This window comes from Gossypium hirsutum, chromosome A08 (genome assembly GCF_007990345.1).
Source record: "Gossypium hirsutum isolate 1008001.06 chromosome A08, Gossypium_hirsutum_v2.1, whole genome shotgun sequence".
In the NCBI taxonomy this organism is placed as follows: domain Eukaryota; kingdom Viridiplantae; phylum Streptophyta; class Magnoliopsida; order Malvales; family Malvaceae; genus Gossypium; species Gossypium hirsutum.
In genome coordinates, this window is record NC_053431.1 from 79,281,882 (window position 1) to 79,353,970 (window position 72,089).

The following is a 72,089-nucleotide window of genomic DNA, read 5'->3' on the forward strand; positions in this document are numbered from 1 at the left end:
GGCCATTATGTATGTTCATCCACCGAAAATAGAAAAGAAATCCTATGTTTGAAGGGCTTTAAGTTTCAGCACACACAAGGCTTAATTAAGGTATGAGTTTTGATCAGTTTTTGATAATTTCTACGTTTTTGTGATCGTTATTAAGTATTGTTACTAGCCCATGCCTCAATTTCTGATTTTGAGGGTGATTTGAAAATGTTCCAGGGATGAATTCATGAGCTTTGTGATGTTATATGATGAATTAAGAAACCTTGATGTTGGGTTTGAATGTTTTGTTTTTGGATTTTCAATGAATTTGAGCAATTTGGGCTAAATTGTAAAACTGTTATTTTGAGGGACTAAAATGTGAAATTAATGAAATGTTTGGACTAGTATGAGTACTAGGAGAATTCAGCTAAGCTTGTGTATATGCAAATTATGTGTATTTTGTGAATTTGTGAAATAGGGACTAAAGTGTCGAAATGTGAAAATGTGAGGCTAGTTTGTAAAATGCCCTAAATATGTGTTTATGGATTGAAATGAATTTTTTGGTGAATAAAAAGGTTAATTTTGAAAATATATAGATCAAGAAAGGAGGAATTCAGAATTAGATCGAGGAAAGTCGAAGGTTGTCGAGTAGACAATTCAAATCTACAATTTTGAGTGCGAGGTAAGTTCGTACGTAATAAATGATGTTAGAGGTACCAATAAATTAAATACAAATTCTTCTCTCTTTTTTCTGGATAGTGTATGGAATATAAATAAGAATGATTTGGAAGATCCAAAACCAAAAATAGTGGTATTTGCTAGCAACAACATAATGGAGGCAGTCAATCAAGGTAGATTAATCTGAAATCTGATTCAAATCCAATATAGCACCTATGGGTACATAAGAAATGTATTGAATCGATTCATTAAGTATGACTACTTTACCAATAGTTGAGACCCAGTCGGGTTTTAATGCATTGGTAATGCATAAATTGTATAGATATTTGATTACGATTTGAGCATAATGTTATTCGACTATGCTTGGCACTAAGTGTGCAGTTTAATATAGCTTCGACTACAAACGGCACTAACTGTGCAAGTTGGAATAGCTTCTGATATATAAGGCACTAAGTGTTCGGCTAACTGAAATGGCACTAAGTGTGTGAAATCATTTTAGTTTCGGCTAACCCTTATAGCACTAAGTGTGCGGATGTTAAAGTATAAATAATTTACTGAAAGTCTTGAATTACTCAAGCAAGAGGTAAGAATGAAAGTGAATAAGTATGGGAAGATCCAGGTATGTATAGTAACTTTGTGGTAGATGACATTATATAGGTGAAGATCATTGAATTATTATGAAGTTATGGATCAGATTGGTATAGATTTGATAGATGATTTGAGAATTTATATATATTTATGTATTGATGTTTTGTGTTTATATACTGTTGATAATTTTAGTACGAGCTTACTAAGCTTTTGAAAGCTTACTTTGTGTGTGTGTTTGAATTGTTTTATAGATATTGAAGCTACCACAAGCTCGGCGACCATCAAGAATCATCACCATACTATCGAACTCGTTTTGGTACTTTTGAAAATGTAAATATTTTTAGGTATGGCATGTATAGGCTAGAATGTCTATGTATTTAAGCTTTGAAATGTATGTATGTTATGCCATGAGAGTTGGCTAGCAAATGGTATGTTTGTGCTTAGTTTTGGTAATGGTTTGTGATGCCAAATTGTGTATGCTTGTAATGGTTATATAGCCTTGTATGTGGTGGTTATTTTGAAATATGCCAAGTTGAGAAAATGGTAAGTTTAAGCATGGGTTAGAAGGTGCCATAAGTGAGTTATGAAATGAGTATTTTGGCATGTTGTTGTAATAAGATTTTTAATGTGTTTTGGTATGGATTTGAATAGGTTATTGAATGATGATGATTTATTTATAGTGAAGCATATGTTGAGCATGGAATTGGCTGAAAATTTTAGTATATAAGTTGTTTAATATTGCTTGTAGGAATGAACCAAATAGAGGTAGCAAGTTGGATTAAACCAAGCCTGCATTGTGCCACACGGTCAGGGAACGCGGGCGTGCCTTGTAGCCGTGTATGCAAAGCAGTAACCTCTTAATATCACACAGTTAAGACACATGGGCTTGTCATATGGCCTTGGGCTTAAGTCAGTAGCTAGCTAAGTATCACATGGCCATAGCACACGGGCGTGACTGTTGGCCGTGGGTGAAAGTTCGTATGTATGCCTTGTTTTGGCACGGTTGGATCACATGGGCGTGTCTGGTGCCCATGTGAGGCACACGGCTTGGTTACACGGGCGTGTGACCTCAACAGAATTGAAAAATTTTCTGAGTTCTGAAATTTATGAATATGTTCGGTTTAGTCTCGACTTTCCTTAAAAGTATATTTTAGGTCTCATAGACCATCATAACGGATGAATTGTTGATGATTGCTTATGTATTAATGTTATGTGATATCTGTGATTCTGAATCAATTTGAAATGTTCTGTCTGTCTGGTAACGCCCCTTACCTGTTCTGGCAATAGTTACGGGATAGGGTGTTACAAACATGGTCTTACGAATAATCACAATACAATGCCAATATCCCAGACATGGTCTTACATGTAATCACATCTCGGTAATCCTAATGTCATGACATTTGTTTCCTATACAATTCCTAAGGTTCGTACGGGACTTTCGGATATTATAACTTCGTCGATTCTTAATCGTATTTGCTCATTTAACATTCATAGAAGTTCAATAACAAATAAACGTTTATAAATCAATTTAAAGGTATTTATTTGCATATGAACTTACCTTGTATTCGGGATAAACAAATTGAATCGACTATTCGATAACTTTTGATTTTCCCTGATCTAAATTCGATTTCTTTCGCTCTTGATCTATATTCATTCAAAATTAACTCATTTATTCATCAAATCATTCCATTTATTCAACAAACACATATTCGGGCATTTTTACACTTTAGCCCCTAAAGTTCTACATTTTTACAATTTAGTCCTTATTTCACAAATACACAAAATTCACACAATACAACAAGACCCATGCTTGGCCGAATTACCATAGTGCCCCTAGCAGCCCATATTTTACATTTATTTCACATTTAAACCCCCTCAATTTGTACAGTTTACAGTTTAATCATATTTAGGCATTTTCATCAAAAATCACTTTACAAAACTTATATAACTATCAACAAATATTCATTTTTCATCATTAAACATTCAAAAGCTCAAGAATTTATCAATGACACTTCACAAAATCATTAAAAACGTCAAAAATTTAGGCATGGGCTAGTTAGAATACAAAGCAACGATTTCAAAAACGTAAAAATCATTAAAAACTAAGCTCAAAACATTTACCAATCAAACTTGAAAGTGCCAAACCCTAAAATGCTCTCCAAAGCTTTATTTTCTTTTGATATTCGGTTATGGATGAAGGAAATAAAGATGATATTGGCTTTTGTTTTATTTTAATTAAACTTAAATCACAAATTACTTAATGAACCTTTGTTTAAACATTAATAAAATATATAACGGATGGCTATTCATGTAAATTCTCACTATCCATGTTCTATTCACAACATAAGGACTTCACATTTAATTATTCATAGCAAATAAGCACTTAAACAATTAGAATCCAACTTTTGCATTTTATGCCATTTAGTCATTTTATCGAATTAAGCATTCAAACGCTAAAATTATTCCACGAAACTTTCACACATATATAATCACATGCTATGAACACCATAAATAATATTAAAATAATTTTTTAATCTCAAATTTGTGGTTTCAAAACCATTCTTCTGATTTAGCTAAAACTGGGTTGTTACAACTCTCCCCCCTTATGGATTTTCGTCCCCGAAAATCTTACCAATGAATAGGTTTGGGTATTGCTTTCTCATAGCATCCTCGATTTCCCACATAGCTTCTTCAACTCCATGTCAGTGCAATAATATTTTCACTAACCCAATTCTTTTATTTCTCAACTCTTTGGTCTCACGAGCTAAGATTCGAATTGGTTTTTCACTATACGACATATCTGACTGAATTTCAACTTCGGTCGGAGAAATGGCATGTGAAAGGTTGGATAGGTATCGTCGAAGCATCGACACATGAAATACATTATGAATATTTTCTAACTCAGATGGTAATGCTAGCCGATAAGCCACAGGCCCAATTCGTTCAGTAATCTCACATGGTCCAATCCTCGGGCTCAATTTTCCTTTTCGGCCAAATCGTAATACTTTTTCCACGGCAACACTTTCAAAAACACTTTATCCCTGATCAAAAACTCAATACCTTTCCACTTTAAGTCTGTATACGATTTTTGTCGATTCGATGTTTCTTTCAAACTATCACAAATCACTTTCACTTTTTCTTCAATTTGTCTAATTAGATCAACCTCGTGAATTTTATTCTCACTTAGCTCAATCCAATACAACGGTATTTTACATTTACGACTATATAGAGCTTCGTACGGTGCCCTCTTTATACTCGATTGGAAGCTATTATTGTAAGCAAATTCAATCGGCAGTAAATATTTCTCCCAGCTACCCTCAAACTCAAGAATGCAACAATGCAACATATCCTTGAGTATCTGTATAACTTGCTTGGATTGACCATCTGTCTGCGAGTGAAAAACAGTACTCAAATGTAACTTTGTACCCAATGCCTCTTGCAGTTTCTTCCAAAATCGTGAAGTGAATCTTAGATCTCTATCTGAAACAATAGATATTGGCACTCCATGATATCAAACAATCTTTGAGATATACAACTCAGCGAATTTATGAAGCTAGAAATCTGTACGTATCGGAATGAAATGAGCTGATTTCGTCAATCTGTCTACAATGATCCAAACCACATCTTTCTTTCTCGGAGATAAGGGTAAACCCAAAACAAAATCCATCGTTACTCTATCCCACTTCCACTCAATAATCATAACAGGCTTTGACTTGCTGACAAATCAAACATTTTGAAAAAAATCTGAGAAATCTCATTTCATGCCATGCCACCAATAAAACTATTTCAAATCATTATACATTTTCGTTCTTCCCGGATATACTGATCAATAGCTACTATGTGCTTTATTCAAAATCATCTGTAACACCCCATACCTATGCCCTACGCTGGGACAGAATTCGAGGCGTTACTAAACTCAAACACATGCATTCCACGTTTTGATGTCATTAAAACTCAGTCATATTAAAAAAAAATTCCAAACTTTGTCTAAAACTTCTTATCAAAGGCCTATAAGGTCCAAAACACCTCTTGGAAACCACTCGGGACCAATTCGGGTCCTTTAACCAACACTAGGAAAATGACCTTTAAAATAGGACACACGCCCGTGTCCAACACCCGTGTAAATTAAATTCTAATTTTGAACCTATAGGGGTTTCCACACAAGCTGACACACGCCTATGTCTATGGCCCGTGTCTCTCACACGGCCATGACACACCCGTGTCTAAAAACCTTGACATTCTGTTTCTGATGTCAGCAAATCCTTAAGGGTCACACGGCCAAGACACACGCCCATATGCTAGGTCGTTCCCTTCACATGGCTGAGACACACGGCCGTGTCTCTGCCCGTGTGTTTACTACCATGCATATTGACTTGAAATTTTTACGTGCAGGGGACACACGGCCGGAAAACACGCCCATGGGGCTGGCCATGTGTCACACACGACATAGACACATGCCCGTGTGTCTACCTATGTGGACAATAAAAGGCTATCTACGAAGCCTTTTACCACCCTGAAACATGGTTTACTGACAACCAATATATCTAACTTAATATGATTTTTCAACCAAGCAACCATAGCTAAGGCTTTCACACATTTCATTTATACTTAAGCAACCAATAAATTACTCATTCATGAAAGAACTTCTTGTATTCATAAAACAAATTTCAACATTTGCCAATTTTCATGGCCTTACACAAAATGAATCAATGCTAGAGTAAGCCAACACATTTGGCCAATTAACAAAGACACAAAACTCAAAAGTTAGGGTCCTATACATGCCATAATCAAAATAAAAGATCTAACTATTCGAAGTGCTTCAGATGATAGTGTGACTGGCTTCTCCGACATAGGCAATGATCCTCGAGCTACTCTAGTGGCACTATAAGAAAATGGAAAGGAAATAGGGTAAGCATAAAGCTTAATAAGTTGTATGTAAATAAATATAACAACAACTTTCCCATTTATCATCATGCCCATAACACTAAAATAGGCATAAGCACCACTTACTCGTCACTATCCAACACAATTCACATAGCATACACTAAGCTCACATCTCATGAATTTCATTGGTAGGCTGAGTCTCGTAGGAGCAACACTGCATACTTAATTCATCAAATACCCTAATGGTATTTTCCAACCAAAATTATGCTCTCTCCGGGTCGTTATCAATCTTAGCCCGAAATTCCTCGACCCCTTACTTTCATATCTTACCTACTGGGGTTTCTCTTTCCTAACCAAATCCACTCATTGTGGAGCTACATGGGCATACTGAGGAATTGGAGGAGGTGGGGGAGGTGGAGCAGTGTTCGAATTCGCACGAACAAACTCCGTGTACCAAACGTCCATCATGTGGAGGTAAGCCTCTCTAACCCCTCCGCCCTGACTCAGTGTCACGGGCACACTATCTACTGGCACAGTCCCTTCAGCGGGAGCTGGTGCATTACTTTCCAAGTCATCTTCCGTAGCTACGTCACGATCCACTTACTATATAAAAAACATAATTTATAATCGTCAGGAGTCATCACACTATCAATATACAACTATGGAATGTCTAGCTAGACTCGTACTCATGCTAGGTTAATCCTAGAACCGACTAAACCATGCTCTGATACCACTAAATGTAACACCCCATACTCGTGCCCTACGTCGAGACAGAATACGAGGCATTACTAAACTTAAACACATGCATTCCACATTTTGATGTCATTCAAACTCAGTCATATTAAAAACTTTTTCCAAACTTTGTCTAGAACTTCTTATCAAAGGCCTATAAGGTTCAAAACACCTCTTGGAAACCACTCAGGACCAATTCGGATCCTATAACCAACACTAGGAAAATGACCTTTAAAACTGGATACACACTCGTATGGATGGGCAACTCACCCTTATCCCACGCCCGTGTGAATTAAATTCTAATTTCGAACTTACAAGGGTTTTCACAAGACCTGACACACACCCATGTCTATGGCCCGTGTCTCTCACACGGCCATGGCACGCCCGTGTCTAAAAACCTTGACATTCTATTTCTGACGTTAGCAAATCCTTGAGGGTCACACGATCAAGACACATGCCCGTGTCCTAGGTTGTGCCCTTCACATGGCTGAGACACACGGTTGTGTCTCTGCCCGTGTGTCACACACGGCATAGACACATGCCCTATGTCTACCTGTATGGACAAATAAGGCTATATACCAAGCCTTTTGCCACCCAGAAACATGATTTAATGACAACCAACATATCAAAGTCTAACTTAATATGATTTCTCAACCAAGCAATAGCTAAGGCTTTCACACATTTCATTTATACTTAAGCAACCAATAAATTACTCATTCATGAAAGAACTTCTTGTATTCATAAAACAACTTTCAACATCTGTCAATTTCCATGGCCTTACACAAAATGAATCAAATGCTAGAGTAAGCCAACACATTCGGCTAATAACAAAGGCACAAAACTCAAAAGTTAGGGTCCTATACATGCCATAATCAAAATAAAAGATCTAACTATACCAAGTGCTTCGGATGATAGTGTGACTGGCTTCTCCGACACAGGCAATGATCTTCGAATTCTAGCGGTACTATAAGAAAATGGAAAGGAAATAGGGTAAGCATAAAGCTTAGTAAGTTGTATGAAAATAAATATAATGATAACTTTACCATTTATCATCATGCTCATAACACTAAAATAGGCATAAGCACCACTTACTCGTCACTATCCAACACAATTCACATAGCATACACTAAGCTCACATCTCATGAATTTCATTCAGGTACCTGTATCACTCATAACATGGTTATACTTTTCTCACTTTACTTAAACTATAACCTTTACCATTGAACCATTTGAAATATTATCGGATAGTCACTAAGCCTCAGACATAGGGTATAATGTCGATGCCATGTCCAAGACATGGTCTTACACTAACTCTCACGTTAAGTTGACGCCATGTCCCAGTCATGGTCTTACACTGGCTCTAACGTATCCGTGCCGATGCCATGTCGCAGACATGGTCTTATACTGACACATCATGTAGCCGGTGCATGTCCCAGACATGTCTTACACTAGCTCTCGTCTCAGTACCGATGCCATGTCGTAGACATGGTCTTACACTGGCTCTCGTATTATGGTCAATGCATGTCCCAGACATGTCTTACACTAGCACACAAATGACCCGAATGTCATGGCATGAATATCTGATTTATTTCCTAAGGTTCAAACAGGAGTTCTACTATCTCGATATTTCATCATACATAATTATTTCCACAAACAATAAATTTATGCTATATCAATTTAAACACATATATTGACAATGTAGTTGTATTATTTACATACAACTTACCTCGATATTCAAAATATGGCGGCTATCTCGGCTTAGTCCGCTAGCTTTGATTTTCCCCAGTCTAGGCCCAGATTTTGTAATTTTTGATCTATAATGATAAAAATTCACAAATTTAATCATTTTATTAATCTAGGTACTCAAAAATTTAAAAATTAGGTAAATTGACCATTTTTCCCTTAGGCTTTTGCAAAATGACCATTTTACCCCTAGGTCTGAAAATCGATTTTTGTCAAATTTCTTCATATCTTAAGCCTAGCCGATTATTCTTTTATACTAGAAGTAGACCACAATTCTCATTATTTCACACATTTATCATATTTTTACAACTTATGCAAAATGGTCCTTAGTTGGGGTTTCCATGAAAACTACTTCACAAAAGTTGTTTATTTCACAACTATAACTCATATTCTTCCATAAAATTTCAGAAATCAACATGTTTACTATCATAGAAAAACCCTAGGCTTTCAACCATTTTTCAAAATAGTCCTCTCATTTAAAAGCTCATGCTACAAGGGTTCTAAAAGTGCAAAAGTCATCAAAAAAAATCATCAAAATCACTTGTAGAAAGACTAGATGGCTGAAATTTCAAGCTTCAAAAACCCCTCCAATGGTTGATATTTTTGGTTAAAAAGAAAGGATGGAGAGAAAAAGATGATGGCTAGGCTTTTAACGTGAATATAATCGCAGCCAATTCTAGATCGTGCGTCAGATAGTTCTTTTCATGCGGCCTGTCTAGAGGCATAAGCTACAACTTTGCCTTCCTGCATCAAAACACAACCCAGGTCATTTAATGATGCATCACTGAAAATTATGAATTCTTTACCCGACTCAGGCTGAACTAACACTGGAGCTTCAATCAATAAAGCTTTTAACTGCTCGAAACTTTTCTGGCATTTATCTAACCACTCAAGCTTAACATCCTTTTAAAGCAATCTTGTCATCGGAGTTGCAATCATAGAAAAGCATTTTACAAACCGTCTATAATATACCACTAGTCCTAGAAAATTGTGGACCTCAAAAACATTTCTCGGAGGCTTCTAATCTATAATCGCAGATATCTTACTTGGATCAACCCAGATACGATTAGCTAAAACAATATGTCCCAGAATTCCAACCCCTCGTAGCCAAAATTCACATTTACTAAACTTTGCAAACAACTGTTTATCTCTCAAAGTTTGTAACACAATTCTCAAATGCTCGGCATGTTCAGATTCATCATGAGAGTAACTCAAGATATCATCAATAAACACAACTATGAATCGGTCTAAATACGGCCTGAAAATCTGGTTCACCAGATCCATAAAAATAGAAGGTGCATTTATTAATCTGAAGGGCATAACAAGAAATTTGTAGTGTTCGTACCTCATTCTAAATGCAGTCTTTGGCACATCAGAATCTTTAACTCGTAACTGCCAATATCCCGATCTCAAATCAATTTTTGAAAACATTGTTGCCCCTTTTAACTGATCAAACAAATCATCAATCTGAGATAGAGGATTTTTTCTTTATAGTCACTTTATTCAGTTGTCTGTAGTCAATACACATTCTCACTGTGCCATCTTTCTTTTTCACAAACAACACCGGTGCACCCCTCGGCAAAAAACTCAGTCTAGCAACATCTATTTGTCAATTCTTGCAACTGGGTTTTCATTTCTTTTAACTTTATCGGTGCCATTCTATACGGAGCTATCGATATCAACATAGTTCTCGGCACTAACTCAATGCCAAATTCAACCTCTCAGATCAGTGGTAAACATGATAGCTCTTCAGGAAACACATCTGGATACCCACACACAACTGGCACTAGTTCGATCTTCTTTTCAATCACTTTCGTATCAATCACATAAGCAAAATAAGCTTCAAACCGTTCCTTACATATTTCTGAGCTAACATCGATGAAATCACTGCTGGTAAACCATTCAAATCATCTGACTCAATCCAAATAATCTCATTATTCTGATATCTCAGATAAATCTTCTTTCATTTACAGTTTGCTATAGCATCATGTAGCGTTAGCCAATCCATACCCAAAATTATATCAAATTCATCAAATGGCAACAACATCAGATCAGCCAGAAAATAGAAATCCCGAATCATCAATGGATAGTTCTTGCACACTTTATCAACCAAAACACACTTGCCTAAGGGGTTCGATACTCTATCACAAATTTAATAGACTCTACAGGAAAAGTATTACTGGATACTAAATTCACACATATATACGAATGCATTGATCCTGGATCTATCAATGCAATCACATTAGTATCATAGAGAGTAGAAGTACCGGTGATAACATCTAGAGATGATGCTTCTTCGCGAGTGCGAATCGCATAAGCTTGTGCAGATGCTCTGGCCTCTGACCTCATAGTAGAATCTTTAGTCATTTTTTGGCTACCACTCACATTTCTCGTGTTTCTGGGTGGTCGACCTCTAACTGCATTGTTACTCGGCCTTGTGCCTTAAGCATTATCTTTTTCAGCTAACTCTGGACAATCTCTGATAAAATGAACTAATGATCCACATTTAAAACAAGCCCGACCATTCAATCTACAATCACCGAAATACTATTTTCCACACTGTTTACATTCAGGTCAATTTGGTTTCACACTCCCGACACTAGCTATCGAAATAGCCGGAGCTTTAAAACTCAAATGTTGTCTTTCACGATCTTTGTTTGAATATCCAATTGATGCATTAGAACAATTAAATGAGTCTCAAAATTTTTTCGATGTAGCCAGGTAAGATTTACTAGTTGATCTCTTTCTCGAATCTCTTGTTTCAAAATCAGGTTTTCTCTTTTCTTTACTAAGATCCTCGGCTTTACAAGCCCTCTCAACTAGAATGATGAATTCTTTCAACTCTAGAATTCCGACTAGTAATTTTATATCTTCATTCAATCCATCTAAAAATCATTTGCACATGATTTCTTCAGTAGAAACATATTCCTGGGCATACTTGCTTAATCTTACGAATTCTCTTTCATACTCAGTAACAGTCATCCGACCTTGTTTTAACTCCAGAAACTCTTTATGCTTCTGATCAAGGAATCTTTGACTGGTGTATTTCTTTTAGAATTCGGATTGCAAAAACTCTCAAGTAACCCGTTCTCTCGGAACCATAGATATTAACGTTTTCCACCAATGGTATGCATTATCTCTAAGTAAAGTTACTACACATTTGATACATTCATTCAGAGTACAAGACAATTCATCAAATACTTTGATTGTGTTTCAGTCAAATCTCAGCTTTCTCAGCATTATCATCAACGATAGCCCAGAACTCATCAGCCCCATGTTTTCGAATCTTATCTACTAGCGTCTTGTTAAATCTTATCGGATCTATAACTTGAGGAACAACGGGGATTTGTTGAGGAACAAGTGGGGGTGGAGGTTGTTGAGCAGCCGGATTCGTTCGAACGAATTCCGTAAAGCACTCACTCATAATATCGAAAAAAGGCTTGTTTAGCCTCTCTCTCGTGACTACTCGAAATCAGCCTAGAATCAGCCGGTGCTGCCCCTCCAGTGGGAACGGGCGTATTACTTTCCACATTGTCAGCTAAAGCTAGTTTGGGATCTATTTACCATATGAAAACACACTTGAAACTGTCAGGAATCATCACACTATCACAGAGTATATATGGCATGTATAGCTAGACTCTCTCACATGCTACATTAGTCCTAGAATAGACTAAACCATAGCTCTGATACCAATAAAATGTAACACCCCTAACGTGTATCTGTCGCTGAAATAGGGCTACGAGGCATTACTGATCAATTACAGCATAAAACATACATTTCTCATATATGAATTTATTATCACATAAATATTAATCAAACTGTAATGCCCCCATGCCCGAAACCGTCGTCGGAGTCGAGCTTGAGGAGTTACGGAACATAATTTATCAAATTAAGAACTTCAAATCATTTGTTTCTACATTCACAGCTTTCTAGCTACCCGCGTCACAGTTACAAGAAAAATCATATCTCGAGTTACGAAACTCAAAATCAAGATCCATAAATTTTCCCTATATCTAAACTCATATATATATTTACTAATTTTTTTCTAGAATTTTTGGTTGGGCCAATTAGTACAGTTTATTAGTTAAAGTCTCCCCTGTTTCAGGGTTCGACTGCTCTGACCTCTGTGTATTACGAATCAGATATCTCTCTATACAGAATTTCAATGACTATGAGGTTTGTTTCTATTAAAACTAGACTCAATAAAGAATCTTTAAATATAAATAAAAACTTCTAATTATTTTTTTAAACTTTATTATGAATTTTTAAACTCAAAAACAGGGGATCCAGAAATCACTCTGGCCCTGTTTCACAAAAGTTTAAATATCTCATAAAATATAATTTATATGTCTGTTTTGTTCAATCCACATGAAAATAGACTCATTAAGATTCAATTTCATAACTTACTCATCATTTAGTTCCATTTATACTCTTTTTAGTGATTTTTCAAATTCATGTCATTGCTGCAGCAATATTCTATTTTAAGGCAAGTTTCATCTTTCCATGAATTTTTATGAACTAGATAACCTATTAAACTTCCATGATATCAAACATGATCTAAATTAGCCATCACCATGACTTATCAATATCAAACATTTTCTCAACCAATCATGGCTATATCATAAAATTATTTACACAAAATAAGTATATTGCTATACATGCCATACTTAAGTTTTACAAGCCATTTACCCAGATGAAAGTCCTTTGGATAGTGTGATCGAACCTTCGATCCGTCCCGATTCTCGAGCTGGCTTGTTCAAAACTACAATAAATAAAGAGGAGGGAGTAAGCATAAATGCTTAGTAAGTTCATATGTAAATAACAAGTAACATAACAATACAAATATACCAAACAACTTTAGCATTGTATCACCAAAACATATATCATATTTCTAAACATCATTCATCATCTTACCACCTTATCGTTGTTGTATCTATTATCAACCCGAGGGTTAAGAACATACCTGTCCAAAGTGTCCATTTCACAACACTTACCAAAACGTCACTTGCATCTTAAGTGTTCTTTCATTTCACTAGAAATTTCACCCGTTGAACACATCGGAATACAACTCGGATACACGGATAATTTGCACATAAGTGCCTCATATGTAATCAAGAAATCATGTAACCCGCCCCTAAGTGAACTCGGACTCAACTCAACGAGCTCGGGCGTTCACATCCATAAGTGAACTCGGACTCAACTCAACGAGTTCGGATGCCTAGTTACATCTCACGAACTCGGACTCAACTCAACGAGTTCGGACATTCACATCCATAAGTGAACTCGGACTCAACTCAACGAGTTCGGATGCTCAACCATCCTAGTGACATATCACTTGTATCCTAATCTATTCCTAAGGTTCAAACAGGCTTTTTCCCTCGATCTCACATTTTTCGTCTTCCATGGAATATCGGAACCGATACTCGGTAGCAATTCATATTTATCAAGTAGTAAACATAATTTGCATATTACTCAACATTAACCACAAAGCATAATATTTCGCGATTAAAAATCAGCATATCATATAATTAACACCAATAACTTAAAAATAACAATTATGCTACATTATTTACACATGAACTTACCTTGGTACCAAAATATAAAGATTTTGCAATTTAGTCCACAATCTTTTCTTTTCCTCGATCGCGACTTGAATCTCGTTTCTCTTGATCTATAATACCAAATTAATCTTATTTAATACATACATTCATCAAAACAGCATTTAATACGAACTTTTAAAAAATTACACTTTTGCCCCTAAACTTTTGCATAATTACACTTTTCCCCTAGGCTCGGGAATTAAACTTTATTCCTTATTCTTATGTTTTATAACATGCTGATCACTTTTCCCTTCTATGGCAACATCAAATTCTCACTCTAACATATACTTGTGACTATTAGGTATTTTTGCTGATTAAGCCCTTTTACTCGTTTTCACTCAAAACCGAGTAGCACAAGTTGTCTAAAATAATTTAAAACCCCATATTTTATCATAAAACATCAAAATACATAAATTTCACCTATGGGTATTTTTTCAAATATAAACCCTAGGTTGAATTATTGCTAGCATAAGCTTAATCGAGCTTCCGGGATTCCAAAAACGTAAAGAACATTAAAAACGGGGCTTGGAATCACTTACTATGGAGCTTGAAAGTTGAAGAAACCCTAGCTATGGAGAGAGGGAGAATTCGGCAGCAACTAAGGAGGATGATGACCAATTTTGTGTTATTTTTCCCATTTTATTTCATTTAATATCCAAATGACCAAAATGCCCCTCCTTACTAAACTTTCAAAATTCCTTCCATGTCCTAATTTTGTCCATGAACTTAAAATTGGTAAAATTGCTATTTAAGATCTCCTAATTAATATTTCAATGCAATTTCATACTAAAAACTTCTAGAATGCAAATTTTGCAACTTATTCGATTTAGTCCCTACTTTCAATTTAAGCACTTTAGGCATAGAATTTTATCACGAAATTTTCACACAATCATGCAATCATATCATAATCATCAAAATAATTATAAAATAATTATTTCTATCTTGGATTTGTGGTCACAAAACCACTATTCTAATTAAGCCCTAATTCAGGATATTACACAAACATAATCATATTGTCCCTTATAAGGCTCTACAAGACCTTAAAACATGCTTAAAAGAGATTCAGAACTAAACAGATAATATTTAAAAACTTTTTGAAACTCATAAAATTTTTATGTATACAGGAATCACACGCCCGTGTGAACAAGCCGTGTGCCTCACATGGCCACCAGACACGCCTGTGTCACAGGCCATGTAGAAACATGGCATACATACTGAATTGCATCACACGGCTGGAGACACGCTCGTGTGCCATGGTCGTGTGAAATCTGGAGGGTATACTGACTTGGGTCACATGGTCGACCAAACGCCGATGTGCCACACACGACCAATAGACACACCAGTGTGTTTGAGCCGTGTAACTCACTGACTTGTTTAACTAAGTTATAGCAAGCACACAGTTGAATCATGTAACACCCTAAACCCGGCCTAGAAGTTAGGCCCGAACCTGGCGTGTCATATTAAAGTGTTTTTCGAAAACCATGTTCTTATTGAAAACCCTTCTAACTACTCAAAACCTCTGGCCATTTTAAAACTTGTGAAATGTTAATTCCCTTAAAACCTTACTTGCTGCGAAAGCTTACTTTTAAATAGTTGCAGAAACGTGATATTTTGAAAACCAGTTGTTGTTTTGGAAAACCGTTCCTTACTTCTAACAGATATTAAGCATACTAAATAAATTTCCCAAATAAAAAGTTAAGAAAATAAAGAGGCCTTAAAACAACCCTAATCAAAAACCAAAGTGCTTAACTATATAAACGAAATAGAAAAACATGTGCAGTTGTGTGGTCGTCTCCGAGTCCCTCTGTGACACCGGTCCATCTAACGCTGGGGATTACCTGCACAGTTAATAAGCAGGGTGAGTTTACGAAAACTCAGTGTGTAATCCCCTTACTAGAGTAATAGTCAGTAAACAGACAAAACTCAGAATCAGTTTAGGTCAGAGCCCATTACAGTAACAGTACAGTCCAGTTCAGAGCATACATGGGCCAAAGCCCGTTACAATATCATTTGGGTCACAACCCATAATAGAATCAATTGGGCCTAGCCAACCTTAGCCTCAGTTGGGCCGAAGCCCACATCACAATAATATCACAATAATATCATACATGCAATGCTGTGCAACCCACCCTAATAATCCAACCGCTACACACCAACTCCGTCCCCCGGTACAAATCATGTGGGGATATAAATATCGACCCACCCATCCGATACACATCAATGGTAGCCCGGTTGCGGTACTACCTTCATTGCAGTAAGTTACTAATCAAATATTGGGCTTAATAGCCATCGGTGGATCCACGATCGTCAAGCAACCATGCGATCCTCATATACTTCCTCCGTTCCATAATTCCCAATCCATGCAATATCTTGTGTATGTCATGCTCAATCATCACACGTGTATGCAGAATGGCCATACTCAATAACAGTCTTTTAAACATATATTAAGAGCATATCAGTCATACAACCACAGTCAAGTCAATTAAAACGCAGTCATACATTCATAATCAAATCAGTCAAATTTGAAGTCTAAGTCAGTCATTTACCCTCAAGGGCAAAATAGTCATTTTACCCTACAAGGGTATGTCGATCATTTTACACTACAAGGGTATTTCGATAATTTTACAAATCGGGGGTGTTTCAGTAATTTTACAAATCGGGGATGTTTCAGTAATTTTACAAATCGATGGTATTTTAATAATTTTACAAATTGAGGGTATTTCGGTAATTTTACAAACTGAGGGTATTTTGATAATTTTACAAACTGATGGTATTTTGGCAATTTTACAAATTGAGGGTATTTCAATAATTTTACAAATCGGGGGTACTTCGATAAATTTACAAACTGGGGGTATTTCGGTAATTTCTCTTTATTATGGGTTTATTATTTATCTTTGCCCGTTAACAAGTCCTCGTAGGCTAGAGTGAACAGATACTATGCACCAGGTAGGATTCTAGAGAAGAGGAGGTGAGTCATTAAAACCGCTTAAGTACTAAGCTCTCCCTAGATCCAATCCTAGACATGCATATACCCATTGTCACACCTTAACCTTATGACTTGTCCACGGTCACGATTAATTAATTATTTAAGTTTTATGTCTGCTTGTGTAGTTACCAAAAACTAGGTCCACAACCCCTTTACTAAACACTAACATATCCACACTTATTCATTTGGCCCCTTTAGGCCCAATCTCGTTCACATGGCCCATCAGGTCCAATCACATTCATATAGCCCATCAGGCCCAACTACTTCTCACCTAACAGTTAGATTTACACAAGCAAGCCCATGGGCCCATCGGGCCCATTCGGGCCATCGAAGCCCAGAACAACCCCAGCACACGAGAACGCTCGTGGCGGCTTTCAGCTTTTGTCGATTTCTAACAAAGAAGGGCGTGAATACACACTTGTACCAATTCCCATGTTAGCTTCCCGATGTGAGATTACTTCCAACCATTAGGAAAATTCCTTATTTTCTTATGACCACCTCAACCACAGAGTTCCAGTCCAACTCCACCTCCTACACAGCTCAAACAGCAAAACAAATACTCCATTGCCCATCCCAAGACTTGAACCCTAGACCCCATAGTTGCACAGCATGCCACCTTGCCACTCCACCACAGGCTCTTTAAAAGGCCTTCATCCAAGCCCCCAGGGTTTTATTCACTTATTACCAAAATTTTTGCTAAAGCCCAGGTTTGAACCCAAGATTTCTCCAACACTTCTTAGGGCCATTAACCACTAAAGTAGACATTTAATTGTGTCATTTCCTTGTACAATTAAATGCTTATGTACAACTTTCTTACAGACCCAAACTAAAGGCCCAATACTTTTAGGCCCAAATTCAAGGCATTACAATTCTACCCCTTAAAGAAATTTCGTCCTCAAAATTTCCAACTATTTGAACAAGCGCTTAACTCAATCTACACCACTACGCTCCCGCTGCACACTCTAGTTCCAAACTACCAATAAGCCGAACTCAATCATTTAACAAAAAAAAGCTATATAGCCATAAATAAGTATATAATGAACCATTACAAAACACATAAACAAAAGGCTTTGGCATATATACTTATATAAATAGGCTTACGACCATTTTAGCCAAAATAAGCCAATTACATGGCTAATACCAAATCACCTTAAACAAATATAAGCCAACACATTTGGCCAAATTCATAATGACACATATACCAAAATGACCAAGTCTCTATACATGCCATATACTCAAAATGTTTAAGATCGTTGATACCTAAAATGACAGTTTGATAGTGTGATGCAATCTCCGATGATCTCCAATCCGAGCTAACTTTGTAACACTATAAAACATGGAAAAATAAAATGGAATAAGCTATATAGCTTAGTAAGCTCGTATGAAAGAAATAAGCAAATCTTACCATACATTTAACATTCAAGTAATATGAATAAGATAATGTAATTTACCATAATCTCATGACCATAATTCATTCCATCACAAACTTACCTTGAAATCATCATTTCACGAATTTAATAATCATAAGCTTTATGTATCTACATGTACCATCTCGTAATAATTTCATACTTATTCGCATTGTTGACATACCTAATGAACCACTCGGAATAATAATATCGGATACTCGGGAAACCTTGCACACAAGGTGTCACATATGTAGCCATTGCTACCTCTATCTCATAACACATATATGCTCGCTCTCGGGCCATCAACGGGCCTGCTCACACAAGCTATTAGTCAAGACGTAGCTACACGGTGCTGCTCACACAAGCTATCAAGTAACCGCAACATATGCTGGTATACTCAGCCACCGGTAGGACGTACAGGACCAGCACCCGGATCATATAACATAATACCCTAAGTGACATGTCACTTGTATCCTAATCTATTCCTAAGGCTCGATTGGGATTTCTCACTTGCCAGAATGTCATCGAACGTGCCCGTAGAGTCATTTACACAATTCATGCAAAAATTATAGCATTTAAAATACAATTATAATATAGCTTATTTACATACGAACTTACCTCGAACGCAAAAATGGTAAAAGGGATCTATTCGTCAATTATTTTGTTTTTCCCTCGATCTAGATTTGAACTTCATTTTTCTCGATCTATAATGTCAAATTTAACTTATTTATTCATCACATTATTCAATGTAGCCCAAAAAAACACATTATGGAAAAAAATTACATTTTTACCCCTAACATTTCAACATTTTACAATTTAGTCTCTAGGCTCATAAAATGAATTTCATTGAACTTCATCACAACCTCAGCCTAGCCGAATATCACTAGTACTCATAACTGTTTACATTTTTCATTTATTCATACTTTTCTACACATTTTATAACCTTTTATAAATAAGTCCCTATTTGACATTTTTATCGAAAATCACTTTACAAATGTTGCTTATCTAACAACAAACATGCATTTTCTATCATCAAACATCAAAATACAAGCACATCCAACATGGGTAAAATTTTAGACTTTAACTTTCTTTCAAATTAGTCCTTGAAATAGCTAGATCAAGTTACCACGATCTCAAAAATATAAAAATCATTAAAAACGGGACAAGAACGTACTTACAATCGAGCTTGAAAGTTGGCCAAAACCTAGCTGTGTCTTCTCCTCAAAATTTCGGCTAGAGGGACTAAATTGATGAAGATGAACATCTTTCATTTAGTTAATTTGTCTTTATTTACCAATTTACCCTTCACTTAAACTTTATAAATTCACTTACTCTATGCCCATTTTTGTCCACCCTAAAGTATAATGGTCTAATTTCCATTTAAGGACCTCTAATTAAAAATTCATAACAATTTACTACCTTTAACTAAGGGAACTCAAGTTTTGTACCTATTATAATTTAATCCTTCTAGTCAAATTGAGCACTCAATCGATAAAATTTCTTAACAAAATCTTCACACAATTATTCTATCATGTTGTAGACCTTAAAATAGTAATAAAGTGAATATTTCTACTTCAGATTTGTGGTCTCAAAACCACTATTCCAATTTAACCCTAAAACAGGTTGTTACAATATTCGTGAACACCTTCACCCTAAACCGGTCTAGATTGTGAGGTTGGAAGTTAAGTATCCTTACAACTCATTTTTCTAGTGGACTTATTGAAAGATCCTGCTAGGATATTGACTAGTTGGTTGACGAGGAACTCGAAGCAGTAGTTAAGGAAGATTACCAAAGCAGGCTAATCACCTATAACCAGATTTGATCAATTTCACTTTTCAATTTCTCGATACTTATTTACTTATCATATTTTCATTATTATAAAAACCCTAAAAATCTTGATTATCTATATTTTCGTAATATAACCTATTTTAAGTACTAATAGATCTTTTGGTGTTGACAACCTCTAGACGTATTAATGTCTAGAGTGTGAATACTGCAGTAAAATATATATAAACGAGGCGATATCTACAAGCATACAGGTCCATTTGTAATATAGTTACGATGGAGTAAGTGAGTACTTCAAGGATCGTACCCAAAAGGAGGCTAGTTCTTGATCAATTTTAACCTAAACACCAAAAGACCTAATTAGTACTTTGAAATAGGTTATATTACGCTAATATAAATAAAAGGGGTTTTTTAAGATTTTTATACTAATAAAATATAATATAGAAAGAAATAACTATCAAGAGATCGAAAAGTAGAATTAATCAAATCTAGTTGTGGGTGATTAGCTCACTTTGGTAATCTTTATCAACTGTCACTTCAGGTTCCTCGTCAATCAACTAGTCGCTATCCCAGTAGGATCTTCCAATATTCCACTAAAATAACAAGTTGGAAATGAGTACTTATCTTCCAACCTCACAATCTAGATCAACTTGGGGTAAAGATGTTCACAATAGGCCATACCAATTTTGGGCTAATTCCTACCTTGATGACTTTGAAGGTTGTCATGCCTAGGGTTTAGGTTCTTCCTCTCCCAAATAGTTGATCTGTTGAGTAACCCTATAAAATAGTTAATATATCATACCTCCACTTACTAATCCCCCATAAAAGGATTAGTTCCTCATTGTTTTCATAAACAATATAAAATTGATATAAATAGTAAACATGATAAATGAATCGAAACTATAGAGTTTAAGAAAAAGCCTCATTTCTATTAAGAATGAATGTGAATCCATAAAGTTTGATTGTCTCCACAAATTAGATATCTCGAGATAAAACAAAGAATAAACTGAAGTAAGTCTAAAACCTAAAAAAAAAACTAGATTGAAATTAAAAGAGAAATTCTAAGCTAAGTAATTGGTGTCCATAATGTGTGACAACTGAGCCTATTTATAAATTTCAGGCGGTCGTTGTCCTTAACCCTAGATTAGTTGACGTTCCCAAATTTTAAGTTTGATTGTGTGAACCAAAAAACCCTCTGGATCATGTTAATTCTAGTCCAGAGTCGATGTCGTGACACATCAAGACCTGTGTCGTGGCATAGAAGTTAGTATATTCCTCTTGAGATGTCTTCAAGGGTATGTCGCGACACCCTTAGGTTGTGTCGCAACATTGAAGGTGGTCTCGTGAGTTCTCCATTCTGCTCCCAATGTTGTGACTTTGATCATTCTGTGTTGCGATATAGTGACCAGTATCGATTTAGTATGCCTTCTAATGGTCTCTTGCACACTTACAAAGTTCACTAGCTCACCTTTAAGCCTCATTCGGCCATTAAGGTCAATAAAAGACTCAATTTGCACATTTTATTGACTTTAAGAAAACTTACAAAAACATAATTAGAACCTAATGATAATGCTTGTTTTCAAGCTCCTAAAGTGTGAAAATTAGTTTAACTTGCTACATCTAATTATGACAGATTAGATGTTTAGGTTAAAATTGATCTAGTACTAGCCTTTTTTGGGTACGATCCTCGGAGTACTTACCTACTCCATTGTAACTATATTACAACTTGTTCCTATACTTGCAGATACCGCATCACTTTTATATATCTTTTGGTGTAGTATTCACACTCTAGATGTTAGTATGTCCGGAGGCAGTCATAATTAAACTTATAAATTGTTGCTTATTACTGTGTTTAAATTTCTCCTTTATTTTTAGCATACTTAGTTCATTTTTAGTTAATTTAATTAGTTAATTCAATCTACTAATAATTATTTCCATCACCAATTTGCTAAGATTTTATTTTCACAATATTTGCCTATATAGCCCCTATTGAGATGATATTTTTTACTTACTACTTTATTACTTGTTGATGACTATGTACATTGGTACATCATTCAAATTATTTGTGAAATTTATTATTTTGCAATTTGGTTTATTTTCTATTAGTTTTAATTTAACTATTTTTTATGGCTTTTCAGGTGTTTATGAATGCACTTTTAGGCAGAGGAGAAGACAACTGGAAACTATGAGACGAGTTAAAGAAATGAATTCCAACCAAAGAGAAGAAGCAACTAGTAAAACTCAAAATCTAATCCTTGTTGTCGATGACAAAAACTGTGCCATTCCTTAATATGATATGCCACTTTTTCATGAGTTTAGTTCGAGAATCATAAAACCCAAAATTGAGACACCACAGTTTGAGTTGAAGCTAGTGATGTTTAAAATGTGTCAAACGGTGGGCCAATTTAGTGGGATGCCTATTAGAGATCCACACATTCATTTTCGATTATTTATGGAGGTTAGAGTAATATAAGACACACTGAGGTTGAAGTTATTTTCATACTCATTGAGGGATAGAGCACGAGCATGGTTAAATTCTTTACGACATAGTTTAGTAAGTACATAGCAAGAATTGGGTGAGCAATTCTTAATGAAGTACTTCCCACTATGTAAGAATTCCAAGCTTAGGAATAAGATCACCATATTCCAACAGTTCAACGATGAAGAGCAATTCTTAATGAAGTACTTCCCACTATGTAAGAATTCCAAGCTTAGGAATAAGATCACCACATTCCAATAGTTCAATGATGAATCCTTATATGAGGCTTAGGAATGATTCAAGTAATTTTTACAAAAGTGCTCTCACTATAGGATTCCACATTACATCTAGTTGGAGACATTTTACAACGGTCTCAATGCACACACCAAAATGGTGGTAGATGTTTCTACAAATGAAGCTATTCTTTCTAGGTCTTACAATGAGGCTTACAAAATTATTGAAAGAATTGCTAGAAATAACTACCAGTTGCCAACCAACCAAACAACCACAGGAAGAAGAGTGACAGGACTACATGAAGATGCTCTTTCATCGCTTGCAGTTCAGGTATCTTCTATGTCCTCAATGCTTAAAAATTTTACTACTAACCATTCCAATAATAGTATGTCAGGTCAGTAGCCTAGTCAATTCAAAAACATCTCATGTGTATACTGTGGAGATGGACACATGTTTGAAAATTTCCCATCGAACCCAAAGTCTATCTATTACATAGGTAATCAAAATCAGAATAGAAGTGGATCAGAATCGTAGTCAAACTTCTATAATCTCTCATGGCAAATCCATCCAAACTTCTCATGGAGTAATCAAAGAGTGGTCTTTACCTTCTTATAACTTAGCTTGTGCATATACCTTCTTTTAAAGGAAGACTCATTTGCTGACATCCTCGTATGTGGCTCTTAAATATAAGATTTGGTTGGTAGTTAAGCACCACTCTTCCCTTACGAAATGTACTAGTAAGATAATCTTACAAGACTTTCCCACTTCAGAACGTCTAAATAGATATTCCCAACAATAGATAGTCCCCAACAAAATATCTCTTCCTTAGATTGTCTTTGGCAGACTTCCATATTAAATAGTCCTTGTCAGACTTCCCAATACTAAATAGTTCTAACTATTGTCCTCTTCTTTTTTTAATCCCTGACGGATATTCCACCCAAGATAGTCTTTAACGGGTATTCCACTTAAGATAGTCCTTGATGGACATTCCACTGAAGATAGTCTTTAGCAAACTTGTAACACCTAGTTTTAGCGGGTCTTGAGATGACAAGTAAACAAGAGTAATCTGAGTGGCAAGATCCTATTCGCCCAATTGAAGCTTTTGGCGGATAGACCAGGCTCATAATTAATCATAGATTATCATGAAAGAATTGTTCTATAAATGTGTTAAGTCATGAAAAAGAAGAGATTGGTAAGAAGGTTGAGGATTCATGGGTAATTTGGGTTATCGCCAAAGGTATTGTATCCTAGTTTATTGAGTTACGTTCTAGTCATGTTCTAATGGGATTAGTTAGAAAGAAATGAATGGGTGAACCAAATATATGTAATTATTGGATTTCCTTTTACAGCTACAAACCATTTGTAATTATAGTCCCCAAAGTTTGTGACACGTGTCAAATACCACTATGAGAATAAGGGTTTTATATTATGGGCTTAGGAAGATCGAGTTTTTCTTCTTTCTTTTATTTCAAAATGCTATAATGGTTTTATCTAGGAGCTGAAAAAGGATATCCCTCTTGTTAAGCTGGAACCAAATATTTGAGCTTATGAAGATGATTGTTTTGCATCCTGGGTAGGTATTATGGTATTGTATATTGACTTCTAAAAGAGTAAGTTTGTTTTGTAGGCAATAATAATAAAATGAGGAGGAAAGGTTTTTGCATGGAGGATTTTCTTGGTTACAAATGATTGTAAAAGTTGAATGAATGAGTTTTAATGATGTTCCTATGTTGGTTGCTACAAATTTTTGTTATATGCTGAATTTGGAGTTCCAACTGCTATTTATGGGTATCAAATGAGTCCCTAGATGGACTCTTGCATGTGTAGAAACTTCTATACTAAGTGACCAAAGTATGAGATTGAAACTAATAAAGTATGATGTGACGAATCTGATAAGAAATGTAAGACTTATGAATCTGAATGACTATGGTTGCTTATGTTTGAAAGTAAGAACAAGTCTAATAAAAAGTGCATGTGTCTAGTAAGCATAAGAATATGTGTCATGATTAAGTCGATGCATGATGAGTCTGTACCTATCTTCAGAGTCATTTAAGGGGTCTGTCGGAACTAAAAACATGAAGTCCATGGCCATAGCGCTAAAGACCATATAGTGTAAGACCATAACTGGTGGGTTATGGCATCACATAAAACGAAGACCATATCATGTTAGATTGTAACTGGTGGGTTATGGCATCATATAGAAAACTTTAAAGAAAGTTATTACCTAATGTGGTTCTTTGTGTGTCTTGAATGATAAGGGGCAAACCTCACTAAGTTTGAGTTAAAGCAAATCTCTATCGTTTTAAACATTAGTAAAGGATAGGCTTTATGGAAAAACTCTAAAAATCTAAGCATTCGTGGTGAACTTGTTAAAGGACAGCCTTTGTGGTTAGACTCTGAAAGGAAAGCCTTTGTGTCAAGTATTTAATGAAAAGGACACATTTGTGATAACCTCTGTTAAAGGAAGCATTTGTGGCAATCTTTGTTAAAGGAAGGCTTTTTGGCTATCTTGGAAAAAGGAACACCTTCGAGGATCAATCTAAAGAATAGCCTTGTGGTAAATATTTGAAGGAAAATTATGTACAATGAACTCTATAAGAATGATATGTATAAAGGAATGGTAAGTATGGTAAACTCTGAAAGTATGATATATAGATATGGCGAACCCTAAAGGAACAGTATGACAAAATCTGAAGAAATGGCTTTGTATAGTATGACAAGGTGAATCATGCATAATATGAGATATGAACATTAAAGTTGAAATGTGCAAGGTGTGTGTGGCAAATCAAGAGTGTTTTGTCTATATAGTCTTCTGTAGCAGGTAAGGCTAAAGATTCATGAATGGACAAGACAAATAACGTGAACAATATAACAATGAGGTAAAAGGCAAGTTATGATCATTGTGCAAGGTTTGACAACTATGGCATGATGAATAGAATCTTGGAGATGTATTCGCCAAAGTCAAGCTAAAAAATAAAAACAAGGAGATAGATATTCTTGACTTAGCTAAATTAGGGCTTACTCACTAAGTTCTATCGAACTTACCTCTGTGTCTTTTTGTCACAAGTAGGCAGATTAAGGGGCTACGCCAAGAAAGACGAAACCAGGGCTATGCCAAGGGAGTGGATAGAAAGGACTATGATGCATATAGAGCAAAGGGAACGGCATATTCAAGTCTGATAAAAATACTGTAAATAAATTACGAAAATTGTTCATAAGTCTTTTAGCGTGTACAGAATATGTTACTATTATAAACACTCCTAGTAATTTCTTAGAGGCAAAATAAGTAAAGTAATGTAAATGAGTAGGATATATGTAATTGTAAGTCCTCGTGGAATGAAAAGTCTTGTTTAATGGTTGTAAGTACACTTTGTACGCCCAGACGTAAATTAGTTGGGCAATATTATTAACATGTATTGTTGAAAGTTGTATGTTTTGGTTAAGAATAATTTTGTGTTAGAGTTGTAATGCCCAATATCCAGATCTGAAAAATCACATCGGATTGAGGGCGTTACAGGACTTTCCTTTTCTAGTGACCTCTTTGCCAATAAATACTTAAAATTAAAATCTGAAAAATCATATCAATTTCTCATAAGTAATGTTGGCTTATTTTTCATCTCAAGTGGACTCTTAATGCGGATACTTATTCGTAAATACTTTGAAAGAAATACCCCTTTCCTTCGCATATATCTGTGTACAAGACACTTCCACCTGCTCCTCTTACTTTCTCATTTTGGTGGGACCTATTATTAGTACGCTTGCTTGCATTCCCATTCGCCATAACCTTTATAAGGAACTTTTCATCACGCGAGTCATAATGTGGTTTCCCGATATATGCCCTGACAACTTTCCTATTTACTATCTTGGTAAATTTCTTTTTGCGATAAAGGAAAACATGTCCCTAACAGGGTTATGCCATAGCTAGTCATGGGTTTCCAACTTCATAGAGTCAGGAAACCATTTTCATAGTGTTGCTCCGTATAGCCTGTAAATCATTTCCATAGTACAACTCCATAGAGCCAGTAGACCATTTTCATGGTGTCGCCCTATAGATCCAGTAGATTATTTATTCAACAAAACCTCCTTATATTCATTCCCCTTTCAATCCATCCATTCCTCCATTACACAAGTTTTCTCTTCAGCTAACCTACTAAATATTTCCCTTCACACTCTACATTTTATAGTCATGCATAACACCCACATCATTACAGCCAATACTACTTATTCCTACTATATTATGAAGTACACCACATACCAGCTCATCAATACACAGTTCTATCATGCAGATCAAAGATCATACTTGCAAACATTCATGTATTTACACAGCTTTACGCATGCATAACTTTTTTATTCACAATAATCATATACAACCATGGAACTCAAACTAAACTCAACGCAAACATACATGCAAAACATGCAAGTAGAACAACAGCCCACAAACATCCAAAGGTGGAGTACTGAAACTCACCTATTATCCTTCATCCTTGCTAGATAGCTTTTCCAAATGTCAGAGTCTCCTTTATCCTGGCAGCTAAGCACGTCAACTCATATACCAATTAAACTAAAAGTATTCAAACTTTAAAAAACCTAGAAGCCAATATCATGTAGAAGTTTTTTAAAGATTTCAGAAATCTTTCTCTTTTTCTCAAATTTACGAATATAGAGAGATTAAAAAAACTTACTAGTTCACTAGATTCTCTACTTTCCAGACTCAACCCTCACAATCATTGCCTCATGTAGAGTTTTCTTTAAATTTCTCTTCTTTAGAGCAACTAAAAAAGATGATACAAGAAAGAAGAAAATAAAACAGAAATAAGGAGAATTCTACCTCCAGAATAATCCTTCTCACACGTATAAGTAACCCTTCACACACGGCTATTGAAGCCCCAAATAACCATACATCACCAGCCATTCCCACTAAAGAACTAGTCGATTCCAACTTAATTGAACCAGAATTGAGGCTCAACTAATTACCATTCAGCCATTAAAATTTCTAAAATTCTCAATAGAGTTCACTGATCTTACTATCTCTTTCAACTAACTTCTAATATTCCTTAATTTTTGAACCTTAGTGAAAATCAGGTGTGACAACCTGAACTTGGATTTTAGTATAAATTGCTACTTGAACTTGGCTTCATAGTTTAAATTGGTTTAAATAAGTCATTTATCGTAAGTACTAATTTGGACAAAAAAATTAAGTTCAAACACTAATTTGAACCAAGTCAACTAAAATTTACAAACAATTAACATTAATTGCTTAAAAATATTTAAAATTTATTTTTGTATATCAAAATATTAATAATAAGTTACAATAATTTTTATATATTTTTTGAAATATCACAATATTAACGAATTTAATCATCATTTAAATGCATATTTTTTTTGTTTTGCTACATCATATTTAAAATGAACATTTTATTTCTCAAAAGTACTTTTTGACAAGAATACTAAACATTTAAATCTTAAATCAAACTTTTCAAAATCAATTTTACATCCCTTTCAAAAGCACTTTTCAAAGTAATGTTAAACTAGCCATAAGTGAAGTTAGAGGAGGTAGAAATGATAAGGTTCTAACCCATTTGCATGTACCTCTTTACCACAAGTTCACTTTTAAAGGTTTTAAACTCTTTTTTTCATTTATTTTCAAGCCAATTAACATCCTATGAGTTTTATCATTCTCGAATATTTCACAAGATCCCGTACAAGATTGCATTTCATAGAATTTATTTCACCATTCATAGCCCTTTTCCAAAGCTCAAAATCAACATTCTGCATAGCTTCGTCATAAGTGGTTGCCTCATGTTTGATGGCCTTCGTTAAATCAACCTAACCATCAAATACAAGGAAATCCGGTCTCCGAGAGAGAACTATGTCGGCATTCCCTGTGCTTTCAATTGTTTGCAAGAGTTTCATTTGAAATGGAATCCTTGGTCAAAACCTATGAAATTATTTTATCACTTGAGAAAACATTGTATATTGGTTTATTAGAAGGCTTGAAGTCATTCTTGTAACTTCTCTTAAGATACAAACCTTGTATATCGATTTATTAGAAGACTTGAAGTCATTCTTGTAATTTCTCTTAAGATACATTTTATGAGTTAATTCTATGACCATTTAGTGTTTCGATACCCACAAACAAGCACAATTCTAATTGTAATTCCAACTCTTTGCCTCACTGTCCAATATAAGTGTTGGGTAGCTTCATATTATCATATGGCTAAGTTGGGTTTCTTGTCATTCCACAATTCATATGGAGTCGTAATTGACTTAGTACACCATTTAGAATAGCCATTTGTTGTACGTGTACCTAAATAGGTGGTAGAAAATATGAATAACTCAACATAGACTATATTGTTTCTTACAAGGTTTTAATCTTTCTGTCCACTAGTCCAAGTTATTGTAGAGTTCTCGATTTAATTAATTGGGATAAAATTTCATTTTACTATGAAGTGGTCTATAAACTTGCTTGACAAGTATTGACCTCTCCATTTGAATTTTAGTGTTTTTATGGATAAATTTGCTTTTCCACTTCTGCATGAAATTTTTTAAATTGCTCGCACTTTAGGTACACATGCATACTGCAAATAATCATCTATTATGTGATACTCATACGCTCCCTAAGCACTGATACTTACGATGCTGCATACATCAGTGCGTGGTATAAAGATACCAGAGGACATAGGGAATAACCCATTAACCAGAATGATCAGCACACAGCCACGTTGGAGTTCTGAAAAATAATGTGTTTGGCTCCATTAATGAAGGCAACCTTGTATCTTCATCATTGAGCATCCTAACCCAATATGAACACCACCTCTAGCTCAATTTCGCACAGCCAGCTAGATTAAAATTAGGAGAATCATATTAGATTATATTGTAATTAGACTGATTGGTTTAGATTAGATAGATCTGGAGCTAGTTATTGACATTCAAAGAAAAGCATTCAAATATAGGAGAACTTGGATCCACCCTACAGAGCTTTAAAACAAGAATATTCCTAAGAGATACGAATATTTCTGACTTCGTAGATAGTATTGAACTTTGTGAGGTGATGTGAACTAAATTTCTGAATTTTGGATTTCTGATGAATTTTATTATGAAATCCTGATTGATTGTTTAAGCTTAACTTTGGATTTATCATTCTATGTTGTTTGGCTATTGGACTTGATACGAAAGAGTTGATTGAATGAGAAATAACTTCAAAATAAATAAAATAGCTAAACATCTTAATTGTTAATATCAAGAGATTGAGAATGCCAAGAAACAAGAGAAAACTGACTCTAGCATAGATGGAATAACTTAAAGAGTTAACAATACCAAGGAACAAGGACGAGGGGACTTTAGTAAGGAATTCCATGAAAGCATTGCTTAGTTACCTTAGGATAGTGGAACAGGATGTGTGCTACTCTCCCATTTATCTAGTGAGGAGGTTAGTAATATCAGCGCAAAAGTTGATGACTAAAGATATGATTCGAGTTCATTGAGTTTGACTAATCAGAGAATTCATAACTACAAATTCATCCACTCAACTTAGTTTCTTCAAAAGAAGCTTTACTTAGATTGCTAACTTAATTTCACTTTGCTCAATTCATAATCAATGGAGTAAATACAGATGTCTTGGTAATTAGTTGTATCTAGTAAAACTCTTTTCAAAGTCAAATTTTGCATTCAGTTCTCTGGAAACACTTCCGTTCCTCGAAAACACACTTTCCACCCTCAGCACAACCTTGGCCGTTTACCATCCTTAAGCTCACAATCAGTCCAGTTACAAGCGAATTGATAGGGAAGGATCCATATAATCAACAATTTTACTCCAAATGTAGAATTCCTCTAAAAAACAAAGAGGTACTGTGCATTTGAATTCCTCGAAAAACATGACATTCCCATATGATTCTTCTTCTTCTTTTTTAGTTTAGAAGACAACAGCATCAACTGTTCAGCTGGCCCTGATAGACGGTTCAATATCATGTTAAGACTCTTAAGGGAGATCTACAAAGCAGATGAACATAGTGTCGAGAGTGAGAAAGAAGGTGGATATGCCCCTCAGAGTGAGTTCAGTTCCACAATGAAGCATTCAGAAATTGGAACGACTTAGCAGCATTTCATACTCATCACCGGAGCCCTTCAAATACAGATTCTCTTTTACCAACAACAAAACAAGAACCATAAATACTCGCAAACTCAGAAACAAGGGTAATGCCTAGTCGCCGGCTACTACTTGTGATTAGGGTTTCAGTTCTGTTTTTAAAAAAAGGACGAGGATGGGGGTTGGGGCCTTTAGGCTTTCCTCCGTAGGGCTGGCCCACAAGGCCCAATTACCTTGAAATTTGTATAATGAGGGCAGCCTCACATACGCTACCGGTATTACTCTCCAATAGAAATTAGATTTCTTACATCCATAGAAGACTCGAGAAAGAGAACCCATTCCCCACTCTTAATATAACTATCACAAAGCAAAATTGCAGGAATTGGATATTTTGTTTCATTGCATAAATAGAGATGATCTATTTATTTACTATAGCTATTATATTATCAGAGGTTCCAGCATTTTCTGAAAATTGCATTCTAATATTTACTTAAATTCATGAGCAAGAAGAGGCCATTCATAAATCTAATAATAGCAGAGATGAGAAGAGAGTAGATACAGCAATCGCTGTTCAAACTATTCAATTATCTAGAAAGTTATATGGTCCATGGATCATTTTTGGCAGTAAATCCTGGGAAAAGTGAAGTATCCTGGTTAGATGAAGCGACAAATAATCCAAAAGTCCGGATGAGAGACCAATATTTAAGTAGTTAAGTGCCAAAAACCCCGCTCCTTGGCTCAAAGCAAAAGCACAGTCAAGTCCTGACGTCTTTGCAGCTCAAAATTTTAATGAGAAGGAAATAAAGTTTCTTCGTTACTGCTGTAGAAGAAAGAAGTGATTATATAAACGTGTTAAACTGGGGATAAGGTGTCATAGCATAAGCAAAACCAGGACAAAGTTGATGGAAACGTCTCCACAAAAGCAGGCCAAAGTTAAGGTACCTAAGAGTAAGACTTTGAAGGGAAAGAGGGCAAGGCTGTATATCATTCGCCGTTGCATATTCATGCTGCTTTGTTGGAAGGATCAGGGAGACAAAAATCTTGGGTAATCTCAAACATTCATGCTATATAATGTTATTAGACATTTAGATTACAACAAAACTATGCAATATTTGTATAAGAACCAGATAGCATGGGCTAAAATACACAAGTTCATTTGCTAGAAATGCTAAAGAAGGCAACAGAAAATACAGTCTCTCTCTCTTTTTCATTTTTCTCCTTTTTCTTACTGAGCAAAAAATAATTGGCTTTTTTCTTTTGCCAAGCATAGTTATTAGTTACCTGCATCCATCTAATCTTCTTAGGTTTATTTTGATTAGAAAGTAAATAAGAGTCTGAATAAGAAAGCAAGACTAAGCCATTGTGATAGCAACATGCATATTTCTTCAGTAAACATCCAAATTCAGAATACACATGTGCATTCAAATAGAAGAAAATGACCTAGGAATAAGTACCTAACTGCAAATATAATCATATAACAGCTTAAGGTTGACATATCGTTAAAGCTATAACTTTCCCTGTGGCTAATAACAGGCCAATGTATTTTACAAGGACAGGTAAATATAAAGCCCTCTTGTGAACCATAACAGAATTTGAAACAAGCTTAGAGACGGACAATTCTAAGGGCCCACTAGGCCCGTAATTTACAGGAACATATTGCTCCATTTGAAGATACGAAGGGACTTATAGCTAAATGCCTAATTAGACACCTGATCATCATTTCTCAAGTTCCTTTCCATTAGTCAGAAGCCAATTGAAAGGAAAAGAGAAACCTCTGTAGTTAAAAACGTAGTTCTATGTCTGAGAAGCCCTAAATCCATATGCTTGCTTACGAAGGCCATAAATTAACTTTTATTTTCTCATCAAAGACCAAAAGCTGCCTACCACTCCCAAATTAAGCAACGAGATTGTTTACGAACCAACATGGTGAATCCAGGAGCTGCACCTTTTGGCAAGCAAAGAAAAGGCATGGGTAGTCAATCCAAGTCTGCAATCGGATCTTAATGAAACACCCTAAAAAGAAAATGTGAACTCTCTCCTTCATGAAAAATGCACATAGTTTTGAAAGATTCCGAAGAACTGATTAAACCAATCTCCATCAATCATCTTAATATGAACTCATTGCATAGCTTCAAAAGATTACAATTCAATATTCAAAACACACACACACACAGTAACTCCTTTAACTGATAAGGAAAAGACAGTTCCATAACAAAACCTAGGAATCAAATTCAAGCTCCATATTGTTTGATCGAGGGTTTTGACTTGTGACTTTTGAGAAAACACAGCACCAACAGACTTAGATGATTAAATATCCAAAAAAAAAAGGCCTTTATTACACAAGAGTTCCCTTTTCAATCAGGAGGATCAACACATATAGAGAGCATTTAAAGTTTCCTTAATACTTTTTTCTTGGTTCTGTATACAAAGACCCTAAATCAAGAGAAAGCAAGAGAGTCTATGACGTGGCAAGTACCGAGAGAGATATTCAGGAGTAGGTGAGAGGGCGGTCCTTGGCCTCGTCGGGATTGTCGTCATCGTCAGGGTCGTTGGTGGAGAGGTTAACGCAGGAGAAGCGCTCGAGAGAGGAGAAAAAGGCGGAGACCACAGTGGCGCTGACCCAGGTTGCCACCTCTCCCAACTTCTCACGAGAGATCAAGCTGGGGGAATTGTTGCCCTCGCTGTTATCCATTCTTATTCTACTTCTTGTTCTGAAATCTATTGGATTAACGAGATTTGAAGCCTGCTCAAATAGGATTCTCACTTTATCTCTTGTCGGTTAAGGAGGCAAAGCCGCCAAGGGGCATTCTAGAAGGCTTTTAAAATAATATAGAAATTATAAAAAGTAAGATCCCATCAAAAGCCGCGCATCTAGTGTAGTGGTATCATAGTACCCTCCCACGGTACTGACCGGGGTTCGATTCCCCGGATGCGCAATTATCATAATTTTCGGTTTAAACAACATCACAACTCTGCATTTGACACACCTTTTTATGTTGCATTTTTCTGGAAAAAAGTAGCGAAAACATGGTTGAGGAAGTTATCGCAAGTTTGCGAGAACACTTAAACTCAATGTTCCAGCACCTTCTTCAACTAGCTTGACCACCTTCAACTAGCTTGACCAGGGCTTAGATTTAATATTTTAATATACTCGAATGCGTGAATATTTATTTTTTTAAAGAACCCCCTTGTGCTTAGTCATGCCATGCTTTTCACTTGCATTTCAAGTCGTCTATGGAGTCCAATTGGAAACCCCAAAAAAAATCTGGTCTTTGAAGCTCGTATTTTTAACTATTAGCAGCAAATATTAAATATATGTTTACATAAAAACTGTTTAGTATTTGAATTGATAGCCAAGCCCAAAAAAAATGCGGTGCTGTAGGTGTAGACCTCATAGCGCAAAGATGAACATTCAAGCAATCTCATGAGAATCAATAACAAAAGCAAACGAATAAGCTTTATCCCTCAAATTGAGAAAGACAATCATAGTTTAACATTTTTTTTTACTTCAATTTCCATACCCAGAAATCCCTCTTATTACATTTGAACAAAAAAAAACTTTTTTCCCCAAAAAGAAATAAGGAATTTGCTCTAAACCTCGAATTACCTTCATGTAGAAAATTTGATATCCGATAACAGTTTTAGGAAGAGGACTGGAGGAGCTTCTTATAGTCCTGGAAAGTTCCATGGAAAGGGTTCACCCTCCCTTCAGACACCACCCACAGTTCATCTACACTTCCAGATATCAGATGTTCATCATGACTAACCTGCAGGAGCCATCACACACAATTCCATCTCAGAATTTCGAAATAGGACCAAAATAATCTTAATATTTATTTATTGTGCAAACTAAAATGACAAAGACAACACGACTTATACCATCAGAATCCCTCCTTGGAACAAGACAAGGCCTTGAATTAGTGCCTCCACAGCATCCAAATCCTAATTTCAGTGTCACAGTCAGTGGTTATAAACCTTTCCATGCAAATCCTGGAATTATTGAAGACTTAACCATGTCCTAATATCAAGAAATATGGAGAGAGAAAAATATTATGACTTACAAGATGATTGGATGGCTCATCAAGCAATATTATGTGTGGTTTCTTGAAAGTTATTTTTGCAAAAGCAACTCTACTTTTTTGACCACCTAGCATTGGCAATCAAAGCAATTAGAAACATGTCTGGGCATATGTAAAGGATAAATCAAAATCCCAGCCAACAGCCATGAGATGTATTGTAAAAAGTACTGGACTTTTGGACCCAATGGTCAGTAGTCACTCGTTTGTAGCCTCAAATACCAAAAAAAAAAAAAGACAATTCGAAAACCAACTCTTTTACAACATCAAGAAACAACATTCTGCTATTTTTCATAGTAGGCCTTCAATTAGCCAGTATCAAAACCTTTTGAGATCCAAAGTTCAGTCTCATTACCAATCTATAGAAACAAACTTCAAATTATCCATTATATCCTAACATGATAAGAAAGTAAACATACCAGACAAAGTATACATTGGCTGCAGTGCAAGATTTCCAGTCACACCAAAAGAACCCAAGTGTCCACGAAGTTTTTGTTCAGGCACTCCCTGCAAGACAGAAACATCAAACAAGGGATTCAACCACATCCAGTCACTTAAAGCACTGTAGATGGTTCTCACACCGCAGTTAAGGACTCATAAGAACACAAAACTTACTGGATAGCAGCGCATCATATATAGCAGGGGATTTGAGGACAGGTCTAGCCCATCAACGTGGTGTTGACTGAACACAGCAATGCGAACCTGTTTGATATAACAATGTCAGTTTCCTTGAGCATAACATGTCAAGACCAATATTAGCTTTCACCAATGCGACAGTTGATGTAGTAATGTCAGTCTCCTTCAACCAAACATGTATACAACCACTAGTGGTTTTTGTTAAGCTGACCAGTTTGTTATCAATCGTATGTCACATAATGTCAGCCCCATTTAAAATGCAAAAATATATCACTGTCCTTGAGCATAACACGTCAAGACCAATATTAGCTTTCACCAATGCGACAGTTGATGTAGTAATGTCAGTCTCCTTCAACCAAACATGTATACAACCACTAGTGGTTTTTGTTAAGCTGACCAGTTTGTTATCAATCGTATGTCACATAATGTCAGGCCCATTTAAAATGCAAAAATATATCACTGTACTTTGTGTATAACTGGTAGTTAATCCAATTTTGAATATCCAAATCCCCTTAAAATTAATGTCATTTTTCACCAACGCAAGGAGCAATGATTAAGCCCCTTGTTTGGCACCCCAATGACCAATTTTCAAACCCTGCTGACGTAAAACCCCCCCCCCTTTCCCCCAATTTGTAATGTACCAAAAAAAGTCACATTTCTATAGTATAATATTTAATTAGTGCTATTTCTCTTTTTTTCAATTTTTTTAAACTTGAGACCCTTGGAGATTGGTATTATTGGAGAATTTTGAATTTTCTATGTGAGAAAACAAAAAATGTTAAACAGCATTACAGTTCCTAAAAAGCACTATTGTCAAGCACAAGACTCAATCAAAGGGTGAAAGGAGTAGTTTATGATACAGTACAGAACCCAAATGTGGAATAAATAATTAATGGATTCTCTTAGCAATGAACAATCATTTTAGGGCAATCTGAAACTTAAAGACAGACAAATATTATGGGATGGAGGAGTCTAAAACTGACTATGATGCAGATTAGTAAGGTGAGAGCCTAGTAATGTATTTGGTACAGGATAGATCTCAGAATGTTGAAACCTATAAGAAATTATGGTGAGTGGTTAGTTCTGAAAATGAAGAATTAAGAGAATGGGCCATAAGAAAGCCTATAGATAAAGCACACTACCAATTTCCATTACTTGAAGCAGTATGGTCTCAGATATTATAAAGGAAGAAAATATTTAAGTGACGATGAATGAGTAGAAGGAATTTGGTATTTATAGTCTAAGTATAGAAGTAGGTCTATGACAGATAGACCCCGGAAACAGTACAATAACTAGTTAAATCCAACTCCAGAAGACTAAAATGTCATATAAAGAGAAGGAAAAAGTTGAAGCATATTGCAAGACAAAAGAAGCAACATTATTAGAATTTGATTCATTAGTAGTAAGCGAACTGAGAAAGAATATGTAACATACAGAAAATCAATTATAGGAAATTGGAAAATTTAAGCTACCTTAGCCGAACGAAAAACTGTCCCAGAGATTGGTTGTAGCTCCCCAGCAATTAGTTTAAGTATTGTTGACTTTCCAATCCCATTTGGACCAACCACTGCAAAATAATGCACAAGCATAATGGTGGAAATAGGGGTTAAAAATGAACCATATAACTGGCACATATCCAAAATATGACAGTAAAGGCATTAATTGCTTGAATATCCATGATTGCTTAAAAATGGGCATTTAGAGACACCATAAATTGGAATCACATCTTCATCTAGTTTTTCCTATAAGTAAATTACACCTGTTACAAGCGTTTCTTTTATTTATTCAAACACTTAAAGAGACCTTTTTTCTTTCTTTTTCTTTTGTTTTCCTTTGAGGTAAGTGTGCCGTATAAGGATTAGGAAAAATAGAAAGGAACATGGATTAGGTTCCACAGTCGAAAAGTTTAAATGAAAAAAATAAAAAACTCAAGGAGCAATTATCCTTACTTGCTATGCGGCTGTCTAGATCTATACCAAAATTGAGATTCTTAAACAATACTGGGCCCCCAGGATAGCCAAATGATGCATCACTGCAAAAATTGCAACAAACATCAATACTGAACAATAAGCAGCCGATCCTAAACACTACAAGAAGTCAACTTGATCAAAGTCAAAATAATTATACACAGATGTCAGAACCTGAGCCACAAAGTAAGACAAGTCAATTGTAATGTACCAAATAGCCATTTGGCACTTGACGCTTCAGGACTGACATCATTATTCCAAATTCTTCTAAAGAACAGAAAACAAACCTGAAACTTATGATAGGAGGCCCTGGTCTATCATCTGGGGTTGGGAACTCAAATTTGTAACTACATAACAAAATGGCCAACTCAGTTATAAATAAATAAACCCCAATGGAATCTAAAAGCCAACTCAAGGGTCATAAAATTGATAAGACTAAAGCACTGAAGGAGATATACTCGGGGTCATTAACAATTTCATCTACATGCTCCATCCGCTCCAATGCCTAAGAAGTAAAGGGAACCAATCAGCTCAGGCATATACAGAGAGAATTGGACCGATATAAGTATAACTACATAAAATTATCCCAAATTATATATAAAATTGACCTTGATTCTGGACTGAACAAGCGATGCTCTTTTTGCATTATACCTAAATTTATCAATAAAGGCCTGCAGAAAAAACATTTTAAAAAAATCAACAAGATTTATATGCCAAACACGATGTAATACTATAATTCATGAAAAACAAAAAGAAATATATCAGTAAAAGCATCTATTATTTTAACAATGGAAAAAATTATCATAAAAAGATAGAGGGGTTTACTGGAAACCACGAATGAAATGTCATTAATATGCCAAATTAGTAGGAAAGAGATTTATAAATAACCCAAGCCTTCTCTGGCATGAAACAGAATAGAACAGACTTGTCATTTTCTCTGGTATTAAAGGAGGAGGGAGGGGGTGAGAGAAGAACTAGTCATAGATTGAAATATGCTCTAAATGACTAACTACCAACATGTTGCATAAAAACATCAATTAACAAAAGAATAGTATTGATTTAATTTTATTAAGATGACCATACACAAGAAAATGCAGCAGCAATTAGTATTGTTTAAGTTCAGTTCAACGGAGAAGACCTGCATGTGGGATCTTGCTCGTTCATTTGCCTCAACGGCTTTCTATTGGTTCTTAATCTGTTCCTGTCTTGTCTTCTCAAAGGTATCATAATTTCCTTTGTAGGCTGTCAATTTTTGTCCTTGTAGATGAATAATATCAGTAACCACCTGAAAATAAAAACAACATTGTAAAGAGAAACAGAAAATTATTATGTCTATTGGTAAATGTAGAAAGGATGAACTAGAAAACAAATAGCAGAAGGGCAATACCAAATTCAAGAATTCTCTAGCATGAGACACAACTATAAATGTTTTCGGCCACTTCACTAGGTAAGATTCCAGCCACAGGACAGCATGAAGATCAAGATGATTCTGAAAAGAATATAAAAATTACATCCTATCAGGTTCCAGAAAAAATGCATGCCACAAAACAATGTAAGACAAATAATTTACCGTAGGTTCATCAAGAAGCAACAAATCAGGTTCTATAAATAGTGCACGGGCTAAAGCAATTCGCATTCTCCATCCTCCAGAAAATGTTTTTGTTGCCCTCTGCTGCATTTCTGGAGAGAAACTGAGACCCTGGAAATTTTTCAGCATGAGAGATAATAATTAACACGAATGAATTTGTCCATTATGCAACTAAATACAACATTGTAAAAACAACCAGCATGCTATTTATTATTTAGATTACATGCTATGTGTAGTAAATGAGGACCAAGAAAGAAAGCAAACAACATTTGAGAAATTATATAACTTGAGTGATTTGAATCCCATCCAAAGCCCTTATCACGCTTTGCCTATAGCACACTTGTACGACAATGGAAGTCCAAAGGTAAATTTCCCTCACAATAAGACTCGGATGGATTTAAACAGGCTGCAAGCAGAACAGACAGAAAGATTCTTTTTTCTTTCAGGATATTTAGGATGTCACTTCAAGTAACTAGGGGACTCAGAACCCCTCCCCACAAAGGACACCTCCCAGAGAAGCCTGATGATAACTACTCAACCACCTCCTCCAGCATCTGACTAGTCAAAGCATCCCAGAAACAAACACCTGTCCAAAGCCACAACTTTCTACTCTTTCCAAGTCCAAGACAAAATACCTAATTCTAGGGAGTGGGAGTGCACCACCGACTTTGTCACCATTTAGGAGCATGGTTTCAGACAACTGACACCCATAATGAAGTCTCTCTTCTTAGCCGAATAAGTGGAATGTGGAACTTTTCATAAAATACAACCTCTAGGAGGAGAAGACCCTACAAGTCTTTCACAGGGAGCCAAGACTCCATTCACTTCATAAGCTGTTTGTTCCTTAAAAACAAATGTATTACTTTTTTCATCTACTAGCAGAAGCTTTCCTGATCATGAGATTAGGAGGTTAGAATCATGGACTTAAATTGCGGTGATGGATGCGTTTTCAGTTGCATCATGTTTTTTACAGTTGCAGACATAACCAATATTGCCATCAGTTTCCGTATAAATATCAGCAACGATGGGGAGCCAAAGCACATAATAACAGAAGTAACATTGCATTATGGTTTCTACTTAGCACACATAACAAGGATCAAAAAAGCAAACAACTAATTTGAGTGGGTTGAAAACCCATCCTAGGCCTTTTTCATGATTTGTCTTGTACCAGCAACTTTTCCTATCATGAGATTAGGAGGTTAGCACACATTGACCAACACATGTCTACAACCTGACTTCCTTAAATAAAATAAAATTTTAAAAAAGAAAGGTTTTTCTTCCTCTGCTTCTTTTTACTTATTAAAATCTTGACTTATTGTCTCATAAAATCTTGACTTATTGTCTCATTTTCATTGCAATTACTTTATCTCCTATCAAGCATGCACTTTTAGGTCACCAACCAAAGACATTCTTTGAGAACTTACAGCAAGAATAGAAGCTGCACGAGACTCTGCAGAATCTGCATCAATGACCTCAAGCCTTTTGTATATCTGCTCGAGTCTTTGCGAGATGGCATCTTTATCAGGCATCCCATTTAGATCTCCTCCACTCTTTCCATTTTCATCTTCAAGGTCCAGTTCTTTCTAAAGAGAAACAATAAAATTATCAGAAAGATCACAAGAAAAAGGACATAAACAGTGATGTGAATCAATACAAAGATACATTGTTTTCCTAGATAAAAAAGTTAATTGCTTCAACCTGTCGTGCAAGTAAATTAGCTTCCTCTTGCAAAAGCTGGGTTCTTTCGATATCAGAGTTAAGAACACACTGCAAGGCTGTTGTATCATCACCAACTACTTCTTGCTCAACATGTAGAATCTGGCAGTTTGAAGGAATTCCTTCAATAGCATGCATAGCCATGTACCTAAGGAATGTTGTCTTCCCTGTACCATTTCTTCCCACAAGACCTGCAAAGAGAATGGCATAATAGATCAGAAACAACTCGCAAGATAATGATGCAAGAAGTCAACAAGGCATTGTCAAGGGAACAATATCCATGTCTCTTCATAAAGTTCTTAAATTTCTTTCTTTCCCTATTCCTGGTACTAGAGCAACTCTATGCAAACATGGAACATAACCCACCATAATGCCTTCCAAAAGAAAGTGTAACTGAACCATCAACAATAAGATCACGACCACCAACTGAAACATTGAAGTTCTCCATATGAATATCCCTAACAGCTGGGCCGCCACTAGAGTCATGATTCACACAAACAACAGGCATTCCTTCCCTAGCTGCTTCCATCTCTGCTAGATGCATTTGGTATTGTGCCTGCATATCACATGACAGAAGAACACAAACAATTAAATAGTTTCTTAGTTGTTTCACATTACTGCACATCATAATTGATTTGACCAGTCATACCTCTCTTTGGCGCTCCTCCTTTCTCTTCCTCCTCTCGAGCTTCATTTTGTCGCGTTCAGACAGTAATGGACCATCAACTGGCTCTGGCTTTTTCTTTGGAGCCGCCTCCTCCATACCTTCATTCATCCTAAATGGCGTTGCTAGGCTCCGGACAGTTGGCTTCGGTTTAACCAACCCATGCTTTCCGAATTTCTCAGATAGTGTACTACAAACCTGCCATGAATTCCACAAGAAATTTACCAATTGAATTCAGTTTATTTCTTTCTTTCTTCCAACCAGTATTATCCATGTATAATATGGAATTAGGAAATAAGAGAAACGATGGAAGCAATACCTTGCGGCACTCAGAGAAATCAGAAACGCATTCGGCGGCAACTAGGAGCTCACCGATGGCCTCGAAGGCGCCATCACCGTCCTCTCCGAAGTCGAAATCTTCGTCAGCGAGGACGTTGATGATGTAATCAATGATTGGTTTATCCACATCCTCGGCTCTGCGGCCTAGCACCTCGTGCACTACAGAGCTTGCCACTTCAGTCATGGCAATTCCTGATCTCTTCTTTGTCCCCTTTGTTTCGTTCAAAGAATCGAATTATGGAAGGAAATGGGAAGGGAAATGAATGCCCTTTCTTGATTTTTTATGTGTAACGTTTTCGGGTTTTGCTGCTACCAGAGTAGATTTTACGAGCATTGTAACGTTAGGGTTTAATCGACGGTATTTCCTTTTTTTTTTTGGGTGGAGAGGGGAGATTGTTTTGGGGTATTTCCTTTTCTTTCTTAAAACAAAATGTAAATTACACTCTCATTTTTTTTTTTTACGCATACATCGAGAATCCAGTGTGCAATTCATTTTGATAAGATAGATAGATTGTCCCCAATTAGTCATATAGGTTATGTAAATTACACTCTTTTTTTTTTCTTTTTTAATTCTCAAGGGTAAACTTCATTAGAGATGTGCATGGCCGGGCATGATTCGGGCTGGGTTTAACTGAAAATTTAAGACCGTTTGTAGTTAAAAATTTAACACCGTTTGTTAAGTTTGGGTTTGATTTGGCTCAAAATACGGGTCTAAAATTTTGCCTAAGTCTAACTTGAATAAAAATGTTAAAATCTAGGCCCGACCCGGCCCGTCCATATTAATTTTTATATTAATTTTAAAATATATATAATACATCAAAAATACTAAAAACATCAAAATAAATACCTCTAGAATAATAACAAAATTAACAAATGTGTTTAAAATAATAACAAATTTAATAATAAAATAAGTTTAATACAATATCCAAACAATAACAACAAAATAGTAGCAACATAAGAGTAAAATGACAACAAAATAGGGAGAAAATAATAAGAAAATAATATTAAAAAAAGAGATTTTTTGTCCTTTAGTGAATTCGGGCCGGGCCCATGCCAAAAATGTCTTACCCGCGACCCGGTCCGTTTTTTAAACGGGCCTTATTTTTTATCCAAATCCATTTTCCGGGCCTATTTTTTTGCCAAACCCTCCCATATTCAGGGCAAGCCTTTGGGCTGAGCCAGGTGGCCCGACTCATGAACAGGTCTAAACTTCACCATTAGTCACTAAATTATAGGTAAGTTTTCATTTTTGTCACTTAACTAAAAAAGTTACAATTTGGTCACTGAGCTATTCAAAAGTTTTAATTTAAGTCTGGAATATTAAAATCGATACTATATTAACACTGTTTACACCAATCGAAAACTCTTTTTTCCTTCTTTTTTATAGGTCAGTTTTTTCCATTAAACAAGTCTGGACATTATAAATTTGTGAACCAAAATTCAAGTAGTTTTTTTTCTCCAATATATGAAATTGACTATCAGATCAACTTCGAATCTCAGGTATGTTCTTTTACTCGTCGATAGATACTGATCTACCATATAGATAATTGAATTGTCGCTTAAGCTTTGCTAACAGAACTTAAAAAAAAAAAGAACTTTAATAGCCCAATGACTTAAATAAGAACTTTTAGATAGATCAATGACTTAAATGAAAACTTTTTATTAGTTCAGTAATCAAATTCTAACTTTTTTTAATTAAATGACCGAAACAAAAACTTACCTATAGTTTAGTGACTAACTATAAAATTTACCCTTTTGTTATTTATAAAAATAAAACAAATAGGGATTGATTAAACTTTAAAACGTTGTCTATGAATCTTCAAAATATCAGTACTACATTAATTAAATCTTTTTGTTAAGTTAACTATCAGTTTGGGTACTGTATCTTACCTGTAACATATTTAGAACATATTAATTAAATTTTAAACATGCCTAAACATAGCACATACACAATTCGAATATAATGTAGGAAAAAAAATAAAGGCATAAACATAACACATACACAATTTGGATCTAATGTATAAAAAAAAATAAAGGAATAATGGCATATTTGTTATAGAAAAATTAATAAAATAATAAATAAAAGAGGATGAAAAATATGAGAGAATTTCATTATTTTATTTTCACTTACAAGGTGCTATTTATAAGCTCCTTTAAATTCAATTAATAAATGTATTACATTTAATGAATTAAAGTTTCTTAAATACTCTATTTAATAATCTCCTGATTATAAATTAAGTAAAGAGTTTTATCTCATTACTTTAATATGCTTAAAGGGGGTTATGACATCCATTTAATTTACAACACTCCCCCTTGGATGTCTTTTAAATAAGAATGTGCCTCATTAAAACATTAATTAGGAAAAACCCTGTGGGATAAAAACCTAATAAAGGAAAAATAGTACACAATCTCCTATTACAAGTTGCCTCGATAAAAACCTTTATTAGGAAAACTAGTGGAACAAAACCTTAGTTAAAGGAAAAGAGTACAATGTGTTTTAGACTCCCCCTAATGGCGACATCACATTATATCTTTGAGTCGACGCATTCCAATCTTGTTTCGTAGTCTTTTAAATGTTGAAGTTGGCAATGCCTTGGTAAAAAGATCTGCTAAATTATCACTAGAACAAATTTATTGAACTTCTATGTCACCTTTCTTCTCAATATCATGAGTGAAGAATAATTTTGGTGAAATATGTTTCGTTCTGTCACCTTTGATATAACCACCCTTTAATTGAGCTATACATGCTGCATTATCTTAGTATAAGATAGTTGACATATTTTCCTATAAAGGCAAATTCCATATCTTCAGGATATGTTGGGTTAATAACCTTAGCCAAATACACTCTCGGCTTGCCTCATGCATTGTAATTATTTCAACATGATTTGAAGAGTAGCAGCTAATGTTTGCTTTGTCGAACGCCATGATATGGCAGTACCTCCACATGTAAATAAATATCCCGTTTGAGATTGACCTTTATGTGGATCCGATAAATATCCAGCATCACCATAACCAACTAATAGGGATTTTGAATCATTTGAATAAAATAACCCGATATCAATGGTCCCTATAAGATATCTAAATACATGTTTAATTCCATTCCAATGTCTACGTGTTGGAGAGGAACTAAATCTTGCTAGCAAGTTTACAGCAAAAGCTATATCAGGTCTTGTGTTATTTGTTAGATACATCAATACTCCTATGGCACTTAGATATGGTACTTCAGGACTAAGAAACTCTTTATCATTCTCACAAGGACGAAATTAATCTTTATTCACATCTAACGATCGTACAACCATCGGTGTACTCAATGGATGTGCTTTATCCATATAAAATTTATTTAAGATCTTTTTCATATAAGTTGACTGATGGACATGAATTCCATCTTTTAAATGCTCGATCTGCAGGCCAAGACAAAATTTTGTTTTTCCGAGATCTTTCATCTCAAATTCTTTTTTTAAATAATTTACTGCATTTTGAAGCTCTTCAGGAGTTCCAATAATATTTAGATCATCAACATAAATAGCAATTATCACAAAGTTTGATTCAGACCTTTTTATAAAAAACACATGGGCAGATTGGATCATTTTTATAACCTTCTTTTAACAAATACTCACTAAGACGATTGTACCACATACGTCCAGATTGTTTTAATCCATATAAACTTTTCTTTAATCTGATTGAGCAATTTTCCCGGGAAACACTATATCCTTTAGGGATTTTAAATCCTTTTGGGATTTTCATATAAATTTCACTATCAAGTGTACCATACAAATAGGCTGTAACAACATCCATTAGACGCATGTCAAGTTTTTCACATACTGTCAGACTAATAAGGTATCTAAACGTGATTGCATCCACCACAGGAAAATATGTTTCTTCATAATCAATGTCGGGTCTTTGCGAAAATCCTTGTGCTTCAAGTCGTGATTTATATGTTACGACTTCATTTTCTCATTTCGTTTTCACACAAATATCCATTTATATCCTACCTGCTTTACATATTTAGGTGTTTGGACTATAGGTCCAAAAACCTCATGTTAGAAAGTGAATTTAATTCTGCTTGAATTGCATCTTTCCATTTTAGCCAATCTTTTCTATTTCTACATTCCTCGATAGATTTAGGCTTAGGATCCTCATTTTCTTTTACTATTTCAATAGCAACATTATAAGCAAAATTGTTGTCGGCAACTATATTTTTTCGGTTCCATCTTTTTCCTGAAGTAACATAACTTATTGATATTTCTTCGTTATCACGATTTTCAGGTAGTTGAACCTCTTTTGGGGTTTTTTGATTAGTTATATCTTTGGCCTCTTCTAGGGCACTTACCTCCACAGTATTACCATCTTGAATAATTGCTCCTTTCCGTTTACGAGGATTTTTATCTTTGGAACCGATTAGCCTTCCACGCTTCAGGCGTGGATTACTTTCTTTTGCACTAACAATTTGCCTTATTGGGTATCAATTCGTATTGGAGCATTTTCAGCTGGTATGTGAGATTTTGTAATTTTTTTTAGGTCAGTAAATGAATTTGGCAGTTGATTGGCAATGTTTTGCAAATGTATAATCCTTTGAACTTCTTGTTCACATTGACTTGTACGAGGATCTAATTGAGATAATGATGATCCATTCCATGTAATTTCTTTGACCAGTTGTATTTTCTCTCCTCCTAATGTTGGGAATGTTGTTTCATCAAAATGACAATCAATAAATCGTGCAGTAAATAAATCTCTAGTTAATGGTTTAACATATTTAATTATAGAAGGAGATTCATAACCAACATATATTCCCAATCTCTTTTGAGGACCCATCTTTGTGCGTTGTGGTGGAGCAATTGGAACATATACTGCACATCCAAAAATTCTAATATGGGAAATATTTTGCTCCTGACCAAAAGCCAATTGTAATAGGGAGTACTTATTATAACTTGTTGGCCTTAAGTGCACAAGTGCTGCTGCAAGCAAAATAGCATATCCCCAAGCTGTAACAGGGAGTTTTGTTCTCATGAGTAATGGCTGAGCTATTAGTTGGAGGCATTTGATAAACGATTCAGCTAAACTGTTTTGTGTATGAACATGAGCTACAAGATGTTCAACTTTTATCCCAATTGACATAAAATAATCATTAAAAGCTTGGGATGTAAACTCACCAGCATTATCAAGACGAATAGTTTTGATTGCATAATCTGGAAATTGTGCTCTTACTCGAATTATTTGAGCAAGTAGTCTCGCAAACGCCAGGTTGCGAGTCGATAATAAGCACACATGTGACTATCTACTAGATGCATCTATTAATACCATAAAATATCTGAATGGTCCACATAGTGGATGAATGGGCCCACATATATCACCTTGAATACGTTTCAGAAATGCTGGAGATTCAATCCCAACTTTAGCTGGTGATGGTCTAATAATCAATTCTCCTTGAGAACAAGCGACACAAGATAAATCCTTGAATTCAAGAATCTTTTGGTTCTTTAATGGGTGTCCAATTGAATTCTTGATGATTCTTCGCATCATAATAGATCCGAGATGGCCTAATCGGTCATGCCAAATAGTAAAAGTATGTGATTCTACAAACTTCGGGTTTGTAGTAACATGTGACTCAATTGCACTAATATGTGTATAATATAAACCTGATGAAAAATTAGGTAGCCTTTCCAAAATATATTTCTTTCCATATTCAACATTTGTAATATATAGATATTCAACATTTTTCTCATTCATAGTCTCAATATGATATCCATTAAGACGAATATCTTTAAAACTCAATAAATTTCTTTGAGACTTGGTGGAATATAAAGCATCATCAATGATAAATTTTGTATATTTAGGTAATAATATAATAGCTCTTCCAGAGCCTTCAATAAGTTTTGAATTACCCGATATTGTATTAACATGGGCATTACTCATTGTCAAATGAGTAAAATATTTTTTATCTTTGAGTATCGTATGTGTTGTAACACTATCTGCAAGACACATGTCTTCATTGATTTTAGGTCCATCGAAATTTTGTTGAATATTCATATTCTTCATAAAACCAAACAAAATATAATATGAGAAACATTATAATTATTTATTAAATATATAAATTATTCTTTATGCAAGAAAATGAAATATACTTAAAACAACATAAATATGTCAAAATAACATTAATTTTTCTAATGATTCTCAAAAAAATCTGCCACATCTAGGCGAGTTATATTGTTAAGGTCATTAAATTTATCACCCCCGTAGGCATGGTCAGTTTTATTATTATAGTGAATATCTTCATCTTTTGCCTCCATTTCATCATTTTGGGATATAAAATTTGTCTCCATATGCTTTCCCTTCTTTTTAATGGATGCTTGATAAAGTTTCACTAAATGCTCAGACGTACGACAATTACGTGACCAATGCCCCTTCATACCACATCGGTAGCATATATTCTCAACAATCTTTGAAGGATTATTTTGACCACTTCTTTCTTGTCTTTCATTGTCATTCTTTTTGTGGTGGTTAGAAGTATCATTGTTATGACCACTATAATAATGATTACTAATACGTCCTCGACCACGTCCCTCACTACATCCACGACCACGGCCGCGACTTCTATATTTTCTATTTTCATAATTATTGTGTACTACTACATTCACTTCGGGGAATGGTGCAGAACTAGTGGGACGAATTCCATGATTTTTCATCAATAACTCATTATTTTGTTCAGCCACCAAAAGGCATGAAATCAATTCAGAATACCTTTTAAAACCTTTTTCACGGTATTGCTGCTGCAGGAGCACATTAGTAGCGTGAAAGGTTGAAAATGTTTTATCTAATAAGTCCTCATCAGTTATGTTTTCTCCACATAATTTTAGTTGAGAACTAATTTTGAAAAGTTCTGAATTGTATTCACTTACAGTCTTAAAATCTTGCAACCGTAAGTGCATCCAATCATAACGAGCTTTAGGGAGTATCACAGTTTTCTAATGGTCAAATCGTTCTTTCAAATTTTTCCACAACTCAAGAGGGTCTTTCACAGTGAGATATTCCACTTTTAATCCTTCATGCAGATGATGACGGATGAAAATCATTGCTTTTGCCTTGTCTTAATTAGATGCTTTTTTATCTGCTAATATAGTATTTCCTATACCTTTAGCATCTAGGTGAATTTCAGCATCTAACACTCATGACAAATAATTCTTGCCTGAGATGTCTAAAGCCGCAAATTCAAGTTTGGCAAGATTTGACATTATAATCACTTGAATAAAAAAAACTAGTAAAATAATAAGTATTCTCAATTGTAAAATAATTCAATTATATATACCAAATTTGCTAAATAATAATATGTATGTCAAATATTGGCATAAAGAGGAATAGTCATAATAATAACTTAACACAAATTAAATTAATTGAAATTTCTTTTAATAAAAAAACATGTATATATAATTATCATTATTAGATTTTAGTTGTAAAAATAAATGTGCAAATGTTACCCAAAGCAAATATTTTATCTAGAAAATAAAATAAAAGAATTATGAAAATACATATATCGTATATAGTTTAACGGAAGTTATACGAGCAAATTATATAAAGTCAAAATGACGTGAACTTCACTATGAACTCGTAGAAGCTCGTGCTGATAACATGTTATAGAAAAATTAATAAAACAATAAATAAAAGAGAATGGAAAATGCGAGAGAATTTCATTATTTTATTTTCACTTACAAGGTGCTATTTATAAGCTCCTTTACATTCAATTAATAAAGGTATTACATTTAATGAATTAAAGTTTCTTAATTACTCTATTTAATAATCTCATGATTATAAATTAAGTGAAGAGTTTTATCTCATTACTTTAATATGCTTAAAGGGGGTTATGACATCCATTTAATTTACAACAATATTATGATTTTTTTTTCAATTTGACAACAATAGAACTTTTAATCTTTCAAAAAAAATCAAATAAGATAAATTGGGACAAAAATATTAACGTGGTCATTAGCTAATTAACAATCTATTGAAATCTAGTACCTTTAGCGTAGTGATCATGTCTATGTACTTTTAATTTTTGGAGCAAATTGGTTTAATAAAACATCATCATTATCATTAATATCTTTTTTGTTATGAATATTTTATTATTAAGTGGATGTACATCAAGATCAATATAAGTTTTTGATGTACTTTAAATTCTAATAGTTATTTGAAGTAGAGTTCTATTTCACTTATACTTCTTATATCTATAAATATAGAACTTGGAGAAGTACTGCAGATTATTCAGATTGATCAATAAAATACACATTCTCTTTTGCTCTCTCATTTTCTTTGTTCTTTAATCTCTGTCTTTTTATTTTATAATACATTATCAACACGATTCTCTTTTAATTATTTTTCTCCATAAGTCACAAAAATATCCCCAAATTTGTTGTTGTCGATTGCCTCTTGGAGTTACTGCTATTTCAATTGAGGTTTGCGATCTATGGAATTGAATTATAGCAATAGTCCAAGGCCTTCCAACAAATAGTTCGAGAAAGGAGGAAGAACTGATGGTTTCATTAATGGTGTCAATAAATTTAAACAAAAAGAAAATTCATTTAATCATGCGTCATGTTTTCCCATCATTGACCATAAGAGCACTTTCTTATTATCTGCTTGTGGCTTCTGTTAAGGTATCTACATGCCTAAATTTTAAGTTAATCTTAATCATTTTCCTACTCAATTTTTATTACAGTACCAAGAAATTTGAATAATTTAATCGTAGTTGATATTTTGTGCAAGGCATCGAAGGAAACTCTATGCTCAAACTTTGGTAAAAAAATTTCAAATCTTTAATATTATTAATTGCAAAAGAAAATATATTTGGAAGCAGTGGAATGTTTCTCTCAAAATATTTTTCTTTCATGTTGAATTTAATGTTTCTGTGAATGCTAAATTGTTATTTAAGAAATGTAGTGTAACAACCCAATTTCAGTGGTGTCGGAAACAGTAGTTTCAAGACCACAACTCCAATGAGTGAGTTAATTTTTTTATGATTATTTAATGTTTATGGAATTATTTTAAGGTCATATTAACTTTTCATTAGGAAATTTTACAGTTTAAAAAGTTAATTTGGTGAAAAGGACTAAATTGAAAAATATGCAAAAATTGAATTCTATTAAATAAATGGACTAAGTGGCTTTGGAAATGAAACTTAATGAACCTAATTGATAATTATACCATAGGGTAAGTTAGTGGATGATGTTGGATTGGTTATGGTGTAATTTATTAGTTTTTAAAAGGTTAAATTAGTAAATGAAAAATTATGTTAAAAGATTAAGTAAAACAAAAGGAAAATTTGTGTCATCTTCTCAAAAGGATCTAGCCAAAACCATTTCTCCATTGTTGTAGAGAAAAACATTCGGCCAAACTTCTTTTGATGCATGGTATGTGGTTTTGATTCTGTTTTTAGTGAATTTTTTTATGCTTTTGAGCTTATTTTAGCTTAGTTTACTTAGCCCAGGGGTTAATTTGCAAAACCGTTAAAGGTTGAGGGACTTACCATGATGGTTTTTGAATGTGTCTTGATGTTAATTGATAGATTATTAGTCTTGGTTGTTAAACAAACATGCTTTGTTAAGTAATTTTTAGTGAATTTAAGGTTTAGGGACTTCATGAAAATAGTAAAATTTCATGGTAACATTATGAAATGATGATTTAAGTGGATTGATATGAGTCCCTAAGAAGTTTGGCTAACATGTATGGAGGGTTAAAATAGTTAAATTTCAAGTTACGAGCTTAAGGACTAAATTGTGAAAAAGTTAAAATAAGGGGTAATTTTGTAATTTTGTGATTATATAAATAATAGATTGAATTGAATATGTGAGGTTATTTGAAGTACTTAATTGAATGAAATTATCTATTTAGATCAAGATAAACAACAACCGGATTTAAATCGAGGAAAGGCGAAAGCTTTGGATTAGTCTCCAACTTTACTTCTACGACTATAGTTATCGAGGTAAGTTCATATAAATTATAATATTATTAATGATTGATTTATTATCGATTATGTTGTGTTAATTATAAACTATCTGGAAAATGCATATATATCGATGTTTTGAGTAATTGACGGATAAATAATCCTGTTTGAACATTAAGAATTCTTAGGATACGAATAACATGTCATTAGGGATTTCATGTTTCGAGTGCTGGTCTTGAATGTCCTACCGATGGATGAGGTCCTGTATTTATTGCGGATTCTCCATAGCTCGTGTGAGCAGGCCCATTTCACAACTCTTATGAACACTATTGAAAAAGGAAAGGTTGCGATTATATGGAAAGGCACACTATGTGTGAGTATTCTCAAGTATCCAATGTAATTCTAGATGGTTCAACGGGTAAGTAAAGGCTAATGGCAAGGTATGTGTACAATTGGATAATGGTTCATAATCTTATGAAAAGGTTGATGTGATAGATGATGTGTACATAAAAATTTACTTATGATATGTTTGAACCTATATGTATCATGTATGAACTTACTAATTTGTGAGTTTGGCGATGCTTATAGGATTGTATTAAGCTTATGAATATGGTAAAGATGTTATGCACATTTTATAAATTAAGCTTATGAATGGTAAGTTATGTTTGAGTTTACAAGCTTACTAAACATTTGTTGCTTACATAGTTATTTTCCTTTGCTTCGTAGATTATCGAAAGCTCGATTGGTTGGAAGCTTGATGGAGATCTATCATACTATCCAGCAACCACTTCAGTAGTTTTTGAGTTATTTTGGCTAAGGTTATAAATGGCATGTATAGGACCTCTTTATAATGGTAGTTCTTGTATGTGTTAATAATCAAATTGGTATGAATATGCTTTTAGAGTTTATGTCTTGTTTGATGGACTTTTAGTGCCTTGACAAGTTTAAGTCTTTTGACCACTTTTAAGTTCTTGTAATATATGGTCCTTTTGGTATATTTGTGGTGAAATGTGAATGGTAAAAATAATGTCATTAGGGAACTAAATTGACTATGTTTTGTGCTTAATATGTTGTATTATAGTCTTGTTTGATTGAAGTTGTTTTGGCATAAATGTGGTGCCTTTAAATGGAATATTGGTTAGATGAAATAGGTTGTTTGAATTGGTATGTTTAGATCTGTCTGAAAGATGTTTAGGTTTATTAAATGTATGCACAAATGGAATGGTTGATTGAGTAAGTTTTGGTCTTAAAAGGCTTGTTTTTAGGGTCAAATTATGGAGCACAAGGTTTAGGACACGGCTTGTCACACGGCTGTGTGACCTAACTCAGTGAGTTACACGGTTTCAACATGAGCTAGGACACGGCCATGTGTCCCTTTGTTCAATTGTTACACAATTTGGGCTATGTCACACAGCCATGTGCCCTTGTTTTCAAAATTTTCAACTTTTTCCCAAAATTTATGATTTGTTTTGATTTAATCCTAAATAGTTCCCAAATTGATTTTAGGGCCTCGAAGGCCCGATTTAAGGCCCAAATGTACATGTTTTCTAGGTTTATAATGAGATTTAAATAATTGTTGTTAAATGACATTAATGATATATTTTGATACTAATTGTTTGAATTTGTACGGTAATGCTCCATAACCCTAATCCGACGACGGAGACGAGTTAAGGATGTTACATGTAGAATACCTTAACCTTTGAATTTGATACGAAAACTATTGAGGTTTATGCATAAATTAATCCTCAGATATTAATTTGGGTCAATTATTATAATTGTATGTTAGCATGATTAAAATACATATTATGCATGAAAACTTATATCTATTGGATGAGGTGATTTGATGCTTTACAAATGTTGTATGTATAAATACTCTACGTCTTTGCTTATAAACTTTCATTATAAGTACTTTATGTATTTAATATGCATCCCCTTTAATTTTCATCATAATATGATCCCTACTTTTTCATTATAGATATCATTTGCATATAAAATAGAGAAAAATATAGTTTACGAATTGTTTTATTATACACAATTTATATTATGATTAAAAATTTTTTATTATAAATCTATAAATGTTATCATTAATGCAAACTTGTTTTAATACTTGTGATAACACTTGTGATAATAACTAGAGCGAAGACCACGGTGATTATAAAATAAAGAATCTATTGAGACATTTATAAGTCCGTCTTACTAAATCTATTGCATTTCTCGAAGTGAACGCAAGCATAAAAGAAATTTTAAACCAATATTATTCCAATATTTGGTAGTACAAAATTAGTCGAAAGCTTCAGAAGAGTTAATATATGAATATTTGGTAGTACAAAATTAGTTGAAAGATCTAGAAGAGCTAATATATCAATATCTAAAAATAACAAAATTTGTGATGGTTAAGGCATTGGTTTTAAAATATATTTATTGTAATCAATCTTATATTGAGATTGTGAATGAGGAAAAGATTATATTTCATATGAATCACTATTGTTATAAATATCTATTTTGAAAGGATGAAAAAAGAGACGATTGAGTTATTGATTTATATATGTTACTCTTGTTATTAAAATGAATTGATTGTGTCTATCTTTATGATCTTTTTTTATTATCATCCCCATTAAGGGATTGAAAGAAAAATATTTAACTGTGAAATATCTACTTAAGTTGTGGAATAATTTAAAAGAAAAATATGAGCAATTGAATATGGTAATTCTATTTAAAACTCGTTATGGTTGGATGCACCTGAAGTTGAAAGTTTTTCAAAATTGTTAGTATAACTCTATAGTATTCAAAATAAGTTCTCAATTAAAATTACATGAAAAATATTAATGATGAGAACTTACAAGAGAACTTATTCAACTTTTCATCCTTCAAATGTTCTCATACAGTAGTAATATCATGAAATTTTTTTAAAAGTTAATATCATGCTTACTTATGATTGAACAAAAGTTCTTAATCACAAAAATTAACCATTCCTTGAAGAGAATGTAACAATATGTAATAAATTCGAAAGACATAATATTCGATGTGGATGTAGTAAGTTGGACTATAATAATAATCATAAGGGATGGCCGTAATAAATTTTCTCACTGCCAAAAGTGGAAAAATGAGGAAAGCAAGAAAAGAACAAGAATTCTTAATAAATCTTTAAGAAGAGAGACAACTTATGTATGAAAAGTTATTGGTTATGTACTTGTTGTGCTCCTGGAAAATAAGATTCACTCTCAAAATTTGCTATTAATAAATTTTGATTGGGTTCAAAGTCTACTACTGGAGTTTAATTTGCTTACTTCTTGATAAAATTGTCAAGACTCAATGTAGAACAAAAAAGGTACATCTTTAAATATTAAATCAACTTGATAAATGGTTTAAATATTTGAGATGGTTTTCTTTTTAAGTTTTGATTACAGGGGTTACATATTATTTTAAGCATCTCATTTGTTTATGAAAATGAATATTAACTGATTTATTTATGTCGCTATAGTAGGTTCTATAATTAAATAATATATTTGATTAAAACATATCTAGTATGCAAATTTGTGTTAATAAGCCAATATATTTTATTCGGATTTGATTTAGTTCAAAGAATTGTTAAAGGTAGTAGTTAATATGTTTTATATTATTCCATTTGTTTATTATTTAGAGAAATGACATGAGCAACTGTAAATGAAAAGTTCTATGAGTATGAATGGTTAAATTTTGAATTAAATTTCATGCATGTTTATGATGATGATTATGAAAAAAATTGCTAGTTTTTCATTATATCATATTTTTATGTTTGAGATGTGACTTTTATTCATATATTAAATTTAGGCTTGTTTCTATACATGACCTAGATAGTTATTTTTTGTAGTGAATTGATTATGCATAGCCCTTGCTTAAAGGACTTTAAAAGTATTTTGAATTGATCTCATATCTCCTTCTGGCTAAACAAAATAACAAGCTATTTGTTCCACCAATTTTGCTTCATTCTTCGAAGTGGATGTAGCAATACATAACAATTATGAAAATGTAACTTATTTCCATTTTTGACAAATAGATAAAAAGACGATGGATGATTCAAAATGTTGTCAAATGTTTATTCTTAGTATAGAATGCTCAATTATTTATACTAATTTATCATTCCTTGAAGCAAATGATATCTATATAATCTTATTGTTAAGAAATATGATATATGTTCACATTATTATCTAAATTACTTTTTGCACATTCTTCGAAGTGAATGTCTACAATAAATATAATAAATTTTATAATAACTGTTTTTATCATTAAATTCAATTTGGAAATTTGAAGATTTTGCATATTTCCTGAAACGAATATTGCATACAATTATTTGGAAATTATATTTATTTTGTTGACTTAGTGGCATTATAGACTTCACATTGATTTAAACATTTCCAGTAGTAAATGTCACAATAGTACTTATATGTGGATACAAAGTAAAATGAATGACAGTAAAATTATCAATTTGTCACAATTTATGTTGACATTATTAGTACAATTGAGGTGCATGTTAAAGTAAAACTAGAAGTTTATTGATACAAATACATTTACTACTTGGCGTGACCAATTAGACCATCCTGAATCATATATGATGTGAAAATTAAATGGGAATTCAGATGGACATTCATTAAAGAACCAGAAGATTCTTTAATTTAAAGAATTTTCATTTGTTGTTTGTTCTCAATGAAAATTGATTAGTAGAAATTTACTAGCTAAAGTTGAGATTTAATGTCTTGCATTTCTGAAATGAATATGGGCTCATTCATCCACCATGTGGATGATTTTGATATTATATGATTTTGGTAGATGCATCTACAAGATAATCACATATGTGTTATCAATTTTCAACCTATCGTTAGCAAGATTGTTTGTTTAAATAATTAGTTTTAGATTATGCAATTAAGGCAATTTATATTGCTAATACTTATCGAAACCATTTTTTTCGAAAACAACGGGGATCGACTTTTTAAAATGAAGTGTGGAGTCGCCACAAATCTTTTTGGTTAGGTGTGATTGGATCACCTAATAAAACATTTTATTCCATTTAAATCAATTTTGGTCTACGTAAATTTAAAAAAAAATGGGTTTGGGAGCCGGTTACGTATGAGGAAAGGTTAGCACCCTCACTACGCCCAAAAATTGGTACCAAATTGATTAAATACTATCCTTATGTCTAAGGTTTTAGAAAAATTTTTGAAATATGGTTCCTTTTAAAACATTTGAGTGGTTCAAGTTGGTCGTCAAAATTCTCTCGTTTCAAATGTATATAGCATCACATCCAGCACGATTAGACACGATTCTTCATACCTTTGAAAATACGATTGATTTTTGACCTTCGAAAGTTTATACGTTGAAAATTACAAAAGGATGTCCAATTATTTAGTCCAGCGAAGAATCGAAACCCAGCACAATAGGGCACGATTCTTCGAATTTCCAAATATTGAACATTACCTTATTTGAAATTTTTTTAATAAACCATTGTAAACTAGCTCAAAACGTCTTAATTTTATTTGAAATAAAAGGGAATAATTGATTTTAAAGAGTTGAAAATCATAAAGCAACATTTTGTAAATCCAAAAGAAAAAATAATAATCATGGGATAATATACATGCATAAAATACAATAGTTGGTGAACGAAAATAACATAACCTTACTTAACCAATTAACCAAACAAGCAATTAACCCAAAATATAACAAAATTCACAAGCATGGGTGAACAACAATTGATTTAATAATACATAAAAAATGAGTAAATATGGTGTAGAAAATATACATGAAATAATATAAAGACAATTAACACATGAGATACCAAACAATATAAAACCAATACAATACAAAAATAATTTCTAAAAATGATGGATTAACGAGCAAATAACATATGCTAGAACTAGAAATAATTTATAAGAAAAATAAAGAACATATATATAAATTTTTTAAAAATTGATGTTGCAAAAAGAAGACATTTAAATCAAATAATATGCCAAATGTTAAAAAAAGTATATTTAAAAAAAATTGACAATATACACACAATGAAGGAGAATTTAAATAATACACAAAATATGAAAGGCTAGTAAAAATACATAATATAGTATGATCTTAGAAATTGACAATAAAGTATGATCTTAGAATTTAAATAATACACAAAATATGAAAGGCTAGTAAAAAATTGACAATATACACACAACGGCGTCGTTTTTAAATCAGCTATTAAAACCTCTTTTCACTTATTTTCTCCTTTAAACATAGTAGCCCCTTTAATTAAAATGAACCAAAGCTTTGAATTCTGCTAGGGTTTCATTTAGCAGCCGCCGAACCACCATCCAATTTGGTGGTCGATGGTGCACCAGCAATGACCAGATTCTGCCAACGAAGGCCACGCCCTAGGAAATCTGGTAAGCTATTCTTGCTCCTTTCTTTTTTCTTTTTTAAAAATACTTTAGATCCAATATTATTCTTTCAAGAAAAACGTAGCAAAATTCGAAAGAAAACACTCAACACCATTCGACCCTCGCCCATATCTCTATACTTCTAAGATATTTGGGCTCTCATCGGTGTCATTTCAGGTATTCCTTCTGTTTTTTCACGCAAAAGATTGCATGCAATTCGAAAAAAAGGAAAAAAAACAAACAGAATAAGAAATCACCTTCGGATAACTTTTGATTCTCCTTTTTTTTGCTATTCAGTGTGCGTAAAAACTTAGAGTACACTCGGTGGCTTTTTATAGCCGAAAAAATAAGAATTAAAAATTAAAAAAAATCTATTTTTTTTTCTTTTTGCTATTTTCCGTTGTATTTTGCTGCTTCTCATGTATTCTGTTGTCGGTGTGGCTGTATGGATGAGGAGACCTTGGTGACGTGGAAGCCAAGCGTGGGAAACTGCTTGTGGGAGTTCGACCCTCTGGCGCTGCTCTAGCACATTCTCGAAACTTCACTGTTTTGGGCTCTATGAGCCCGCTTTGAAATCGGACGGCAAGGGGCGAAGACCATTGCTGCGACATTAATCAGCAGACTAGGGTTTCCCCTTCTGAAACCAGTATTTGAGTCGTTTGGGCCATTGAGCCATTTTTGCATTTGGTCCTTTGGGTTCATTGGGTTAGGATTATTAGGCCATTCAGGCTAGATTAATTTGATATTTAATTTTAATGTTTGGGTTTGGTTTGGTTTAGGCCCAAAAAATTTGTAAATGGACATTGGACCTTTAAATTTGGATCTTTTATTTGTATATTTATTTTGGTTCCTACCTTATTTTTCTGGGTTTATTGTGGGCCAGGCAAATTGGGCCTATTACAATACTGATGAGTTTATATCCCAGTCTTTTATTGATTGTTGCGTATGAGTTTGAATTTTTTTTGTAAAAGCTTGTTATTTATGCGCTTAATGGTTTGAAAAAATTATTGACTGAATGTTTCTAATTAATATCTAAACCATTACTTATTAGAACTAAACTTCCTATTTCAACATGAGATTATGTTGATTTACATATTGTACGCATCAAACCAATAAGTTATAAATACTCCCCATTACAATTTGTTTTTGGTCGAGAGCAAAATATTTCCAGTCTTTGAATTTTTGTATGTGCATGTATGTTCTAATTGCTCTACCATAACGCACACAGATGAGTGAGTCCTCAAAAAAAGTTTGGGAATATATATTAATTACAAGTCTCCTTATATTGTTAGATGTTTTGATTATATTGGAGATTCAATTATGACATGGTTTGTGATTAATATTTTAATTTGATAGTTTTCTCGACATTAAGGGGAGAGAAATAATAGTTGAATGAAATCACTACTTGTAATGAGTTATCATTATCTAAATCCTTATAAAGAGTAATTTAAACTAGAAGTTTAAAAAGATAACTCACTTTATTAAAGCTAACAGTCAGATGTAATTCACAAATTTAATGAGAATAACCATGTGTTATATATCATCGAATATTTTAATTTGAATCAAAGTCCCAGTACGACAATCAGCTAGAATAAGTGATAGATTGATCGATTCCAAATATGAAAATTCTTCTAAATGGTCATATACTAGAGGCAAGTGCTCTCGAAGAGGCCCAAGACATAACTAATAACTAAATCTCCAGAAAAGATTCAGGTACCTGAAACTGAAGATTAAAATAGTGAAAATAAAGAAATCTCGATAAGTTATGTCAGTTCAAGAAAATGTGGAACCAATAATAAAAGTGGTTGACAATGGTTTTGCATGCAATATTTTTGTTGAAATAATGAATAAAAGGAGAATCTTGAATAAATCTATTGGGAAATATAGATATGGGATGAATTGTCAAAATAGAAAGACGCAACTCAAGTACAATTAAATTTGTGGAGTTTTTGGACCAATAGCCCAAATATCTAAAGTATAAAGCCAGTGATGATACAAATGAAGTAGTTTTGCAAAAAAGGGAATAAAAAGATGAAGTTTTTCGCTAAGTCCGAGTATTTATTATGAAAAGATATAATATTATTTTGTGGTGGATGCAATAACCTTTAGATATGTTATTGAACAGACGGTTCATAAAAGTTTTAACTTGGATTTAATGGTTGTTTTTACAATCTTTCATGAATCACTATATAGTAAAGTTTATATTAAAATCCTTGAAGGATTCAGAATGCTAGAAGCATATTGAAATTCTTGGGAAATGGTTCATTTATATGAATTGAAATAATTTGAACATATGTGATAAATTTGACTTAGTGAATAGTAGTTGAAGGAGGATTATAAAATGATCCAAAATACCTATTTATATTTTTATAGAAGAATCATGATTAAAGCTTCCAATGATTATTGTTGAAACTCCTGAAGAGATCAAAATATATTTTTCCAAAATTTTCCTCACTTATGACTTTCAAAAGAATGGTGATATAAATGCTTAGCAAATATGTTCAAATGGTCATTTGAAGAGCTAGTATTCAAGATTGAATACATAGAATATGAGATATTATGGATGTTTTTATGAGGGGGATTAAATATGGGTTGTACTCTTTTTTCTTTTCGAGGTTATGTCCCATTGGGTTTTCTTGGTAAAGTTTTTAATGAGGCAGCATATTATTTGTATTAAAAATACGTATACTCTTTTTCCTTCACTAGAAAATTTTTTTCCCACAGAGTTTTTATCTTAATAATGTTTTAACGAGACGTATTATCTACCAATGGACATCCAAGGGAGAATATTATGAATATTTTATTATTAAATGGATGTCCATCAAGATTAAGATAAGTTTTGAAGTACTTTAAATTCTAATAGTAATTAGAAGTAGAGTTCTATTTCATTTATCCTTTTTATGTCTATAAAAATATACTTTGGAGAAGTACTATAGATTATTTCGATTGATCAATAAAATACGCTCTCTCATTTTCTTTGTTCTTTACTCTTTATCTTTTCATTTTATAACAATTTTTTATATTGTATTTAATAGTTTTTGCATGCAAAGCAAAATGAAAGAAAATATTGGCTCACTAGTTATCTAATATTTAATTAATATTAAGCAACATTACGTGATCGGATCGTAATGCGAGAAGACAATTTATATTAGTAAATAATCTTAACATGTCATTAGTCTAATTGAAATTGAGCAAGTCAATTAAAAGACTAGTATGTTGTCTATCAAGTCCATTTAGGGAGATATCTTGTATTGGTTAATTAATAGAGCAGACAACTCCAAAAGATAGAGACATAGTTGTGACTAACTAAACTGACAGTACATCAAACAAGACCCAAGTAGAATAGATCCTAGATTTGTTTATGAATTTATTCACTTATGATGTTCATAATGTAACTTATCTTAATCCTGAGTAAGGGTGTGCATTTAGCTGGTTCAGTCGGTTTGATTTTTTTATATAAAAAACTGAATTATCCTTGTAAACCAAATAAACCACCCCAACCTAGGGAGAAATTTTGAATAAATATTTTTGGTTCAGTTCGGTTTGGTTTTTAGATTTTTTTTACTTGGAAAAAAATTCTAATTGAGGTTCTTATAATTTTATTTCCTTTAAAATTTTCACATTATTGTCTTTTTCTTCAATTTAGTATATTTTATTAATTTTAATTTTAATTTTATTTCAAATTCATTATAAAAATATTAAAAATTAAATAAAACAATTTTAATGAACTCAAAAGATATCTATTTTCTTACATGACCAACATACAATTTCCATGTATTCTATTATTCTTAATGAGTATATATCAATTTATGGTTTTTATGTATTAAATAATTAAAATTAAAATGAATATCATAAATTAATTAAATTATCAATTTGGGTTTTAAATAATAATGGGTTTAGGAGTTTTAATAGATATTTTAGTTTAAGGTTTAAATTTGGGTTTGATTATGTAAATATTTTATGGGCATCTAAAACTAGCCAAATAAACCAATTAAATTACACATGAAAAAATTAAACTGAAAAATTGAATAAATTGAAAAAAAATTCAATTTTTTGGTTCGGTTCACTTCGGTTTAATTTTTTTTTGCACACCTCTAATTTTGAGTAAGTGATTGACTATGTATACGTGACTCGTATACTTTGATCTGTTGATAGTCTATAACAGCCCGATTTTAGGTCTAGTCGAAACAGTAGTTTCGGGACCACAAATTCGACGTAGAAAAATTTATTTTATTTATTTTTTTATGGTCTAAATTTTTATGGAATGATTTCGTGAAAATTTTGTTCAAAAATTTTGACGTTTGGGAACTCAATTTAGTTAAAATGACTAAATTGTAAAAAGTGCAAAACTTGAGTTCTATATGCTAGAGGTGTCTAATTGTTATGAAATTTTAAATTGAAGGTCCTTAAATGGTAATTAGACCATTGGTTAAGTTTTTGGACAAAAATGGACATGGTTAGGTATCTTTCTAAAGTTTTTCATTAAGAGAATTTTAGTAATTTGGTAATTAAATGAATTAAAAAGCCAAATTAAAAGCCAATTTTTGCTCATCTTCTACCCCATGGCCGAACGTACCAAGAAGAAATCATGTCTAGGGTTTTTCAAGCTTCCAAGCTTGATTGTAAGTCCGTTCTAGCCCAGTTCTTAATGATTTTTATGTTTTTGAAATCCTCGTAACATGATTTATCTATTTCTACCACTAATTTAAGAAATAATCAAGGTCTAAAATTTTACCCATGATGGATATTTGTTTATTTTGATGTCTAATGGTAGGAAATGTATGTTTAGTGTATGATAAACGACTTTTGCTAAGTGATTTTTGATGAAAATGCCTAAAAGGAACTATTTGTAAAAGTTGTGAAATGGGTGTTAAAATGTTAAATAAAAGAAAAATGTGGGCTGCTATAGGCATGTATAAGGTTCGGCTAGGCATGGGTATTGAAGAAATTGAGTACATTTCATTTTACGAGCCTAGGGACTAAATTGTAAAAATGTCAAACTTTAGGGGCAAAAATGTAATTTTTACCATAATGTGATTTTGGGCTGATTTGAATAGTATAATGATTAAATAAGTTAGGTTTGACATTATAGATAAAGAAAAATGAGGTTCGAAATTAGAACGGGGAAAAAATGAGTATTTGACGGTTAGGCCATTTTCGTCATTTTTATGCGGAGGTAAGTTCGTATGTTTAATAAGAATTAAATTATATATGTATAAATGCTTAATTGATATAATTTTGGTAAATGTTATATTATTGAAATGAAATGTAAATGCTATTGAGTACGATACTACGGAAATGACCGACAGAGATTCGATACAACAAAAGTCCTAGTCGAACCTTAGGAAACTGAGATTATGTGTAAGACCATATCTGGGATATGGCATCGACATGAGACTTCATGTAAGACCATAGCTGGGCTATTGGCATAGATACGAGATTACATATAAGACCATATCTGGGATATGGCATTGCCACGGTACTGTGTGTACAAGATTCTCGAGTATCCTTTAGTATTCCAAGTGGTTCAACGGGTAATTTAATAGGTATGTCAAAGAAGAGAAAGAGCATGTAAGTATTATGAATTGTTACAGGTATGTACGTAAAGTTTATAAGCATTGACTTCATGAAATTGTGAGTTCATGATTTCTACAAGAATGATTTCATGAACACCTATGCACGAGAGGTGTTTGAGTAGATGCTCTCAATTGTATTACTTTCTCTCAAAGAATATAAGAAACAATGAAAGAATGAAGTGAGTTACAAGTGAAGGGGAGGCTCTTTATTTATAGTTGAGCTCCCTCAAAACCAATGGTCTAAGGATTTACAAGATTACATAATCAATTTACATAATCTAATCAAATCTAATCTTATAAGATATGATTCCCCTCAATCTTCTAATATTAGTTCTCATATTTACCAAGGTAGTCTATCTTTCCAAATCTGCATCATTAGGCCACCTAGGCTTCAATCTGACAGGATTCTCCAATAGCTCTTTGAATCGGGATAGTTCTTGTGGGCTAAATGATCCCCATCTAATTGATAGACCTCTATGGGATGCAATTGGTGCGATGGCCATGGGCTTTGCACTTTGGCCCCTGACATTCTCCTCCACGTATTTTCGCAACACCCTCATTGCACCTTCAGAATGGCACTAACTTGATTCACCTTGGAACTCTCTCATCGCCTTGGCTCCTTCCAGACTAGTCTTACTATCAGGTTGTCCTTTCCTTCGGGACCTTCACCTCGTCTTTTGTCCCCTCTTAACTTCAATCGTTGCACTCATTGGTGCATCTCGTTGGAAACAAGTCTCCCCTCTAACCTGCCCTAGGTTTGACTTGCTCCTATTAGAATTCCCTTGATTCTCATAACCTGGCTTCGAATTCCCTAAAGTCCCTCAGCCTCATTGCTTAAGAACTTTGAAAGGGTCTCTACAATCTTGCCAAGCCAACAAGGCAGAATTCAAAACACTACCAAAGTGCTCAAAATGTACCTTACACATTGTATTTCCTCGAGTCAACTGTCCAACTTGCTCACCACTTTCCCATATTTTGATGCACAACCTACCTCTCCCAAGGCTGGTAGCTCCTCCGATGTGTCAACAGAAGTGAGCCTCATTAATCCTAGTTTGCATCACTACTTATTCCTCTAAGTCTGATGCCAAACTCACCTCTTCTATGGGTGAAGCCTCGTCGATGACTCGGCCAACTCCGTTGCTTTCCTCGAATTGAGCCTTATTGGTTCTAGCTTCACTATTTTAATCGCCACTTCTTCCCCTAAGTTCGATGACAAACTCACCTATTTTTTGGGTCGAAGCCCCTCTAGTGACTCAACAAGCTCCGATGTTGCCTTTTCTTTAACCATAGCTTGCTTTGGACAGTTCCACAACTCATGTGGACCATGACACAATAAGCACTTTACTCGCTTTTTCTTGATCCTTTTTGCCCCATTGGCTTTGAATTTTATCTTGCTCGAACCAAGCTTATTGAGCTTATTTTCTGATGCATCATCCATTCGATGGTAGACTTCCTTGGACATTTTAGCAACTTGTGCAGACCATGACACAAGAAGCACTCCACTAGCTTCTCACTTTTGGCCTCCTTGGCTTTGACAACCTTTTAGCTTGTCCTTTTTAGAAAGCATGGCTTTCTTCAGACATTTCTTCAACATATGTGGATCATTGCAAAGAAAGCATTTGATATTGCCCATCTTTTTGTTGGGTTTCCTCTTCCAAACTCATTGTTTCCCACTACCACTATTATTGTTGTTGCCATTGCCATTATCTTCCTCATGATTCCCTACAGATACACCACTTTCCTCAGATTTGGAAGACTCAATCTTGTCTTTCCCTAGACCAAGCTTAACCACAGACTCCGCTACTATCACGACTTTCGACAACTCTCGAACAGCTCATTGTTCCAATTCCTATCTAACCCATGGTCTTAATCCATTCTTGAGAGCAAGTAATGCCTCTATCTTGGTCACATTTGAAATTTGGAGCATTAGTTCCTTGAACTCTTGAACGTACTCTTGTATTGTGCCTTGTTGCGTAAGCCATCGCAACTTTGCCTGAACTTCCTTCTTGGTAAATTCTAGATAAAACTACCCCTTCAACTCATGTTAGAACTCTTTCTATAACCCAATCTCACTACCTTTTATCTGTGGACCTATCTCACCACCATAAAAGCGCAAAATTAGTAAGAAACTTGGAAGCAGTATTTACCTTACTCGCATAATCCATGATACCTTTGGCACGGAAGTAGTGCTCCTTCTTCCACAAAAAATTATCCACATTGCATGTAGACCTGGTCCCCGCAAACTCTTTCAGCTTTGGGACATCCTCACAATTGAGTGTTGACACTCTATTCCCCACGGTTACTCGACACAAGGCAAGCTCTCTCATAAGCTCCTCAATTCTTGTGCTTAAAGCTTTTGTTATGGACATTGTTCCCTCCTTCAAAGCCAACATCATAGCCTATAAAGCATCATTCCTCTCTGTCAACTTATCCCAATATAAATTTAACAACTCATTTACCTTATTCACAGTGGTTTGAGAGACTTGGTCACATAGTCTCTAGATTGCTCCATTCAATCATCTATGCGATCATTTTCGTCCTCCATGGACTCCTAGAATTTGTCTACTCGATCCTATACAACTAATAACATATCATTCAAAAGGATTGGTTTTCTGGCCCACTCCTAATCGGCAACTTCTTTCAACATCTCTATAGTGCCTTCGCAACCAAATCTCAGATACCACTTGTCACGGGGCTAGAACTTTAGTCTCGTGTCCAGTGCGACCTTAGGCTGTAACAGCTCGTTTTTGAGTCAAATCAGAACAATGGTTTCGGGACCACAAATCCAAAGTCAAAATATTTATTTTATTATTTTAATAAGGTTTACAGTATGATAGAATTATTATGTGAAAGTTTGGTAAATAAATTTTACTGTTTAAATGCTTAATTCGGTAAAAAGGACTTAATCGCGTAAAGTGTAAAACTTGTGTGCTACTAGTTAAATGTGTCTAATGGCTATGGCTTATTAATTAAAGGTCCTTATTATGAAATTATGTAACATCTCAAAATAGGGCCTAAATGGAATAGTGGTTGCAAAACCACAAATATGAGATAGAAAAGTTTATTTCAATTAATTTTTATGATTTACCAAGTGATTAGATGCATGTGTTAGAGTATTGATAAGAAATTTTATAGATTGCATGTTTAATTTGCCTATTAGGGCTTATTTGTAGAAGTTGCTGTAACAGCCTGATTTAGGGCCTAAACAGAACGATGGTTTTAAAACCACGAATTCGAAGTCAAAAAATTTATTCCGATTAAGTTTTAAGGTTTATTTATTGATTAAAATATTGAGTAAAAATATCGTTAAGTAATTTTACTGATAAAGTGCTTAATTGGACTTTTAGGACTAAATTGTAAAAGTTGCAAAATATGTGTTCTAATTCATAAGTACTTTATTGAAATGAGGGTTTAAAGAGGAGGTCCTTAAATGGTAATTAGACCATTATATTTCGTTTGGACAAAAATGGGCATGAATAGGACAAAATTTTAAAGAAAGGCCTCAAGGGCATTTTAGTCATTTGGTAATTAAAAGAAATAAAAAGGGAAAATAAAGCCAAAATTGACTCATCTTTTTCATGGAGGCCGAAATTAGCATGGGGGAAGCCATGGCTAGGGTTTTCAAGCTTTCCAAGCTCAATAGTAAGTCCGTTCCAGCCCCGTTTTTCAAGTTCTTTACGATTTTGGAATCCCGGTAACTTGATTAAGCTTATTCTAGCAATAATTTAAGCTAGGGCTCATATTTGGAAAAATACCCATAAGTGAAATGTGTTTATTTTGATGTTTTATGGTAGAATATGAAGGCTGAAATTCTGTTAAACAACTTTTGCTAAGCGGTTTTAAGCAAAAATGAGTAAAACGGTTTAATCAGTAAAAGTTGTTATTGTTCATAACTATGTGTTAGAGTGAGAATTTGATGTTGTCATAGAAGGGAAAAATTATCATCATGTCATAAAACATAAGAATAAGGGATGAAGTTTAATTCCTGAGCCTAGGGGCAAAAGTGTAAATATGCAAAAGTTTAGGGGCAAAATTTTAATTTTGCCAAAGTTTGAGTTAAGGACTGTTTTAAATATTACATTAATTAAATAAGTACAATATGATGTTTAGATCCCGGAAAATGAGATTTGAATCTAGAATGGGGGAAAAATTGAAAATCGAAAAAGTTGGTAAAATGGCCGTTTTAGTATCGAGGTAAGTTCATATGTATAATAAGCATTAATTTATGCATGTTTCAATGTAAAATTGATATATTTACTATGATTGCTGAGGTGTTGAAAGTAAGTATAATTATGATGATTTAATTGTTCAATATTAATTCGACATGGAAATGAGAACGAATGTAAGTTTGTATGTAAATAATACATTATCTTTATTATGTTTTTGTATTTCAGCATATTTTATGTATTGTAGCTGATTTTTGAATCATAATTGACTATTGGAAGTATGGAATCAAGTATTAGAAAGAGATAGAAATCTCGGTTGAACCTTCGGAAAGATTAGATGATACAAATGGTATGTAGCTCGGTCACATGTATGGTGCTGAGTGCACATCATGTTTACAAGAGAGCTACGGGATATATGTAGCTAGGTCGCATGCGTGGTTCCAGGTGAAGGACACCATGTAGACAAGAGAGCTACGAGATAAACTGGCTAGGTCACATGGGTGGTACTAAGTGTTCACCATGTGTACAAGAGAGCCAAAATTATGTGTACAATCGAGCTAGGTCACATGAGTGGTGCTAAGTGAAGGCCACCATGTGTACAAGATAGCTTTGATTTTAAAGGTGGGTTGTGTGCGATACCATCGCGTATTTGTTATTATTCCGAAGCATTCAACTAGGAAATTAATTAAATGAAATTGTGTATGACTTTGTGATGATAAGTGTAAGTATATACGTGTGTAACTTATGAGCAATATGCTCGATATGTGATTGGAAATTGGAAAGATTGTTATGGGAAAGTGATGAATACAATTGAAGTGTGAAAGATCAAAATTGACAATAAAACTGTTCTGGATAGTTGCAGTGATGTGAATCTAAAAATTTACCAAAAATAGTAGAAATTGAATCAGAGACTGAATGAGATATCAAATTAGATCATAATGAGTCTATTTTCATATAACAAAAACAGAGCAAGCAAAGGAATTCTATATTATGAGATATTTAAGTTTTTGAGAGACTGGTTCAGAATGACTACGTGATCCCCTGTTCTGACTTGGAAAAATCATTAAAAATTGTACAAAAATAATTATGGGATATAATTTATATGATTGAAATCCTTAATGAGTCTAGTTTCAAATTAAATAAACAAGAATATCCTTTGAATTCTGAATGAGGATAAAATTGATTCGTAGTGAAGAGTGGTCAGAACAGTTGAGCAGTGAAACAGGGGTAACTTCAATGAATAAACTGTACTAATTGGCTAGACCAAAAATTCTTAAAATTTTATGGTAAGAATATATGTGAATCTAGTTTCAAGGAAAATTAACGGTTTGTAATTTGGAGTTCTGTAGCTCCATAAATAAATAATTTAGTTTCTAGTACTCTACTAGATAGCTTATTTTGAACCTGTTTATGATTGTAATAGTAAAAGTATGTGTGTTTGTGATGGTAATATTCCGGGATCATATTGTGACTTTGTTTAAAGTATGATAATGTATTGTTTATTAATATTTACATACTTACTTACTAAGCTATAATGCTTACTTCCTTCCTTTCCTTTTTCCTATAGTGTCGCAGATGTTAGCTCGAGTTGGAGGTCGCCGGAGGTTAAATCACACTATCAAACTATTGATCGATATATAAAGGTTTTAAAGTATTTTAAGTCTTTGGCATGTATGGAGACTTGTTTAATTGTTATTAAGTTGCTAGGAATTGGCTTAAAATACTGACCTATGTTATTTGAAGGTCTCTATTGTATAAAGTCATTTAATATAGATAGTCTTGATTATGTTATTAATTAAATGATGCAATTTATGAATGTGCATGCTTGCCTATGTGTGAGGTTGAATTAAAGCATGATATGGGCCTTGTAAGCTCTTTTTAAGGGACAGCTTGAATGTGTTTGAAAAAGTTTTAAATTAGAGTGAAATTATGAATCAGTTTTTATACGATGATTAGTGAGTAAGTCTGGTAATGCCTCGTACCCTGTTCCGGCGTCGAACACAGGTAAGGGGTGTTACAAATTGGACCATGTATAATGAAGATGGACAAGTATGGACATATATTAAGCATGTTTTTAATGAATTAATAAAGGTTAAATGAGTAAAATGCAAAATAAGTAAATATTTAATAAAACAAAAGCCATATTATCATCAGTTTTCTTCTTCATAACATATTAACAAAAGAAAAAGAAGCCAAATAAGAGATATTAGGGTTCGACACACATTTGGCTTAATTAACGTATAGTTTGAGCTCGATTTTTGATGATTTTTACGTTTTTGAGATCGTTGCTTTGTATTCTAGCTAGCCCATGCCTTAATTTTTGAATTTATTCATGATTTTGAATGAATACTTGAGTTCTTTGATGTTTAATGACAGATTATGGAAGCTTGATGATAGTTAAACTAGTTTTATAAGGTGATTTTTTACAAAAATGTCAAATAAAGATTAAATTGAGAAAATGTAAAATTATGCGGTTAAAAGTGTGAAATAATAAAAGATATGGGCTGTTAGGGGTCCCTATAAAATTCGGCTAGGCTTGGTTTGGTACTAAATTGCATGAATTTGCAATTTTATATGATAAGGACTAAATTGTTAAAATGTAAAAAGTATTGAGGCAAATGTATAAATTTACCAAAATATGAATTATGGACTAAATTTAATAGATTGAATGTTGAATGTATTGAATTTGATAATATATAGATCAAGATAAACTAAGATCGAGTTTAGATCGGGGAAAGGAAAGATCGACGAATAGCCGATAGTTTTTATCCGAGCAATACGAGGTAAGCTCGTATAATTAGAATCAAACTTTTAATTGCTTGTATTTATTTGAAAGGTATGTATATAATTAAGGAATTGATATACTTGGTATATGAGTTCCTAATTGATAAACATAAATTGACAGTTATCGAGCCCCGTTTGAACCGTAAGAATTCGTTGGATACAAGTGACATGTCACTAGGGTTACCGTTTTGGTCGAGCCCTACATTTGTTGCGAACTCACCACAGCTCGTATGAGCTTACCGATATATCAGCTTAAGATCTTACTGTTTTTAGCTCATTGGAGCTTACCGTTTCAGCTCGTATGAGCTTACTTTTCAGCTCGATAGAGCTTATTGTTCATCAGCTCGGAAGGAGCTTACTGATCTTGACTCGAAAGAGCATAAATGATAATGAATTGACGGATTACTAATGTTTATTACCCGAGTATCCTTTGAAGTTCTAATAGGTTCAACGGGCATAAATTATGTTTATATGGATGAGTACTGTTATTAAATGGATTATTGGTTATATGATTAAAAATGAAATGATTTTGAATGCCAGTTATATTGAGTATTAAATTGTGATAGTGGATGATTTCATGTATTAATATGTCTAACCTATGGATGAATGCTTGTGATAGGAATTTGGATATTGTATGGAGTTTACCTAACCTTAGTTACTTGTATTGATTTGGTTTAAATGGTAAGTTTAATTCTAATATATACGGGCTTACTAAGATATAAAGCTTACTCTATTTCTTTTTCTATGTTTTATAGAGGTTCGTTAGCTCGCTCATTTCGGACAAGTTGGAGTTGCACATCACACTATCCAATTTCTGATTGGTACTTTTGAACTTGTGAAAATATGTAAACATGGCATGTATAGGCTAGTTTAAATGGTGTTAGTTATGGTTACTTGAAAATTATGCTTTTGGTATATATTGTGTATGAGCTAAGCCATGTGATTTGGCTTATTTTGTATCATCTTTGGTTGTGTATAAGTGTTCAATTATGGTATGCTTTGGAAAAGAATAGATGGAATGAAAATGTGCAAATGATGTCTCGATATGTATTTGGTATATGAATGGATTATGCATGATGTTGATTAGGTAA

At 33.7% G+C, this 72,089-nt stretch overlaps 1 long non-coding RNA gene, 2 other non-coding genes and 1 pseudogene across 3 annotated transcripts; 1 reads left to right on the forward strand and 3 right to left on the reverse strand.

Annotated features, from left to right (window-relative positions):
* Positions 1-23,077: 23,077 nt before the first annotated feature.
* LOC121205555 (small nucleolar RNA R71) lies at positions 23,078-23,184 on the reverse strand. Its single transcript, XR_005900631.1, has one exon. It is a non-coding gene; the product is annotated as a small nucleolar RNA R71 (small nucleolar RNA).
* Positions 23,185-30,638: 7,454 nt separating this feature from the next.
* On the reverse strand, positions 30,639-34,123 carry LOC121204518 (uncharacterized). The gene is made up of 2 exons (XR_005899532.1): positions 32,112-34,123; positions 30,639-31,989 (listed from the first exon to the last, which is right to left on the reverse strand). It is a non-coding gene; the product is annotated as an uncharacterized lncRNA (long non-coding RNA).
* TRNAG-CCC (transfer RNA glycine (anticodon CCC)) lies at positions 34,035-34,105 on the forward strand. The gene has a single exon. It is a non-coding gene; the product is annotated as a tRNA-Gly (tRNA).
* Positions 34,124-34,604: 481 nt separating the features above from the next.
* LOC107946853 (ABC transporter F family member 3-like) lies at positions 34,605-42,622 on the reverse strand (annotated as a pseudogene).
* Between the last annotated feature and the right edge of the window lie 29,467 nt (positions 42,623-72,089).